Source organism: Rutidosis leptorrhynchoides, chromosome 4 (genome assembly GCF_046630445.1).
Source record: "Rutidosis leptorrhynchoides isolate AG116_Rl617_1_P2 chromosome 4, CSIRO_AGI_Rlap_v1, whole genome shotgun sequence".
NCBI classification, from domain to species: Eukaryota; Viridiplantae; Streptophyta; class Magnoliopsida; order Asterales; family Asteraceae; genus Rutidosis; species Rutidosis leptorrhynchoides.
The window spans coordinates 532671701-532743789 of record NC_092336.1 but is presented as its reverse complement, the minus strand read 5'-3'; the positions used below and the strand labels follow the sequence as shown (position 1 = coordinate 532743789).

Sequence of the window (72089 nt, the reverse complement as noted above, 5' to 3'; positions counted from 1 at the left end):
ACAGATTTTTACTTCGTCGGGAAGTAAGACTTGGCCACTGGTCGATTCACGAACCTATAACAAATATGTACATATATATCAAAGTATGTTCAAAATATATTTACAACACTTTTAATACATTTTGATGTTTTAAGTTTATTAAGTCAGCTGTCCTCGTTAGTAACCTACAACTAGTTGTCCACAGTTAGATGTACAGAAATAAATCGATATGTATTATCTTGAATCAATCCACGACCCAGTGTATACACGTCTCAGGCTAGATCTAAACTCAAAGTATATATATTTTTGGAATCAACCTCAACCCTGTATAGCTAACTCCAACATTACTGCATATAGAGTGTCTATGGTTGTTCCAAATAATATATATACATGGGTCGATATGATATGTCAAAATATTTGCATACGTGTCTATGGTATCCCAAGATTACATAATATATTAGAATACATGTATAATACAATATAAGTTAGCTAGGATATGATTTGTATAGAATTGTTAATATTTCCCGTAGCTACAAAAATAAAAAATATCCAATCTTGTTTTACCCATAACTTCTTCATTTTAAATCCGGTTTGAGTGAATCAAATTGCTATAGTTTCATGTTGAACTCTATTTTATGAATCTAAACAAAAAAAGTATAGGTTTATAGTCGAAAATATAAGTTACAAGTCATTTTTGTAAGAGATAGTCATTTTCAGTCGAAAGAACGACGTCTTGATGACCATTTTGAAAAACATACTTCCACTTTAAGTTTAATCATGATTTTTGGATATAGTTTCATGTTCATAAGAAAAATCATTTTCCCAGAAGAATAACTTTTAAATCAAAGTTTATCGTAGTTTTTAATTATCAAACCCAAAACAGCCCGCAGTGTTACTACGACGGCGTATGTCCAGTTTTACGGTGTTTTTCGTGTTTCCAGGTTTTAAATCATTAAGTTAGAATATCATATAGATATAGAACATGTGTTTAGTTGATTTTAAAAGTCAAGTTAGAAGGATTAACTTTTGTTTGCGAATAAGTTTAGAATTAACTAAACTATGTTCTAGTGATTTCAAGTTTAAACCTTCGAATAAGATAGCTTTATATGTATGAATCGAATGATATTATGAACATCATTACTACCTCAAGTTTTGTGGATAAACCTACTTGAAAAGAGACAAATGGATCTAGCTTCAAAGGATCTTGGATGGCTTGAAAGTTCTTGAAGTAGAATCATGACACGAAAACAAGTTCAAGTAAGATTTCCACTCGAAATAAGATTGTTATAGTTATAGAAATTGAATCAAAGTTTGAATATGAGTATTACCTTATATTAGAAAGATATCTTACTGTAAATAAGAAAGATTTCTTGAGGTTGGATGATCACTCTACAAGATTGGAAGTAAGCTAGCAAACTTGGAAGTATTCTTGATTTTATGAAACTAGAACTTGTAGAATTTATGAAGAACACTTAGAACTTGAAGATAGAACTTGAGAGAGATCAATTAGATGAAGAAAATTGAAGAATTAAAGTGTTTGTAGGTGTTTTTGGTCATTGGTGTATGGATTAGATATATAGGATATGTAATTTTGTTTTCATGTAAATAAGTCATGAATGATTACTCATATTTTTGTAATTTTATGAGATATTTCATGCTAGTTGCCAAATGATGGTTCTCACATGTGTTAGGTGACTCACATGGGCTACTAAGAGCTGATCATTGGAGTGTATATACCAATAGTACATACATCTAAAAGCTGTGTATTGTACGAGTACAAATACGGGTGCATACGAGTAGAATTGTTGATGAAACTGAACGAGGATGTAATTGTAAGCATTTTTGTTAAGTAGAAGTATTTTGATAAGTGTCTTGAAGTCTTTCAAAGTGTATGAATACATATTAAAACACTACATGTATATACATTTTAACTGAGTCGTTAAGTCATCGTTAGTCGTTACATGTAAGTGTTGTTTTGAAACCTTTAGGTTAACGATCTTGTTAAATGTTGTTAACCCAATGTTTATAATATCAAATGAGATTTTAAATTATTATATTATCATGATATTATTATGTACGAATATCTCTTAATATGATATATATACATTAAATGTCATTACAACGATAATCGTTACATATATGTCTCGTTTCAAAATCATTAAGTTAGTAGTCTTGTTTTTACAAATGAAGTTCATTGTTAATATACTTAATGATATGTTTACTTATCATAATATCATGTTAACTATATATATAACCATATATATGTCATCATATAGTTTTTACAAGTTTTAACGTTCGTGAATCACCGGTCAACTTGGGTGGTCAATTGTCTATATGGAACCTATTTCAATTAATCAAGTCTTAACAAGTTTGATTGCTTAACATGTTGGAAACACTTAATCATGTAAATAAAAATTTCATTTAATATATATATAAACATGGAAAAGTTCGGGTCACTACAGTACCTACCCGTTAAATAAATTTCGTCCCGAAATTTTAAGCAGTTGGAGGTGTTGACGTATCTTCTGGAAATAAATGCGGGTATTTCTTCTTTATCTGATCTTCTCGTTCCCAGGTGAACTCGGGTCCTCTATGAGCATTCCATCAAACCTTAACAATTGGTATATTGTTTTACTTAAGTCTTTTAACCTCACGGTCCATTATTTCGACGAGTTCTTCGATGAATTGAAGTTTTTCGTTGATTTGGATTTCATCTAACGGAATAGTGAGATCTTCTTTAGCAAAACATTTCTTCAAATTCGAGACGTGGAAAGAGTTATGTACAGCCGCAAGTTGTTGAGGTAACTCAAGTCGGTAAGCTACTGGTCCGACACGATCAATAATCTTGAATGGTCCGATATACCTTGGATTTAATTTCCCTCATTTACCAAATCGAACAACGCCTTTCCAAGGTGCAACTTTAAGCATGACCATCTCTCCAATTTCAAATTCTATATCTTTTCTTTTAATGTCAGCGTAGCTCTTTTGTCGACTTTGGGCGGTTTTCAACCGTTGTTAAATTTGGATGATCTTCTCGGTAGTTTCTTGTATTATCTCCGGACCCGTAATCTGTCTATCCCCCACTTCACTCCAACAAATCCGAGACCTGCACTTTCTACCATAAAGTGCTTCAAACGGCGCCATCTCAATGCTTGAATGGTAGCTGTTGTTGTAGGAAAATTCTGCTAACGGTAGATGCCGATCCCAACTGTTTCCGAAATCAATAACACATGCTCATAGCATGTCTTCAAGTGTTTGTATCGTCCTTTCGCTCTGCCCATCAGTTTGTGGATGATAGGCAGTACTCATGTCTAGACGAGTTCCTAATGCTTGCTGTAATGTCTGCCAGAATCTTGAAATAAATCTGCCATCCCTATCAGAGATAATAGAGATTGGTATTCCATGTCTGGAGACGACTTCTTCAAATACAGTCGTGCTAACTTCTCCATCTTGTCATCTTCTCTTATTGGCAGGAAGTGTGCTGATTTGGTGAGACGATCAGCTATTACCCAAATAGTATCAAAACCACTTGCAGTCCTTGGCAATTTAGTGATGAAATCCATGGTAATGTTTTCCCATTTCCATTCCGGGATTTCGGGTGGTTGAAGTAGACCTGAAGGTTTCTGATGCTCAGCTTTGGCCTTAGAACACGTCAAACATTCTCCTACGTATTTAGCAACATCGGCTTTCATACCCGGCAACCAAAAATGTTTCTTGAAATCCTTGTACATCTTCCCCGTTCCAGGATGTATTGAGTATCTGGTTTTATGAGCTTCTCTAAGTACCATTTCTCTCATATCTCTAAATTTTGGTACCCAAATCCTTTCAGTCCTATACCGGGTTCCGTCTTCCCGAATATTAAGATGCTTCTCCGATCCTTTGGGTATTTCATCCTTTAAATTTTCCTCTTTTAAAACTCCTTGTTGTGCCTCCTTTATTTGAGTAGTAAGGTTATTGTGAATCATTATATTCATAGATTTTACTCGAATGGGTTCTCTGTCCTTCCTGGTCAAGGCATCGGCTACCACATTTGCCTTCCCCGGGTGGTAATGAATCTCAAAGTCGTAATCATTCAACAATTCAATCCACCTACGCTGCCTCATATTCAGTTGTTTCTGATTAAATATGTGTTGAAGACTTTTGTGGTCGGTATATATAATACTTTTGACCCCATATAAGTTGTGCCTCCAAGTCTTTAATGCAAAAACAACCGCGCCTAATTCCAAATCATGCGTCGTATAATTTTGTTCGTGAATCTTCAATTGTCTAGACGCATAAGCAATCACCTTCGTTCGTTGCATTAATACATAACCGAGACCTTGCTTTGATGCGTCACAATAAATCACAAAATCATCATTCCCTTCAGGCAATGACAATATAGGTGCCGTAGTTAGCTTTTTCTTCAATAACTGAAACGCTTTCTCTTGTTCATCTTTCCATTCAAATTTCTTCCCTTTATGCGTTAATGCAGTCAAGGGTTTTGCTATTCTGGAAAAGTCTTGGATGAACCTTCTGTAGTAACCAGCTAGTCCTAAAAACTGGCGTATGTGTTTCGGAGTTTTCGGGGTTTCCCACTTTTCAACAGTTTCTATCTTTGCCGGATCCACCTTAATACCTTCTTTGTTCACTATGTGACCGAGGAATTGAACTTCTTCCAACCAAAATGCACACTTTGAAAACTTAGCGTACAATTCTTCCTTCCTCAATACTTCTAACACCTTTCTCAAATGTTCACCTTGTTCTTGGTCATTCTTTGAGTAAATAAGTATGTCATCAATGAAAACAATGACAAACTTGTCAAGGTATGGTCCACACACTCGGTTCATAAGGTCCATGAACACAGCTGGTGCATTAGTTAAACCAAACGGCATGACCATAAACTCGTAATGACCGTAAGGTGTTCTGAAAGCAGTCTTTGGAATATCATCTTCTTTCACCCGCATTTGATGATACCTGGAACGTAAGTCAATCTTTGAATAAACAGATGAGCCTTGTAGTTGATCAAATAAGTCATCGATTCTCGGTAGTGGGTAGCGGTTCTTGATGGTAAGTTTGTTCAACTCTCGGTAGTCGATACACAACCTGAATGTACCATCTTTCTTCTTGGCAAACAAAACAGGAGCTCCCCACGGTGATGTGCTTGGTCGAATGAAACCACGCTCTAAAAGTTCTTGTAATTGGCTTTGCAGTTCTTTCATCTCGCTGGGTGCGAGTATGTAAGGAGCACGAGCTATTGGTGCAGCTTCTGGTACAAGATCTATTTGAAATTCAATGGATCGATGTGGGGGTAATCCCGGTAATCTTTCGAAAATACATCGGGAAATTCTTTTGCGACGGGAACATCATTGATGCTCATTTCTTCAGTTTGTACTTTCTCAACGTGTGCTAGAACAGCATAGCAACCTTTTCTTATTAGTTTTTGTGCCTTCAAATTACTAATAAGATGTACCTTCGTGTTGCCCTTTTCTCCGTACACCATTAAGGGTTTTCCTTTTTCTCGTATAATGCGAATTGCATTTTTGTAACAAACGATCTCTGCTTTCACTTCTTTTAACCAGTCCATACTGATTATCACATCAAAACTCCCTAACTCTACTGGTATCAAGTCAATCTTAAATGTTTCGCTAACCAGTTTAATTTCTCGATTCCGACATATATTATCTGCTGAAATTAATTTACCATTTGCTAATTCGAGTAAAAATTTACTATCCAAAGGCATCAATGGATAACTTAATTTAGCACAAAAATCTCTACTCATATAGCTTCTATCCGCACTCGAATCAAATAAAACGTAAGCAGATTTATTGTCAATAAGAAACGTACCCGTAACAAGCTTCGAGTCTTCCTGTGCCTCTGCCGCATTAATATTGAAAACTCTTCCGTGGCCTTATCCATTCGTATTCTCCTGGTTTGGGAAATTTCTAATAATGTGGCCCGGTTTTCCACATTTATAACAAACTACATTGGCATAACTTGCTCTGACACTACTTGCTCCGCCATTACTCATTCCGACACCATTTGTTCCTTTTGTTCTGTTAATCCCTGGTCCGTAGACCTCACACTTGGCCGCGCTATGACCATTTCTTTTACACTTGTTGCAAAATTTGGTGCAGAACCCCGAGTGATACTTTTCACACCTTTGGCATAGCTGCTTCTGATTGTTGTTGTTGTTGTTGTTGCGGTTGTTATTGTTGTTGGAATGACTGTTGTAGTTGTTGTTGTTGTTGTTTTGCCGTTTGTTGTAGTTGCGATTGATGTTGCGATTGTTGGGATAGTTGTTGTTGTTTTGGTGACTCTTATCACCGTTTTCCTCCCACTTTCTTTTGACTAGCTTCACGTTGGCCTCTTCGGCTGCCTGTTCTTTAATTCTTCCCTCAATCTGGTTCACTAGTTTGTGAGCCATTCTACATGCCTTTTGTATGGAGGTAGGCTCGTGTGAACTTATATCTTCTTGGATTCTCTCCGGTAACCCTTTCACAAACGCGTCGATCTTCTCTTCCTCATCTTCGAATGCTCTCGGACACAATTGGCACAATTCTGTGAATCGTCTTTCGTACAAAGTAATATCGAATCCCTGTGTTCGTAACCCTCTAAGTTCTGACTTGAGCTTATTGACCTCGGTTCTAGGACGGTACTTCTCGTTCATCAAGTGCTTGAATGCTGACCACGGTAGCACGTGAGCAGCATCTTGTCCCACTTGCTCTAGATAGGTATTCCACCATGTTAACGCAATACCTGTGAAGGTATGCGTAGCGTACTTCACTTTGTCTCCTTCAGCACACTTACTTATGGCAAAGACCGATTCAACTTTCTCGGTCCACCGTTTCAATCCGATTGGTCCTTCGGTCCCATCAAATTCTGAAGGTTTGCAGGTAGTGAATTCCTTGTAGGAGCATCCTACACGATTTCTTGCGCCGTTAGCTGTATTGCTAGATTCAGAGTTATTGTTGGTATGTAGCGTGGCCTGTACTGCGGCTATGTTTGAAGCAAGAAAGGCACGAAATTCCTCTTCGCTCATATTCAAGGTGTGTCGAGTAGTCGGTGCCATTTCCTTCAAAATAGTCAAATGAAACGAGTTAATCATATAGAATATCAAGAGTAGTCAATAGTATTTCGTAGCATAATATGAACTTATTTATAAAAGCTCTTTCTTCATATTAGCGTTTTATACTCTTTAATTCTGGTAGTACCTACCCGTTAAGTTCATACTTAGTAGCTAACATACCATTTCAACTACTACAATTCTATATGAAAAACTAATCACAACAAAAAAAATATATATCATATTCAAACCTTTATACAATAACTTGCAAACTTACAATACCGCTATTTTACATATAGCATGAAATATAGCACATAAAACTTTGATACAAAGTAGTTGCGAAGATAATTCTATTTAATAAATAAGGCGTTCAACAAAGGCAATAAAGACACGTAATTCATACGTCCAGAAACAAGTCATGCATTCTGGTTTTACTAATACCACTTCCCATCCTTAGTTTTGTGGAACATAACCGTTGTGACCGATAGTAAGACAATGTGTTGTAACGTTGTCAAAAGGATGAAGGTTACGTAATGACCAACAGTCTCGTAATAATCTAAAAACCACATTTCTTACCCCAATTACCGACTCCGTTACTTGTGAGAACGTTTTGTTTAATAGTTGTAGCCCGATGTTCTTGTTCTCACTTTGGTGAGAAGCGAACATTACTAACCCGTAAGCATAACATGCTTCTTTATGTTACATGTTAGCCGCTTTTTCTAAATCACGAAGTCCTATATTCGGATATATTGAGTCAAAATAATTTCTTAACCCGTTGCGTAAAATAGCATTTGGGTTCCCCGCAATATATGCATCAAAGTAAACACATCGTAACTTATGGATTTCCCAATGTGATATCCCCATCTTTCGAACGAAAGACTTTTATAAACCAAGGCATTCTTATAACGTTCTTCGAATGTCTTACAAACTGATCCCGCCTTAAATAGTTGTTCCGAGGAATTCTGACCGACTCTAGACAAGATTTCATCAATCATGTCTCTGGGTAGGTCTCTTAAAATATTGGGTTGTCTATCCATTTTGTGTTTTTATACTGTAAAATAGACAAGAGTTAGATTCATAAAAAAAATACTTATTAATACAAGCAATTTTTACATATATCATAAAGCATAAGCACACTATATTACATATATTACACCACACGAATACAACTATCTTATTCCGACTCGCTCGTTTCTTCTTCTTCAGTTTTGGTTCGTTTTGCCAAGTTTCTAGGGATATATGATGTTCCCCTAATACGAGCCGTCGTTTTCCACATTGGTTTAGAAAAACCTGGTGGTTTAGAGGTTCACGGGTTATTGTCACAACTTAAGAAATACTGGTGTTGACGATACATATAAAGTTCATCGGGTTTGGAATCAAATTTCTCTATTTTTATGCCCTTTCCCTTATTGTTCCCTTTTGCTTTATTAAATTGTGTTGGGGTAATTTCTATAACATCATCGGAATCCTTGTCGGGATCCGATTCATCGGAGAATTGGTAATCCTCCCAATACTTTGCTTCCTTGTCGGAAACACCATTGACCATAATTAACTTTGGTCGGTTGGTTGAGGATTTTCTTCTACTTAACCGTTTTATTATTTCCCCCACTGGTTCTATTTCTTCTTCCGGTTCCGATTCTTCTTCCGGTTCTGACTCATCTTCCGGTTCCTCTTCGAGAACTTGTGAATCAGTCCACGAATCATTCCAATTTATATTTGACTCTTCATTATTATTAGGTGAGTCAATGGGACTTGTTCTAGAGGTAGACATCTATCACATAATATCAAACACGTTAAGAGATTAATATATCACATAATATTCACATGTTAAAAATTTATAGTTTCCAACAAAATTTGTTAAGCAATCATTTTTCAAGTAAACACGGTCGAAGTCCAGACTCACTAATGCATCCTAAAAAACTCGATAAGACACACTAATGTAAAATTCTGGTTCTCTAAGACCAATGCTCGGATACCAACTGAAATGTCCCGTTCTTATTGATTAAAAACGTTCCATATTAATTGATTTCATTGCGAGGTTTTGACCTCCATATGAGACGTTTTTCAAAGACTGCATTCATTTTAAAACAAACCATAACCTTTATTTCATCAATAAAGGTTTAAAAACCTTTACGTAGATATCAAATAATGATAATCTAAAATATCCTGTTTACACATGACTATTACATAATGGTTTACAATACAAATATGTTACAACGAAATAAGTTTCTTGAATGCAGTTTTTACACAATATCATACAAGCATGGACTCCAAATCTTGTCCTTATTTAAGTATGCGACAGCGGAAGCTCTTAATAATCACCTGAGAATAAACATGTTTAAAACGTCAACAAAAATGTTGGTGAGTTATAGGTTTAACCTATATATATCAAATCGTAACAATAGACCACAAGATTTCATATTTCAATATACATCCCATACATAGAGATAAAAATCATTCATATAGTGAACACCTGGTAATCGACATTAACAAGATGCATATATAAGAATATCCCCAACATTCCTGGACACCCTTCGGATATGATATAAATTTCAAAGTACTAAAGCATCCGGTACTTTGGATGGGGTTTGTTAGGCCCAATAGATCTATCTTTAGGATTCGCGTCAATTAGGGTGTCTGTTCCCTAATTCTTAGATTACCAGACTTAATAAAAAGGGGCATATTCGATTTCGATAATTCAACCATAGAATGTAGTTTCACGTACTTGTGTCTATTTTGTAAATCATTTATAAAACCTGCATGTATTCTCATCCCAAAAATATTAGATTTTAAAAGTGGGACTATAACTCACTTTCACATATTTTTACTTCGTCGGGAAGTAAGACTTGGCCACTGGTCGATTCACGAACCTATAACAAATATGTACATATATATCATAGTATGTTCAAAATATATTTACAACACTTTTAATACATTTTGATGTTTTAAGTTTATTAAGTCAGCTGTCCTCGTTAGTAACCTACAACTAGTTGTCCACAGTTAGATGTACAGAAATAAATCGATATGTATTATCTTGAATCAATCCATGACCCAGTGTATACACGTCTCAGGCTAGATCACAACTCAAAGTATATATATTTTTGGAATCAACCTCAACCCTGTATAGCTAACTCCAACATTACTGCATATAGAGTGTCTATGGTTGTTCCAAATAATATATATACATGGGTCGATATGATATGTCAAAACATTTGCATACGTGTCTATGGTATCCCAAGATTACATAATATATTAGAATACATGTATAATACAATATAAGTTAGCTAGGATATGATTTGTATAGAATTGTTAATATTTCCCGTAGCTACAAAAATAAAAAATATCCAATCTTGTTTTACCCATAACTTTTTCATTTTAAATTCGGTTTGAGTGAATCAAATTGCTATGGTTTCATGTTGAACTCTATTTTATGAATCTAAACAAAAAAAAGTATAGGTTTATAGTTGAAAATATAAGTTACAAGTCGTTTTTGTAAGAGATAGTCATTTCAGTCGAAAGAACGACGTCTTGATGACCATTTTGAAAAACATACTTCCACTTTAAGTTTAACCATGATTTTTGGATATAGTTTCATGTTCATAAGAAAAAAAATTTTCCCAGAAGAATAACTTTTAAATCAAAGTTTATCATAGTTTTTAATTATCAAACCCAAAACAGCCCGCGGTGTTACTACGACGGCGTATGTCCAGTTTTACGGTGTTTTTTGTGTTTCCAGGTTTTAAATAATTAAGTTAGCATATCATATAGATATAGAACATGTGTTTAGTTGATTTTAAAAGTCAAGTTAGAAGGATTAACTTTTGTTTGCGAACAAGTTTAGAATTAACTAAACTATGTTCTAGTGATTTTAAGTTTAAACCTACGAATAAGATAGCTTTATATGTATGAATCGAATGATGTTATGAACATCATTAATACCTCAAGTTTTATGGATAAACCTACTAGAAAAGAGACAAATGGATCTAGCTTCAAAGGATCTTGTATGGCTTGAAAGTTCTTGAAGTAGAATCATGACACGAAAACAAGTTCAAGTAAGATTTCCACTCGAAATAAGATTGTTATAGTTATAGAAATTGAATCAAAGTTTGAATATGAGTATTACCTTATATTAGAAAGATATCTTACTGTAAATAATAAAGATTTCTTGAGGTTGGATGATCACTCTACAAGATTAGAAGTAAGCTAGCAAACTTGGAAGTATTCTTGATTTTATGAAACTAGAACTTGTAGAATTTATGAAGAACACTTAGAACTTGAAGATAGAACTTGAGAGAGGTCAATTAGATGAAGAAAATTTAAGAATGAAAGTTTTTGTAGGTGTTTTTGGTCGTTGGTGTATGGATTAGATATAAAGGATATGTAATTTTGTTTCATGTAAATAAGTCATGAATGATTACTCATATTTTTGTAATTTTATGAGATATTTCATGATAGTTGTCAAATGATGGTTCCCACATATGTTAGGTGACTCACATGGGCTACTAAGAGCTGATCATTGGAGTGTATATACCAATAGTACATACATCTAAAAGCTGTGTATTGTACGAGTATGAATACGGGTACATACGAGTAGAATTGTTGATGAAACTGAACGAGGATGTAATTGTAAGAATTTTTGTTAAGTAGAAATATTTTGATAAGTTTCTTGAAGTCTTTCAAAGTGTATGAATACATATTAAAACACTACATGTATATACATTTTAACTGAGTCGTTAAGTCATCGTTAGTCGTTACACGTAAGTGTTGTTTTGAAACCTTTAGGTTAACGATCTTGTTAAATGTTGTTAACCTAATGTTTATAATATCAAATGAGATTTTAAATTATTATATTATCATGATATTATGATGTACGAATATCTCTTAATATGTCATAACCCGTCCTTAACCATAAGAACGAGTTAGATAACGTATGATTTCATTGCGAGGTATTGACCTCTATATGCGACATTTTTAAAAGAACAACTGCATTTATTTTACATTACAAACCATAACTCTTATGTTAATACAAGCTTTAGACAATATAAAGATGATTATCGTTTAGCGATAATCTTAGACTTACAAACTTTACATGTGATGATAACAATACGATTTCTAGCATATTTTACATTACAATTCCTCGGATATGCAGTTTTATTTTTGACACAAATATGCATACTCAAGATCTTGCTTAAATTCAACATGTTGCAGCGGAAGCTTTTAGTTATCACCTGAGAATAGACATGTTTAAAACGTCAACATAAAGTTGGTGAGATATAGGTTTAATGCCGGCAGCGATATAAATATAGACCACAAGATTTCATATGTAAACATTTTAATAAAAATATTCTAAGTGGTTGAGCACTTGGTAACCATACTTAACATTTAATCACGTCGCATATTCCCTTTATTATGAAATCTTACTACACCGTACCAAGTGTAGTCACGAAACGAAGTACTGTGCAACCGTTGAATACTGGTCGTCCAGTCCGGTTGGGGTTGTCAGGCCCGATAGATCTATCAACAGGATTCGCGTTTACAATACCGCTGTAAATAGTAGTTACCAAGCTACAGGGAAGTATGCCAGTGGTACAACTCAACGTAGAATATATTTTTCAGTTACTTGTGTCCATAACGTAAAACATAAAATACATGTATTCTCATCCCGAAATACTTAGAGTTTAAAAGTGGGACTCTATACTCACTTTTGCCTTGAAGATATATATATTTTGACTTGGTCTCCGGTTGATATCACGAACCTATCCATATATAGTTTATCAATATATTTCCATTTTAAACAATCGTCACATATATATACTTATTATACTTTTAATAGTTTTAATAATTTCTTAGTCCGTAGTTAGCAGTCCGATGTTAGTAATTCAATTTTAATGGTTCATATTTAGGTGTTTAATAAATAAAACCCCCATCGAAATAAATAAAACCCCATCGTATTTGTATTGGTCGGGATTAATCTTGACCCACGGTACCGGTGTTGTCAAATGACGTGTTGCGTACATAAAGTACCGGTGTTGTCAAATGACGTGTTGCGTACAATCATGGGATCTTATGATTAATCTTCTCGTATTGTTTACGGGTGGTCCTGAAATATATAAAATTAAATTATGAGTACATATATATAAAATATCATGTTATTTTAGAAAGATGTGATTCATTTAATTTTTCTCCAATTATTTTCGTGGCTAAACTAGTTTTGGATATCCGATCTTGTTTTGGTCATAGTTTCTTCGTTACAACTCCGTTTTCGTTGGTTCAACTTGCCACTTCCTTGGATCGAGTTCTTCTTTAAGACTATGAACTGTAAATACCTTAGTTTTTATTCAAAATCACAGGTCATAGGTCAAACTTTGGTGAAACTTATGAAGTTAATCATTTTCCCTTATGTAAACAACATTAAATGATTATTTTTCTAAAAATACTTATACTTTGAGTTAAATCATGAAATTTTTATGTGTTATCATATTCATAGTAAATATCATTTTTACAGAAAATAAACCTCCAATTCAAGGTTCAAAATAGTTTTTAATTATCCAACCCAAAACCGCCCCCGGTTGCACTCCGACGTCGTAAAAACAGTTTTTAAGGTGTTCTTTGAAAAACCAAGTTATACCTTGTTAAATTAGCATATATTTATGATATATTACATGTCTTGAAGTATTTTAAAAGTTAAGTTAGAAGGATCTATTTAGTTTGCAAACAAGTTTGAAAACATTCAAACTATGTTCTTGTTGTTAAAATTTTATACCATAAAATAAGATAGCTATATATATATGAATCGAATAAGGTTATGAACAAAGTTACTACCTCAAGTTACTTGGACAAGATTGCTGTAAAAGAGGAGTAAAAACCTAGAACCAAAAGAGTGATGGAATTGGATGAAAGATTGGAAGTAAACTTGTGTTCTTGGAAGGATTCTTGAAGTGTTTTTGTAAGGGTTTTCTTATGATGATTAAGTGATGTTTTTGGAACTAGATCTTCATGGTTGTGAGCTGAGATGGTTAAGGGGTTTAAGGCTCATAAGTGTGTGTGTTTTTAGCTAGAGAATTGAAGTAAAAATGAATCAAAATGATGATCCCCCATGGCTCTTAAAAACGTGAATGGGGGGGGGGGAACCAAGACAAGATTTTAGTTTGTAATTTTATGTATTTAGTCAAGCAATCACACAAAAGTAATTACCTTATACATAAGGCATGAACAAGGGCTGGTTGGTGGTGATTTGATGTGTATTTACCAATAGTAAATACGTATAGAAGCTAGGTATGATACGAGTACATATACTCTAGATATACGTATAGAAATCTTGTGAAAACGGAATGAGAATTCAAATATAGCTATATTTTGTGAATATACTTATATGGTTTTATGTATTTAAGTCCTTAAAAAGTGATTAAATACATTATATATACGATATATGTATAAACATTATAGGTCATAAGTATTTATGTCAAATAACGTTACGTATGGTTATCGTTTTGAAAACTTAAGTTAGTAGTTTCAAAATATACTTATAACTTATTGTTATTAATACAAAATGAGATATTAAAACATCCATAAATCATGTTAAATATGTATATATACATATATATACACAAACGTATAATTATCATATATTATATAGTTCGTGATATCATCGGTCAAACTAGACGGTCAAACGTTGTGTAAAACTCTTTTCGAAAACATAAGTTTCAATAATTTGGATTGCTTATCATGTTGGTAAGGTTTAATTTATGTAAATATTAATCTTATAAGTATAGATTGATCGAAAAAGTCCGGGTCATTACAGTACCTACCCGTTAAATAAATTTCGTCCCGAAATTTTAAAATTGTACCTATTTTGCGTCATCGAGAAACAAGTGTGGATACTTTTGTTTCATCTGATCCTCTCGTTCCCAAGTAAACTCAGGACCTCTTCGAGCATTCCAACGAACCTTAACGATCGGTATGTTGCTCTGCTTGAGCCGTTTAACTTCACGATCCATGATTTCGATTGGTTCTTCGATGAATTGTAGTTTCTCGTCGACATGGATTTCTTCAAGAGGAATGGTGAGATCTTCCTTTGCAAGACACTTCTTAAGGTTTGAGACGTGAAATGTATTATGTACTCCAGCGAGTTGTTGTGGTAACTCGAGTCGATAAGCTACCGGTCCAATGCGTTCGATAATCTTGAACGGGCCTACGTACCTTGGGTTCAGTTTACCCCTTTTTCCGAAACGTATTACACCTTTCCATGGTGACACCTTTAACATAACCATGTCACTGATCTGAAACTCTAATGGTTTCCTTCGAACATCAGCGTAGCTCTTTTGGCGACTACGGGCTGTTTTCAATCTTTCCTTAATTTGTACTATCTTTTCTGTAGTTTCATGTATGATCTCGGGACCAGTTAATTGTCGATCTCCTACTTCATTCCAACAGATAGGAGATCTACACTTCCTTCCATACAGTGCTTCGAATGGCGCAGCTTTAATGCTCGCATGATAACTATTATTATACGAGAATTCTGCTAATGGTAGATATTTATCCCATCCGTTTCCAAAATCGATCACACATGCCCTGAGCATGTCTTCAAGAGTTTGAATCGTTCTTTCACTCTGTCCGTCGGTTTGCGGATGATATGTGGTGCTCATATCCAAACGAGTTCCTAGGGCCTCTTGTAGCGATTGCCAGAACTTTGATGTAAATCTACTATCACGATCGGATATAATGGAAATAGGTATTCCATGCCTTGAAACAATTTCCTTTATATACAATCGTAATAGTTTCTCCATTCTATCCGTTTCCTTTATAGGCAAGAAATGTGCAGATTTGGTGAGACGATCAACAATCACCCAAATGGTGTCGTATCCCCAGGCAGTCTTTGGTAACTTCGTGATGAAATCCATGGTAATACCATCCCATTTCCATTCTGAGATTTCTGGTTGTTGAAGTAACCCTGACGGCTTCTGGTGTTCTGCTTTGACTTTGGAACAAGTTAAACACTCCCCAACATATGTTGCAACGTCTGTCTTTAAATTAGGCCACCAATAATGTGTCTTAAGATCTTGGTACATCTTTCCAACTCCAGGATGTATCGAGTATCTTGTCTTATGTGCCTCATTCAATATCAACTTCCTTAATCCACCCAACTTCGGTACCCAAATACGGTTTGCAAAATATCGAATTCCGTCTTCCCGTATAACGAGTTGCTTCTCATACTTCTTCATTATTTCATTTCTTATGTTTTCTTTAGTAAGTGCTTCTCGTTGAACTTCTTTGATTTGTGAGTTGAGATTCATGCGAATTTTTATGTTCATTGCTCGTACTCGAATTGGTTCTCGTTCCTTTCTGCTTAGAGCATCGGCCACCACGTTCGCCTTCCCGGGATGATAACGAATTTCACAATCATAGTCGTTTATCAGCTCGACCCACCTACGTTGCCTCATGTTCAGCTGTTTCTGATCAAAAATATGTTGAAGACTTTTATGATCAGTGAACACAGTGCATTTAACCCCATACAAGTAGTGTCTCCATATCTTCAATGCAAACACGACTGCTCCCAGTTCTAAATCATGCGTCGTATAATTCCGCTCGTGAATCTTCAATTGTCGGGATGCGTATGCAATAACTTTCTTCCGTTGCATAAGAACGCAACCAAAACCTTGTCGCGAAGCGTCACAATATATTTCAAAATCATCGTTCCCTTCTGGTAACGATAAAATAGGAGCCGTAGTTAACTTCTTCTTTAGTAATTGAAATGCACTCTCCTGCTCAGATGTCCATTCATATTTCTTCCCTTTTTGCGTTAACGCTGTCAACGGCTTAGCTATTCGGGAAAAATCTTGAATAAACCTTCTATAATAACCGGCTAAACCCAAAAATTGGCGTATCTGCGTTGGTGTCTTAGGAGTCTCCCATTTTTCAATGGCTTCAATTTTTGCTGGATCAACCTGAATTCCTTTGCTACTAACAACGTGGCCAAGAAATTGCACTTCTTTCAACCAGAAAGCACATTTAGAAAATTTAGCATATAGCTGTTCTTTTCTCAACAACTCTAATATCAACCTTAAATGCTGCTCATGCTCTTGCTCACTCTTGGAATAGATAAGAATATCATCAATGAAAACGATAACAAACTTATCTAAATATGGACTACAAACTCGATTCATGAGGTCCATGAATACAGCTGGCGCATTTGTCAACCCAAACGGCATGACCAAAAATTCGTAATGACCATAACGTGTCCGAAAAGCAGTTTTCGGTATATCTTCTTCTTTGACGCGTAATTGATGATAGCCCGATCTTAGGTCAATTTTCGAGTACACACATGATCCTTGGAGTTGATCAAATAAGTCGTCAATTCTCGGTAGTGGATACCGATTCTTGATAGTTAACTTATTTAATTCACGATAATCTATACACATCCTAAAAGATCCATCTTTCTTTTTAACAAATAGAATCGGAGCTCCCCACGGTGAAGTACTTGGTCGTATGAATCCACGATCCAGTAATTCTTTTAACTGACTCTGAAGTTCTTTTAACTCGGACGGTGCAAGTCTATATGGAGCACGGGCAACTGGTGCAGCTCCTGGTACTAAATCTATTTGAAATTCTACAGATCTAAATGGAGGTAATCCCGGCAACTCTTCCGGAAAAACTTCAGGAAAATCTCTTGCCACAGGCACGTCGTTGATGCACTTCTCTTTTTCTTTCTTTTCGACTTTATTAACATGTGCTAGAATAGCACAACATCCCTTTTCTAAACACTTCTTGGCTTTCAAACAGCTAATGAGTTTTAGCTTTGAGTTACCCTTCTCTCCATAAATCATCACCGGCATTTTATCCTTACAAGGAATGCGAATTGCCTTCTTGGCACACACAACTTCAGCTCCTACTTTGGACATCCAGTCCATGCCGACTATTACATCAAAACTTCCTAATTCTACGGGTATTAAGTCAATTTTAAATGTTTCTCCGGCTAAATTTATTTTACAATCACGGCAAATTTTATCGGCTTTAATTAGTTTACCATTAGCTAACTCAATCATGTACTTAGCATCTAGAGGTAATGATGAACAATTCAATTTAGCGTAAAAGCCTCTACTCACGTAACTTCTATCGGCACCAGTATCAAATATAATAGATGCGGATAAGTTATTAATGGTAAACGTACCCGTAATAAGCTCCGGGTCTTCACACGCCTCTCTAGCATTAATAACAAATGCTCTTCCACGTGCAGATCCATTATTCTTCTCTGGATTCGGACACTGGCTCTTATAGTGACCTTGTTTTCCACACCCATAACAAGTAATGGTAGCCAAAGCAGTTCTATTTGCATTGGTGGCAGGAGTCTTGGTACCATTTGTATTTGTAACGAGAGCCCTACAATCTTCAGCAAGATGACCCTTTCGATTACATTTGTTGCATACCACATTACAGTAGCCAGAGTGATGTTTGTGGCATCGGTTACATAAAGGATTTTGTCCTTTGTAACCAAAGCTTAAACCACTACCCGCACCTTGCGTGATTTCTTGTTTCTTAAAAGATTGTTGTTGGTTACCTCGATCATAATTTCCATTCCACTTTCTTTTGTTACCTGATACCTTCACATCAGTATTGGATACTTTCTTATCCATGATGACCTGATCCATTAGCTCGTTTGCCATGGTTATAGCTTCATGAATTGTCTTAGGTTTCGATGCTGTAACATTTGCCTTGACCTTTTTGGGCAAACCATCTTTGTACATTTCAATCTTCCGTTCTTCGGTTGGAACCAATTCAGGACATAGCAAAACTAATTCCATGAATCGCTGATTGTAGTTGGTGATTTCAGTACCAACAACCTTCAGGCTTCGTAATTCATCTTCCAACTTCCTAACCTCGTTCCTTGGACAATACTCGTTGATTAACATTATTTTGAATTCTTCCCATGGGGTATCATAAGCTACATCTCCTCCTACAGCCTTCACATAATTTTTCCACCACGTGAGTGCACTATCTTGTAAAGTGCACGATGCATCCTTGGTCATGTCCTTTTCAACACAACCACTGATTTTAAACACAGTCTCCATCTTTTCTATCCACCGGGTTAAACCGATCGGTCCTTCCGTTCCACTGAATGATGAGGGCTTGCAAGCTTGAAAAGTCTTGTAGGTACATCCTATACGAGGATTTGGGTTAACTGCAGCAGCTCTTGCAGCTTCGACCCATAACATTCTGTCGTTCACTCGCTGGTTGATGAATTCCTCGACTTCTTGTTCCGTCATTCGATTCAATCGCGCCATTTCCTAATGAAAGAAAATAATTATTCACATGGAATATTATAGATGTAGTGTGTATTTATAGTACATTATAGCTTGTTAACAATATGAACCAGGTATTATTATAAAAGCCTTTTCTTCTTATTAGCATTTTATAATTATATCTAGGGTAGTACCTACCCGTTAATGTTCATACTTAATAGCTTAGTACAGAACCAATTACTACAATCTAAATAATACTTAACCATGGAAAATTATTGCATTTCATACTTCACTATTTTACATATGCTTATCTAACATCGAACATTAAGCAAACCACACTAATAATATTATACAAAACATTATATGATCCCATGGTTTAATACGGCAGCGCATCGTTTGGTCTATTTTCTAGGACGTTTAGGTTCAAGGAATGGCCTAACGCTTATCCTAGCTGTCTGCCTATATTTTGGCTGTGGGGCTGAATAACTAGATGCCGGGATAGAACGAATAGGAATAGCGGGAATAGGGGTGGTAGTGTCTAGTGGAGTTGGTGCCACATCATCCTTACTAAACTCAGGATTTGAATTTTCTAATTCATTAGCCTTTCGTTTCTTTCCTAGTTCGAACTTGTCTTTCGTAATTTCTTGTATTTCTTCCTCAGGTTCACTTTCCTCCTCGGGTTCACTTTCCGGGTTCTTTATTGTTGGTTCATCCGGAATTTGTGAGTCTTCCCCAAAGATATTATTTTCGTCATCGGATAGGTTAATGACTGAAACACCATCTGAAGATTCTGATTCGGAGTCGCTGAATGTGATAATAAGTTTTGAGCCCGACATCTATCACACAACAACTAACCCATTAGTACTACATAATATTTACATATAAATTTTAACCAACAATGATAAGCAATGGTTGTTAAATCAGATCCGGTCAAAGTCCAGACTTACTAATGTATCCTAACGACTTATCAGTTAGACACACTAATGCAAACCTGGTTCGCTAAGACCACCGCTCTGATACCACATGTCATAACCCGTCCTTAACCATAAGAACGAGTTAGATAGCGTATGATTTCATTGCGAGGTATTGACCTCTATATGCGACATTTTTAAAAGAACAACTGCATTTATTTTACATTACAAACCATAACTCTTATGTTAATACAAGCTTTAGACAATATAAAGATGATTATCGTTTAGCGATAATCTTAGACTTACAAACTTTACATGTGATGATAACCATACGATTTCTAGCATATTTTACATTACAATTCCTCGGATATGCAGTTTTATTTTTGACACAAATATGCATACTCAAGATCTTGCTTAAATTCAACATGTTGCAGCGGAAGCTTTTAGTTATCACCTGAGAATAGACATGTTTAAAACGTCAACATAAAGTTGGTGAGATATAGGTTTAATGCCGGCAGCGATATAAATATAGACCACAAGATTTCATATGTAAACATTTTAATAAAAATATTCTAAGTGGTTGAGCACTTGGTAACCATACTTAACATTTAATCACGTCGCATATTCCCTTTATTATGAAATCTTACTACACCGTACCAAGTGTAGTCACGAAACGAAGTACTGTGCAACCGTTGAATACTGGTCGTCCAGTCCGGTTGGGGTTGTCAGGCCCGATAGATCTATCAACAGGATTCGCGTTTACAATACCGCTGTAAATAGTAGTTACCAAGCTACAGGGAAGTATGCCAGTGGTACAACTCAACGTAGAATATATTTTTCAGTTACTTGTGTCCATAACGTAAAACATAAAATACATGTATTCTCATCCCGAAATACTTAGAGTTTAAAAGTGGGACTATATACTCACTTTTGCCTTGAAGATATATATATTTTGACTTGGTCTCCGGTTGATATCACGAACCTATCCATATATAGTTTATCAATATATTTCCATTTTAAACAATCGTCACATATATATACTTATTATACTTTTAATAGTTTTAATAATTTCTTAGTCCGTAGTTAACAGTCCGATGTTAGTAATTCAATTTTAATGGTTCATATTTAGGTGTTTAATAAATAAAACCCCCATCGAAATAAATAAAACCCCATCGTATTTTTATTGGTCGGGATTAATCTTGACCCACGGTACCGGTGTTGTCAAATGACGTGTTGCGTACATAAAGTACCGGTGTTGTCAAATGACGTGTTGCGTACAATCATGGGATCTTATGATTAATCTTCTCGTATTGTTTACGGGTGGTCCTGAAATATATAAAATTAAATTATGAGTACATATATATAAAATATCATGTTATTTTAGAAAGATGTGATTCATTTAATTTTTCTCCAATTATTTTCGTGGCTAAACTAGTTTTGGATATCCGATCTTGTTTTGGTCATAGTTTCTTCGTTACAACTCCGTTTTCGTTGGTTCAACTTGCCACTTCCTTGGATCGAGTTCTTCTTTAAGACTATGAACTGTAAATACCTTAGTTTGTATTCGAAATCACAGGTCATAGGTCAAACTTTGGTGAAACTTATGAAGTTAATCATTTTCCCTTATGTAAACAACATTAAATGATTATTTTTCTAAAAATACTTATACTTTGAGTTAAATCATGAAATTTTTATGTGTTATCATATTCATAGTAAATATCATTTTTCCAGAAAATAAACCTCCAATTCAAGGTTCAAAATAGTTTTTAATTATCCAACCCAAAACCGCCCCCGGTTGCACTCCGACGTCGTAAAAACAGTTTTTATGGTGTTCTTTGAAAAACCAAGTTATACCTTGTTAAATTAGCATATATTTATGATATATTACATGTCTTGAAGTATTTTAAAAGTTAAGTTAGAAGGATCTATTTAGTTTGCAAACAAGTTTGAAAACATTCAAACTATGTTCTTGTTGTTAAAATTTTATACCATAAAATAAGATAGCTATATATATATGAATCGAATAAGGTTATGAACAAAGTTACTACCTCAAGTTACTTGGACAAGATTGCTGTAAAAGAGGATTAAAAACCTAGAACCAAAAGAGTGATGGAATTGGATGAAAGATTGGAAGTAAACTTGTGTTCTTGGAAGGATTCTTGAAGTGTTTTTGTAAGGGTTTTCTTATGATGATTAAGTGATGTTTTTGGAACTAGATCTTCATGGTTGTGAGCTGAGATGGTTAAGGGGTTTAAGGCTCATAAGTGTGTGTGTTTTTAGCTAGATAATTGAAGTAAAAATGAATCAAAATGATGATCCCCCATGGCTCTTAAAAACGTGAATGGGGGGGGAACCAAGACAAGATTTTAGTTTGTAATTTTATGTATTTAGTCAAGCAATCATACAAAAGTAATTACCTTATACATAAGGCATGAACAAGGGCTGGTTGGTGGTGATTTGATGTGTATTTACCAATAGTAAATACGTATAGAAGCTAGGTATGATACGAGTACATATACTCTAGATATACGTATAGAAATCTTGTGAAAACGGAATGAGAATTCAAATATAGCTATCTTTTGTGAATATACTTATATGGTTTTATGTATTTAAGTCCTTAAAAAGTGATTAAATACATTATATATACGATATATGTATAAACATTATAGGTCATAAGTATTTATGTCAAATAACGTTACGTATGGTTATCGTTTTGAAAACTTAAGTTAGTAGTTTCAAAATATACTTATAACTTATTGTTATTAATACAAAATGAGATATTAAAACATCCATAAATCATGTTAAATATGTATATATACATATATATACACAAATGTATAATTATCATATATTATATAGTTCGTGATATCATCGGTCAAACTAGACGGTCAAACGTTGTGTGAAACTCTTTTCGAAAACATAAGTTTCAATAATTTGGATTGCTTATCATGTTGGTAAGGTTTAATTTATGTAAATATTAATCTTATAAGTATAGATTGATCGAAAAAGTCCGGGTCATTACATAATATAATATATATACATTAAATGTCGTTACAACGATAATCGTTACATATATGTCTCGTTTCAAAATCATTAAGTTAGTAGTCTTGTTTTTACAAAAGAAGTTCATTGTTAATATACTTAATGATATGTTTACTTATCATAATATCATGTTAACTATATATATAACCATATATATGTCATCATATAGTTTTTACAAGTTTTAACGTTCGTGAATCACGTGTCAACTTGGGTGGTCAATTGTCTATATGAAACCTATTTCAATTAATCAAGTCTTAACAAGTTTGATTGCTTAACATGTTGGAAATACTTAATCATGTAAATAACAATTTCATTTAATATATATATAAACATGGAAAAGTTCGGGTCACTACAACTGTCTACCTTGTGCTAGTAGACTGAGCAACAAAATAAACACTCGACACAGCAATATTTGCTGTCTATACATAAATAAACTTGTGCTGGCTGCACATAACATTTTAGTGAAAATAAATTACAGTTTTGTCATAATTAAATCCTTAATTATTTTGGGGACTCAACAATCTCCCCCTATTTGATGGTGACAAAACCTATGACATTAAGAGAAAACACTAAAGCCAGCACTAAGGGACCTAATAAAAATAGGCAGTAAATTTGTCCCTTTTTAGGTTTGTTTTGGGATCTTTTGCTGAGTTATCAATATCTTATAACTTGATATGATTTTGAAGATAAACTCATTTCATTTTCATTACAGTAGAGTATATACAATAATTACAAAACATCATAATGAAATATGAAATAATCAAAGGATACAAATTGAGCACTAGAAGGCTATCTGTCTTTATCTTTTATCTTGTTCATCTTCAGATAGCTCTTCTTCTTTACCTTTGAGGGCTGCCCAGGCTTCAGGAAACAAGTAAAGCACTTCTGTAGGGTCGAATACTGGAATCTGAGGAGGTAGAATGATGGGATCTCTTCTGTGTGGGCCTTCACCAGTAGATTTCTTACCTTTAGGCTTTTGAGAAAGAACTTCTTCTACATTCACTACTAGTGCATTCCCATACTTTACTGCTTTGTTGAAGAGCTCTTGAAGTTCAGGTTTCAGTGTATCTTTGATACCACTTTTACCTTTGCCAATAAAGTACTGCAGTATCTCCATCCATTCACTGAACCCTAAGGTTCTCAGTTCAGTGTAGTCAATTCTTTCTTGAACATTACCTTCTCTGCTGACAGAGAAAGCCCTTTTTGTGCCTTTGTGAACTTTGATGATCTTGCTTGGATTTGATCTTCTAGGTAGCACATCACCATATCTGCTCCTATAGTAATGATCAGAAAATTCTATTGTACGTTCAGTTTCTATAGGAGCATCAGCAAGTGCTTTCTCAGCAGCTTCCAGTTTATCGAATGCCTTGTCCTGTTCTTTAACAATAGCTTTGGCTAACTTGAGGGACTTAGCCTCTTGCTTTCTATTAGCAACCAACTTAGCTTCTTCTTCTTCCTGAAGCCTTAGCCTCTCAGCAAGTTCAGCATCAGCATCCTCCCTTCTTTGCCTTTCAACTTGTAGACCCAAAAGATAGTCATTGGCAGTGATGTTCAGGGATTTAGCTGTTTCGATCATCTTCCTGCCCTCAACAATTTTAAGGGCATCACGATATTGCCTTAGATCCATATCCAGTTGCCGAGCCTCATTAAATTGTGGTTTCTCTTAATTAGTATGTAGCCTTTGACCACTGTTATTTAGATACACACCAATTTCAATGCCATAAGTCAAGGCAGTGATATAGAATGGCTGATCAAGTGGATGACGCAACAATCTAACTTGGCGTATCCTTTTAGAAATAGCTGCTTGTCTTTGCTTAAACAATTCAGTTACAGTGATCTCCTGCCTGTAAGCCTCTCTTTCATCTGGATTCATCCTTCTTAGATCTGGCTCACCTCGTGCAACTGAATCATCTTCCCAATTTGTGTGTTTATCATGACGTTTTGGAGAAGATGGAGGATACATGATTGATTCTGCTATGCCAGAAGAACTTACTGAGTACTGATCAAAATGTTCATCCTCTGTACTGTTAAAATAAGCAAGGGTCCGGGCAGAGATAGGTGATTGAACAAATAGATGATCTCCTCTGCCTCAGACTGTGAAATCAGCAGGATCAACAGTATCAACAGCTTGTTTAGCACCCAGCTCAACTACCTTTGCTGGGTCTTCATCACTTGTTACACCCAGCAGCACACTTCTGGCTGGGTCTTCAATCACATCACTCCTTGCTGTGTCTTCGGTACCAGCTGATTGATTAGTATCAGCTGGCACAACTACCGCAACATCTTCATCAGCTACCTCAAATAAGGGTCCTTTTCTTAAGGGCTAGTTGTCCCTAGGAGCAGATTTTACCCTTTATTTATCGATTGGCATGGGTTCAGCTGATGGTTCTTGTGTTGATACTGGTTCTTGTGGAGGCAGATAAGGAACAATTGCTAAGTGATCCCCCTCAGTTGATTCATCCTCATCAAGGTTGATGATGTCTGCTAGCTGTTGATGTGCAGCTGACTGAGCAGAAGATGCTGGTCGAGAGGATTGGCTGGTTTCTAACATTGCATCTTGCCATTTCATGAAAATATCAGCTCTAACCTCTCTTGACTCAGTAGAAGCTAAGTAATCTTTCATCTCTTCAGGAGTCATTTTCTTAATTCTGTCTGCTCGCTCAACATACAACTTTGCTTTCTTTCTATCATATTTCACTATGAACTTAGCATTTCTTTTCAAAGCAGCCCTTTTGTGTTCAGCAATGCTGAGAAGTTCATCATGAATTTCACGCTTTTCAGGATCGAGGGATCGTACATGCCCAATTTTGTGTCATTTCAGATCAGCAAATGCCTTAAATTTAGCGTTGAAAGCGTTGAAAGTAGCATCTAGTTCCTGCTGTCTCTTCTGATGCCTCTCTAGTTTTCTTTTCATTTTTCGTTCAATAGTTTGAGAGATAGCAAAAGATTCAGCTAAATCCAGTTCAGACACATCACTGGGCTTACTGTCAGAACCAATATCATCCACAGATGTGGCAGACACACTGAGTTGAGATTCACCAGCTGCATGGACACCTGCTTCAGTATGAGCGTTGCTGGACTTAGTGCCAGAACCTTGACCAGTACCATCACCACCATCATCACCATCCCTCCTTTGCTGTTTTGGAGCCTTTTCATGCTCATGCTCATGCTCCCCCCAGATTGTTTTCTCTTTTTAGACTTATTTTTAGACTTCTTCTCCCCCTTTTTGTCATCAGCAGGGGCAGAAGGATAAGCAGGGGAGACCTGTGCATCAAGGTCACTATCTGATTCAGGAACTGAGTAAGAAAAGTTTTTCCAGTCGGCATCAGCAAGAGATAGATGGGCACCAGGATCTACACCATATTGCCTGAGACATAGGTTTGAAGTTCTGACTTCATTCCTTGCAACACCCATGGCCATTTGATCAACAGTGGCCCTAACATCAGCTTGTAGGGCAGCCATTCGTTACATAGTCTCCACCATTTGAACATAAGCAAAGGCGGGAACTATTGTGGCCATTTGCTGTTCCTGCGAATCCAATCTCTCTTCTAAAACCCTATTCTCCTCATTTAGAAAGAGAATCCTTCTATTAGCAGCATCAAGTTCAGCTTGAAGACGGGCAATATGATCAGTGTATTCATTATGAGAGATGATTCGTCTTTTTAGGTCCTCCTCTTCTTCATGGTATTGGACAATGGCATCCACCGCATGATCAGCAAAAGCACATACTTGTTTGAGCTGGGCTTCAATAGTGGAAGTTGTAACATCCCCAGCTCTGCGTATGGCTTCAATTATTCGATCAACAAGAGTAGTGCGGATGGTTCTTTGTAGATCTAGTGTGATTCTGGCTACTGATAGTGCTCCAAATGATCATATATTTAGTCGCAATATCCTTCCAATATGTAAAGTTTTTAGTTGTAATTATTCTATTTTTAAGTTGTAATCGTTTAAATAAATAAATGCGAAGACGAAGCACGAAGATTAAAGAATTGAAGAAAAAGTGCCACTAAAACTGGAAAAGGGTCCTTAAAGCCATAGTGCACTCAAAAGCGTCCTAAAACTGGAAAAGGGTCCTTAAAGCCATAGTGCACTCAAAAGCGTCCCAAAAATTGAGTTAAAAGACTTGCGCGGATTTTGGGAGTTAAGGAAAATAATTTTTTGTGCAAATTACAAATTGCGAAACGCAAAGTACAAGATATTAAATAGTACGAAAGGACGTTCGAAAATTCGAAACCCGGACCAGAGCCAGCTATCAACGCGCGACGTAACGGGCCGAAAATTATAAGTCAACTATGCACAAAAATATAATATAATATATATATAATTATATAAAATTATATATATTATATTATATAATAAATAAATAAGAGCCGCCCACGTTTCAAATGAAGAATGTGTCCTGGACAGGCTGGCCATGCGATCGCATGGCCTGGCCTCCTTAATCCCATGCGATCGCATGGCAGGGAAAGGCTGGCCACATCTATAAAAGGCGACGAATTTTGCAGTTTATGTACACCAATTCAATCTCTTTACTCCCTCTGTATAATATATATATATATATATATATATATATATATATATATATATATATATATATATAATATAGTGTAGTTTTATATTAGTTAGTTTTGGGTTATGCAAAGGTTATTTTACGGGTTTTGAAGTCGAAGCTCTATCCATGTAACACTACGCGATAAATAATCAATGTAAGCTATGTTCTCCTTTTTAAATTAATGTCTCGTACTTAAGTTTTTATTATGCTTATTTGAGCCAAAGTAATCGTAATGTTGAGCTAAATATTAAGATGGGGTAATTGGGCTTTGGACCATAATTGGGGTTTGGACAAAAGAACGACACTTGTGGAAATTAGACTATGGGCTATTAATGAGCTTTATATTAAATTAACGATACCTCGTTAATTTAATATAAAGGTTACAATTTGACGTATCTATATATAACCACATACGCTTAATCGGATACGATGGGCGGGATATTTATAAATACGAATTATTGTTCATTTGACCGGACACGGGGATGGATTAATAGTCAATGGACTCATTAAAATAGGGGTGGATTACATTCAAGGGTAATTGGTGTAATTGTTAACAAAGTATTAAAACCTTGGATTACACACAGTCGATAACCTGGTGTATTCATTAAACAAAGTATTAAGACCTTGTTACAGTTCGAATTCCCAATTAGTTGGAATATTTGACTTCGGGTATAAGGTTAAATTTGTCGAGCATTTTATAATTATGACCGATGAACTATTATGGACAAAAACCAGATAGGTTTCAATTACATCCAGGACAAAGGACAAATAACCCATGGTAATAAATTAAAATCAAAACGTCAAACATCATGATTACGGAAGTTTAAATAAGCATAATTATTTTATTTTATATTTCATCGTACCTTTAATTATCGTCATTTATATTTTGCATTAGGTTTTAATTGTCACTTAAGATATAAAACCGACAAACCAGTCATTAAACGGTAAACCCCCTTTTATAATAATAAATATTATTATATATAATTATATATATTTGTACAAATATAGTTATATAAAAATATAATGTAACCGTCTCCCTGTGGAACGAACCAGACTTACAAAATCTATACTACTCTACGATTAGGTACACTGCCTATAGTGTTGTAGCAAGGTTTAGGTATATCCCATCTGTAAATAAATAATTAAAACTTGTGTAGTTTTTAATAGTATTTCGCAATAAAAATATAAACTATTTCGTATACACCTCGCATAACATCAAGTTTTTGGCGCCGCTGCCGGGGAGTCGGCGAAACGCAATATTTTTAATTTATTTTTGTATAAATATATTTATATATATTTTTAGAAAAACAATATAAAGTTATAAAAAAAAACTGGACTTACAGGCCCATGCGATCGCATGAGCCAGAAGCCTCAACATCATGCGATCGCATGGCCTGCCCTGACAGGTCTGACTCGAGCATTAAATACGTTTAGGGTTTATAAATAATTATTATTATTAATTAGGGTTATTTATTTTAATATTTAGTTTTAGTTTTATTTAAAATTAGTAATATTAAGTTTTAATTAGTTTTATTAATATATAAAATTAATACTTTTATAAATAATTATATAAAAATAATATTTTTATAAAAATAGGAAATTTTATCATTTTTTGTCTCTTTTTATAATTTGTATATTTTAATCATTTGTATATTTTTCGTTCGCAATTAGTTTTAAATCACAGTTTTTGCTATAGTTATTTTTATTTCTAGATTCTTAGGCTTTGCCGTAAAATCCCTTAAGTGCTTTTTCTTTAGACTAAGAATTAGATGCTTTAGAATTTTGCGACGTCGTTTTTATAAATTTTAGTACCTTTTTAAGTTATTTACGTTTTGGGATATAGTATTTCTCTAAGCTTTAATATTTTTAGACGTAATTTTTAATTCTTAGTTTTTAGTTCCTTTTTAAGATTCGACGCGCTACTTTCTTATTTTTATTTTTCGACGTTTTTCGACGCGCTCTTTTTCTTTCTTATTTCTCACCGATCTAGTTTTTAGGACATAGAATTTTCTATTTCTTCTCTAAAATTTCAAAAGCGAAAAATTATTTTAAGCGGTTAAATTGATAGACATCCAAATTTTCTGGTTCGTAGTAATAGTTGGATTTGTTAGTGGCTGAGTTGTGAGCTTCCGATTTAAAGGGTTCTGGCTCCCTGCTACATCTTTTGGCTATTCGAAACGTGGGCAAAATCAGAAAAGTCTATTAATTTGATAACTTATATAATTTTTAGTTTTATAACTAATAGGATAATTAGTAAATGCACTACATTGTAGCTAAAATTTGGTAATAAGTGTTTTATGGAAAATTTTGAGAATATGTTGGAAACTCTTTCTGACATGCGAAATCAATTAAATCAATACTCTCAAACGAGTGTTGATGAAAATTCATTCGGTCAATCTTGGATCACGAATGACGAAACAATAACTGGTTGTGAAATCTGTGGAGATTATCACTCTACATGGGAATGTTTTTATTACATTCCTACGGAAAATTACGCACCCACGGAACCTGAATGGAACGATTATGAAAAATACAATTCAAATTGGGATTATTCCCAAGAATATTTCCAAACTCAACAACCAGAAGATGAGGAAAATTATGTGTCTGAAAATCTTTTAGACAATATGAAAGTCAAACTCAAAGAACTCGATGCTCAAAATGAACAAATGAGAGAGTTTGTAAATCGGTAAGCTGAAACTCTATCAGATTACACACCTGTTGATCTGAGGAGTATTGTGCAAGAAAATCTCATATCATCGAATTTTGATGAATTCGAGAGCTCCGAAATCACCAATTATCCGGATGATACTTTTTATTCAGCTTTACCAATTTCACAACATATCGACACATTTGCCTCTACCGACGAAATCATCGATCCATCAATGGATGAAGAAGAAGTAAGGGTGACAAATTGGTACTACTGCGAAAATGATAATGTTGAAAATTTTACCCCCGAGACCAAAATGGTGGGACCGATAAGTACCATTAATGAAGAAGAATTTACTTCGATCCCGAAATTCACCATTCCACAACCTTCCAACCCAATATTCTCAATAGACGAGTCATCTACCAAAGATGAACTACAAGCTGTAATATATATTGACACCTCGAATTTCACCCAATTGGGTAATAGGGGTGAAAACTTTGATCCCGAGAATAAACGGAAGGAAATGTTAGGAATTGTCCACCCTATATAAATATGTATGTCGGTGTATATCGATCCATTTGACCAAGAACCAGAAAAGAGACATATCTATTTACTAAAAGCTACACTTAAAAAAGAATTAAGTAGTGACGATCGGGTGAGTCTAAACTTTAAACCCATTGATATATCATACACCACCCGAGATATAAATAACTGGCTCACTATTCTAATTCGTGGAACTTATTCTACCGACTTCACATGTCGTCAGCTAAGTGTGGGGAAGTCTAACCCCACTTAACGTTAAATTAGGGGTTCGGGTTAGTGCATAACTCGTTAATAAAAATGCATGATGAGTTAGGGTAAAAGACGCATTTTCAAATATTAGCAAACAGTTCAGAAAAGCAATCGTTTTTGAAAAAATACATGTGTGATAAAACAAGAAGGAATGAACGATGAGGCGCGTCATCTATCATTCGACGAGCTTTGTAATTGCAAACTGGGTATTTTTAATCACTTTTCTACACTTATCACCCTCGTAAATTTATAATTATAGTCTGATTTCATGCAAATGAGGGCATTGCATGATCTCAAGTGTGGGGAAGGGTTATAAATTCTCTCAGGTTTGCACTTGGTTTATTTTCCAAATTTTGTGAAAATTTTAAATTTTTTTCAAATAAATGAATTCAAAATCATATTTATACATATTTATGAACGATGAAAACTAGGTGTTAATACCGAAATTATCGTTACCTCGGGAAGGACATAAATTGAGAAACACCCTAAAACACTTGAATTCATTTAAAATGGAATAAAGGAGAATAAAAAGGCAAAGAAAGAAACTAAGTGTGGGGAGAATGTACCAAGTTATTCAATTAAAAAACTATCTATCACATGTTTCTGTAAAGTTATTGCAGGTGCTTTTGTTTTGGACTAAATTGACTGTTTTACCCGCAATATTATAATAAAGATAAAAGAAAAGATGGATCTACAAGATGAATCAATTCCATCATTAAAAGGAAGTAAAGTCTTCCAAAAAAGACACGCGCTTCTTGATTTAGGTCAAGAAGTTGTCGTCCAGACCAGCTGTAGGTTGACGAAAAATCTAGAAAAGTCATCTCTAAAATCAGCAGGAAATCCACGGACCTCAACATCAAACATGGTCGCCAAGTGGTCAGACTTATCCTAACCATGAGAGGATCTATCTCGTAAAATGGAGAGGGCGCCGTGCAAATTAGCTTGATAAGACTAATGAATCAGACCCCCAGAAAAGGATAATCTCCTTAAAGATTAAAAATCAGCTTTTAAGACTGATATTACTCAATCTTTGAGATTGACCTTAAAGATTGAGAATTACAAACTCATGGAATTCGATGATATCTAAACTCGAGCTTGAACGAGAAAATATTTTGATCAAATTAAAACCGATTTGTTTTCTGAAAACCCATTTTCAAGGCGTTCATTACCATTGAACGTAAAATCCTAGGAATTCACCTGAAATTCATTAGGTCACCTGAACCAAATCGGGTGTCAACTGAAAGAACGGTGGTTGCATAGCATGGTCGAATACAGGACCTTGTGCCACACCGAAAAATCATAGGGTGTTCTTTACTATTGCTCCTACAAAGGATAGTAACTGCATCCGACATGTTGTGGACCATGAACAAATGCATGTCATTAGACATCGCCTTAACAGTTGCTTGTTCATAACTTTCCTTTACAACCGGACAGTAGTTTACCGAATGATAATATACGGAGCAAGTATACTGGACGTGTTGCTTTCCTAATACAAGGTTAGCAAGTGGGTGACACAAAACCATAAGTTTTGAGCTAAAATTTTCAAATCTGAAACCCACAAAACCCACAAAAACAATTTGCAAACACTGGTGAAGGGTTATTCCGAAGAACTTATCTAGGGTAAAAGCTAGAATGAATTTTCAAAAGATCAAATGTTTTCATAAAGATCCAATTTCCTTAAGGATCTAAATTTTTATAGTCACGTGGGACTGTAAACCACTTCGTTACTATCATTGTTTATACCGCCGTATCAAAATCACTAATGTATAAAGTGTGAAGAATAAAGAAGTGATTCGTGTGATTTAATTTCAAGTTCTGTATTGCTTGAGGACAAGCAATGTTCAAGTGTGGGGATATTTGATAGTGCTCCAAATGATCATATATTTAGTCGCAATATCCTTCCAATATGTAAAGTTTTTAGTTGTAATTATTCTATTTTTAAGTTGTAATCGTTTAAATAAATAAATGCGAAGACGAAGCACGAAGATTAAAGAATTGAAGAAAAAGTGCCACTAAAACTGGGAAAGGGTCCTTAAAGCCATAGTGCACTCAAAAGCGTCCTAAAACTGGAAAAGGGTCCTTAAAGCCATAGTGCACTCAAAAGCGTCCCAAAAATTGAGTTAAAAGACTTGCGCAGATTTTGGGAGTTAAGGAAAATAATTTTTTGTGCAAATTACAAATTGTGAAACGCAAAGTACAAGATATTAAATAGTACGAAAGGACGTTCGAAAATTCAGAACCCGGACCTGAGCCAGCTATCAACGCGCGACGCAACGGGCCGAAAATTATAAGTCAACTATGCACAAGAATATAATATATATATATATATATATATATATATATATATATATATATATAATTATATAAAATTATATATATTATATTATATAATAAATAAATAAGAGCCGCCCACGTTTCAAATGAAGAATGTGTCCTGGACAGGCTGGCCATGCGATCGCATGGCCTGGCCTCCTTAATCCCATGCGATCGCATGGCAGGGAAAGGCTGGCCACATCTATAAAAGGCGACGAATTTTGCAGTTTATGTACACCAATTCAATCTCTTTACTCCCTCTGTATAATATATATATATATATATATATATATATATATATATATATATATATATATATATATATATATATATATATATATATATATATAATATATAATATAGTGTAGTTTTATATTAGTTAGTTTTGGGTTATGCAAAGGTTATTTTACGGGTTTTGAAGTCGAAGCTCTATCCATGTAACACTACGCGATAAATAATCAATGTAAGCTATGTTCTCCTTTTTAAATTAATGTCTCGTACTTAAGTTTTTATTATGCTTATTTGAGCCAAAGTAATCGTAATGTTGAGCTAAATATTAAGATGGGGTAATTGGGCTTTGGACCATAATTGGGGTTTGGACAAAAGAACGACACTTGTGGAAATTAGACAATGGGCTATTAATGAGCTTTATATTAAATTAACAATACCTCGTTAATTTAATATAAAGGTTACAATTTGACGTATCTATATATAACCACATACGCTTAATCGGATACGATGGGCGGGATATTTATAAATACGAATTATTGTTCATTTGACCGGACACGGGGATGGATTAATAGTCAATGGACTCATTAAAATAGGGGTGGATTACATTCAAGGGTAATTGGTGTAATTGTTAACAAAGTATTAAAACCTTGGATTACACACAGTCGATAACCTGGTGTATTCATTAAACAAAGTATTAAGACCTTGTTACAGTTCGAATCCCCAATTAGTTGGAATATTTGACTTCGGGTATAAGGTTAAATTTGCCGAGCATTTTATAATTATGACTGATGAACTATTATGGATAAAAACCAGATAGGTTTCAATTACATCTAGGACAAAGGACAAATAACCCAGGGTAATAAATTAAAATCAAAACGTCAAACATCATGATTACGGAAGTTTAAATAAGCATAATTATTTTATTTTATATTTCATCGTACCTTTAATTATCGTCATTTATATTTTGCATTAGGTTTTAATTGTCACTTAAGATATAAAACCGACAAACCAGTCATTAAACGGTAAACCCCCTTTTATAATAATAAATATTATTATATATAATTATATATATTTGTACAAATATAGTTATATAAAAATATAATGTAACCGTCTCCCTGTGGAACGAACCGGACTTACTAAAAACTATATACTACTCTACGATTAGGTACACTGCCTATAGTGTTGTAGCAAGGTTTAGGTATATCCCATCTGTAAATAAATAATTAAAAATTGTGTAGTTTTTAATAGTATTTCGCAATAAAAATATAAACTATTTCGTATACACGTCGCATAACATCAGCTACTGTACGATAAACAACCAGTGTAGAAATAACAGCCACCTCAATAGGATCAAAACTACTGGTTGAGGGTCGATCACTAGCAGCGACAATAGGATTACCTCTGTGGGGTGGTGGAGGTGGAAGGTCAGAATCTGACTCATCACCATGATCACCATCATTTTTACCTTCACCCGAAGGTTTAGAACCACTGGTATCCTTGTCAGCATCATTATCAGCATCATCAGTGAGATCCGCTAGTGTGTCTTTGGAACCAGTCACATTATCAGTCACATTATCATGAGTGACTGGCTCGCCCTTACCAGCACCTTTATCAGCATCACCATCAGATGAAGATGATGTGGAAGAAGCTGAAGAATCATAAGGTACTGGCGAATCAGGGACATTCTGCATCACACACTTCTTAGTGACAGGATCTATGATGAACTTGACAGGCCTCCAAGTACCAGGCCATGGAGAAGCAGCTGAAGCCATACCAAAGTAATGGTAGTATGGCTGCTCATTGATTTTTTGTAGGGTGGCCAGCCTCTCATATACTTCTTCTCTTGCTGGTCGATCAAGCTAAGACAATAGTTCAACCAGCTATTCCCTTGGTAGCTTGCTGGCTGAGATTATAGCACTTTGAGGATCAATAGTCAGCTGATCCACCAGCAAGGCAATCTTGGGAGCAATAAAGGCTCCTCTGTAGATGAAGTTAGGTACAACTTCATCAGGATCTGGTACCTGACACACATATGGTTTCTTCTCAGCAGAATCAGTAGCCTGAGAAGAATCAGTGGTGACAGTAATGGAGGTACCAACATCCAAAGTAGGTTCCATAGAACCAGTAGCAGCAGCTGATAACTGCTCAGAAGATGAAATAACAGTAGCAGAAACACTATTATCCATCTGTGGTTCTTTTGGAACATAGCCAACATCCTGAAGAAATGAAGACCATGATGCATTATCATCATCATTCAAGCCACCACCAATAACCACTTCAGTAGTAGCAGCAGTTGGAGGAATAACAGTGGTAGTGGCAGCAACATCAAAAACAAGAGCCTCCTTAACAATATTATCAATAACCTTTTTAATTGCTGGAGGAGGTTTCATGATCATCTCATCAACCACTTCAGAATCAGTGGTTGAAGTAGTAATACCAGAGACTGTAGGAGGAGCAGCAGAAATAACAACAGTAGCTAGCTCCTCATTAACAGTAAGATCTATGGAACCAGCATCCACAATGTCTCCAGTAGAGCCAGCAGCAGCAGAAGCAACAACACTAGTATCAGCACCACTAGTAGACAAATCCGTAGCACCAACACCAGTAGCAGAAACAGAGAGCTCATCAGTAGAAAAAATAACATCCTTTTCTTGCTCCCCCTCTGCCTGTTCATATACCCCGCTAAGAAATGAAACAAGAGAACATTTTATGTTAACAACTGTAGAACTATATAAATTTGACTCAACAATTGCATCTGTTGTTGGTCTCTGGGGACAGACTAGTGATTTAGTCAGCCCTTCGATTGAGACAGAGTTAGGTGTCTGTAAGTGCAGTTGTGACTCTGCTGACTCATTGGCAACACATGTTGACCCAGATAGTGTAAGAGTTCTGGATGGTAATGATGTAGGAGTGTAATGATACGCACGCATGTCCTCCACGCTATTGCACTATTGGTGCAAGTAAATGTGCGCTAGGGGCACCAACTGGATGATGGCGCGCTAGAAGAAGATGACGTGTCCTGTACTTGTCACGGCCTCTGTATAAAAGGCCAACAGGTAACAAAAAAGGCAATAGTACTTGAAAGGACCCGTTCATATACATTATAAATGATTCACAATAGTTGATTACATCGCTAGGTATTTGACCTCTATATGATACGTTTTACAAACATTGCATTCGTTTTTAAAAGACAAACTTTCTTTACATCAAAAATTGATGGCATGCATACCATTTCATATTACATCCAACTATAATTGACTTAATATTAATCTTGATGAACTCAACGACTCGAATGCAACGTCTTTCAAAGTATGTCTTGAATGACTCCAAGTAATATCCTTAAAATGAGCTAATACACAGCGAAAGAATTCTTTAATACCTGAGAATAAACATGCTTTAAAGTGTCAACCAAAAGGTTGGTGAGTTCATAGGTTTATCATAACAATCATTTCAATATATTAGTAGACCACAAGATTTCCGTTTATAAATATATGTACACTCGCAAGTGTATAAAATTATTCTATAAGTTGTAGGCACCCGGCAACAAGCCTTAACGTTCATGTTTTACCCTCTGAAGTACACCAGATCAGGTGTGTTTAATATAACCTCGAAGTACTAAAGCATCCTATAGTCAGGATGGGGTTTGTCAGGCCCAATAGATCTATCTTTAGGATTCGCGCCTACTGTACATAGACAAGTAGTTTAATGTTACCAAGCTAAGGGTATATTTCTGGTTTAAACCCACATAGAATTAGTTTTAGTACTTGTGCCTATTTCGTAAAATATTTATAAAACAGCGCATGTATTCCCAGCCCAAAAATATATATAAAAAGGGAGTAATGAAACTCACCATACTGTATTTCGTAGTAAAAATACATATAACGTCATTTAACAAGTGCAAGGTTGGCCTCGGATTCACGAACCTATATTAATTATACATATTTATATGTTGGTCAATATTTGTCTAACAAGTTTTGGTCAAGTCATAGTGTACCACAATCCTAATGCTCGAGACTAATATGCAAAAGTCAACAAAAGTCAACTTGACCCAAAATGACTTCTAAAATTTATACGTGTTTATTATATAACTTAACTATAGTCGTTTTATATATTTAAATATATTTATTAGATTTTATAATAATAAAAGTCATTTATTAATAAAAATTTATATTAACGTTTATATATGATAAAATATACTTTTATATATCTTAAGTAGTAAAATTTATAAAGTTCACTTAATATCTTAAAACTATAGTGGTAAGTATTATTAATGTAATTATATTACGCGTGGTGAAAAATATCTTTGTATCCCCTATTTATTTGATAAAATAATATTGATCATAATAATAATAAGTAAAAGTTGTATATATTGTAATAATAATTATTATTATTCTATAAAAAAAATAACAATATTTATATTTACTAAAAATGTTATTATGATAAAATGATAATACTAACATAATAGTAATAATGATATTTTATAATAACAATGATATTTCTATTAAAATAATAACGACGATAATCATTTTAACAATAATACTAAAATTCAGTTGACTATAACTTCAAATCCGTTCATCGAAACCATTCGATATCTAAATGAAAAGTTCTTAATTTTTCGCTAGCTTTCCAATGACATGCATATCATATACCCTATCTCAGTAGCATATGTATCTAATTCAGGATTCAACAAACCTATCTAAGGACAATATCGAATGTACAAGCATGCATAATCCTATATACTCGAGCACTAGTCAGGGATACACTATTGATATATAAAAGTTAAGTTATGAGTGCTCACGTATCAATATTGAGATTCAATATTGTAGGAAAGTACGTAGACGCAACGGAGATGATAAACACTAGATTGACCTCACGAGCATACCCATGAACCATACCCATCACTTTCATAGCTATAACCCATAATTTCCTTAGCTTCGACTCATTCAAAAAAACTATTTTGAAATCACTCGGACATCACTCCGTCGTAATATTTTATGTATACTAATAATATCTTGAAATAATACAGAGCAAATATATATATATATATATATATATATATATATATATATATATATATATATATATATATATATATGTAAATCGATTGAGAGAGTTTAGAGAAATATATTTTCAAGTTTCTATGAAATAATGAAACCTATTGAATTCTATTTATAATAGATTTTTGAATTATTAAAGTGAATTATTAAAGTATGAATTATTAAAGTGAATTATTAAAGTATGAATTATTAAAGTGAATTATTAAAGTATGAATTATTAAAGTGAATTATTAAAGTATGAATTATTAAAGTGAATTATTAAAGTATGAATTATTAAAGTGAATTATTAAAGTTAAAGTATAGTAAAAGTAAAGTAAAGGTAAAGTTAAAGTATAGTAAAAGTATAAAAACTATGTATGTATAATACGCGTATAAATATATATAATATTAATTTAAATCGTTATATATATTTAATGAAATAAAATATAAATATCGTTATATTTATTATACTGGTTAAGTAATGAGTTGTCAAAAGTGATTCTATATATTTATAAAAGTTTAATAATAAAGTTTTTTTTTAAACTGAAAACGTTTTTGTACGTTTGAAAATAGATTAATAGAATATTATGGAAACCAATTCTCCACTAGCTTTTGTCTAACTTTCGTAAATGACACTTTTTATTTTTATTTATAAATAGCTTTACAAATTATTCCGAATATCGTTAAGAGGAATAGATTTCTCAAATCATAGTGGACCTCTCAACAGAGACTTGTAATCATAATTCAATGTTTCTGATAATTCAATCATTTAATATATTTTTTTTAATTTCGTCGATAATCATATTGAAACAAATACGTTCATATAAAGCATTATACTTTTAAATACTTTGTTGACATTTTCAATTTATAACATATACACATATACATACATATTCATATATGTTCATTTAATAGTTCGTGAATCATTGGAATTTGGTCGAGGTTTAAATGAATGTATAAACATAGTTTAAAATCCTTGAGATTTAACTTAATAAACATTGCTTATCGTGTCAGAATAATATAAAGATAAGGTTTAAATTTAGTCAAAAATTTTCGGGTCGTCACAGTACCTACCCGTTAAAGAAATTTCGTCCCCGAAATTTGATAGAGGTCGTTATGGCTAACAATGAGAATGTTATTATGACGATTATGAAGTTTTATCATGTCTAAGAAGTATGGATAAAATAATTCGATTACTCAAAGCGTATGAGGGAAGTTATCGTAAATGAAGGAAATAAGATTATAGTGATTCGTCATATCTTTTGACGTCATCACAATTGATCTCCGAATTTAAAGAAAATATTTGTAATCTATGTTGGATTTGATGCTTCGGTGATTAAGGAGATTATGATTCTCTTCGAATTAATAAAATAATCCATCTTGATTTCTCTGTCGGGTATTTCACTATAAATCCACCTCCTTCGTTTCCTTACAACTCACACCTTCTATTCTTTCTCCCTCAACTCATATTTTAAAGTATTTGTCAATATGCTTCATCCAGTACTGATTCTCGATATACTCCTCACTTTCATATCTGTCGTTCTTCTTTTTCATCTGCCTCCGGAAGAATCTATTTACTTCTACTATACTCTCGATTTTATAGTGTTTTTAGTTCTTTCGTGTCTTTATATTGCTATATGCATCGATATATACGGTTTATAATTTTTGGGTGGTTGTTGGGTTTTATATCTTCCCTTATATTTCAAAGCCCCTGCTTTTGTCTTCTATAATCATTGACATCCACAGTTAATGCTCCCTTCTATTTGCTGCGATTTATACTCCAATTTCTATTTTGGAGTTTTGTCCTTTCGTTTCTTCTTCTTGCGATTAAGCAACGTTTGTAATGGTCCAGTATTCGCAGATATGAATTTCAAAATGAACATAGTTAATGTTCTAAGAAGGAAATGGTAATGGCACGATCTTGATTTGTTAATTTACCAGAATACCCTGAAAAGACCGAATCATCAAGAAAATATATTCTTGATATTTTTAGAGATTAAATAGAATACAAGAGTCGTGTAACATGGAACATGATGACGGCATGGTCTGTGAATCATCATGTCCCATTAGAAACTCAGCATGACTTACTGTAATATAATCACGTTGATCAAGTGTCATTATATTATACTAACTCATGCTTCAGTTCCCAACACTACTTCAAAACATTCATAATTTAAACTCAAAAGTTTATAGAATATAGAAACTAATAGTTTCTTATATGATGTAACACTGATAGCGCAAAGAGATAAATGACTTCAGATAAGATTAGTTGTGAAAATATCTTCAGAAATATCGCGGATATTTATAATGAAAGATATGATAATATCTTAGAATTTCTAATATTGATGGATGATGATGAAGATTTGTCTGTAAAGGTTTAGAATAAAGAGTAAGGTATTCGTTAATGACTTTAGCAGGCACTGAATCATTTGGATTCTTTAAAGGCAGATTTAGTCTTTGTGATTTGTCCACAGCCTCCTTCATAGTCTGTTCAATCCGTTTTCCAGTTCCAAACCTTCTCTTTTTCTCAGCTTTTCCACCTTACTATTCTTTGTCATCAAACTTTTTACTGTTAAGATCGTTTACAGTTTTTTATGCTTCATCAGTATTTCGAGAACTAGTTCGCAGTTTAGGGTGTTTTTCAGAAACTTCACATTCAAAGTATATAAGTCCAGAAGATAGACACATATAATTGTTGGCGTAGACATGCTACGAGATTTCAAAATACTGATTGCTAATTTCTGATGAGTCATATGGCAATTCTCGTTACAAGATGCAGATGAGTAAATGATGGGATTTTGATAAATATAAAGATTTTTCGGAAAGTCAAAGATCAATGAAGTTGTTAATAAGTTTACTGCTAATGTGGCGAGATATGAAAGGTTCCCCGGTAATAATGATGAAGGGGTAATCATTATAATAAGGCTTATTCGAATGAACAATTGAAGTTGGTTTGTTGGAGCTGTGACAAAATTGTCTATTTTTAGAAGGGATTGAAAAGTTATTTTAGCTAGTAAATGCCAAAAGGTCTGACATGGATACATGTTAAATTATGACTTTGGTTTCAAGAGTTTTTCAGGTACGTAACTGTGGATAACATGTGGTTGGATCATCATCTCGATTGTTCATTATTTGAAGTGTCTTCAGATATTTCGAAGGGCTTGAACACAGATTATAATCGTTAATATACATACGATGTTCTAACACAGTTTTGAAGTTAAAGTATAGCTTTGAAAGATGTAAGAATCTAAGAGTGATGATATCGTTTATAACTTGAATTGAATTCGGCGATTTCAAAATCAGAATATGTAATTAGATTTTTGAATGAGTATGATTGTTTTGATTTCTATAAAAGAATGTATATTGTTATGAAAGTAGGGAGTATAATGGATGATTTGCTGAATCAGATTCGAAGAATGTAACATATTAATTGTGAATTTATATATCTCTCGGGTATTACCTACCCGTTTAAAAAAATGTCACAATTAATATTTTGTACAAAAGAATTTTATTACAGTCTTTATGGAAATATATGTGTATATTTCTTCAGATGTAATATAGATTTAATGAGTTAATATTAAATTAAACTCACTTGATTTATGGTTAAGGCTAGGATAGATAATTTCTAAACTTTAGAAATTACATAATCGTCATAGAATGTTTTCCCAATGAAGTTATGAATCAATACTTCATCGTTGTGGTATTCCTTAGTATCTACAGGGCGTATGACGTCGATGCTCATGGGACAGATTGTGAAGTTGAGGTTTGCGATGCGGTTGTTGTTGGTGGTGGTAATGGTACTGTTGGTGTTGCTGATGGTGGTACTGTTTATGCTGCTGGTGCTGCTGCTGGTGTTTGTAACCTTTGCACCATATTCTCCAAAGCCACTACCCGAGCGTGAAGCTCGTTGACTTCTTCTATTACACCGGGGTGATTCTCGGTTCGGACGAGCGGATAAATAAAATCTAGAATTTGGTGTAGTATGTAATCGTGACGAGATACTCTAGAAATAAGAGAGAAAATGGTGTTTCGGATAGGTTCGCCGGTAAGTGCTTCAGGTTCTTCGCCAAGAGGGCAATGTGGTGGATGGAAGGGATCACCTTCTTCTTGTCTCCAATGATTAAGGAGGCTACGAACCCATCCCCAATTCATCCAGAATAGATGATGACTAATTGGTTGATCCATTCCGGTCACACTGCTTTCGGAACTTGAGTGGGATTCCATTTCGGAATCCGAGGGACTTGAACTAATGACGAATTCCATTTCGTATGATTGAATAAAGAATTTTTGGATATGAAATGATTTTTCGGCTATCGGGTGGTATTCTAATTATATAGAGCAAAAGGTTTCGTAGATTACGGAGGAATTTACGGAATATGTCATGCAAAGTTTACAGTAACAGATACGCTAAGATATGAATTAGCAGATACGCTAAGATATGAATTTTGTCTATACACTATTCATGCAATCAATGCAATAAGATGTGTCTAGACTAAGAATGATAAGCAGGTAATTTCCGACAAGAATGATGAGCAAAACTTTTGAAATGCAGACACGGTCGAAGTCCAGACTCACTAATGCATCCTAACGACTATCAGTTAGACACACTAATGCAGACCTGGTTCGCTAAGACCACCGCTCTGATACCAACTGAAAGGACCCGTTCATATACATTATAAACGATTCACAATAGTTGATTACATCGCGAGGTATTTGACCTCTATATGATACGTTTTATAAAACATTGCATTCGTTTTTAAAAGACAAACTTTCTTTACATCAAAAATTGACGGCATGCATACCATTTCATATTACATCCAACTATAATTGACTTAATATTAATCTTGATGAACTCAACGACTCGAATGCAACGTCTTTCAAAGTATGTCTTGAATGACTCCAAGTAATATCCTTAAAATAAGCTAATGCACAGCGGAAGAATTCTTTAATACCTGAGAATAAACATGCTTTAAAGTGTCAACCAAAAGGTTGGTGAGTTCATAGGTTTATCATAACAATCATTTCAATATATTAATAGACCACAAGATTTCCGTTTATAAATATATGTACACTCGCAAGTGTATAAAATTATTCTATAAGTTGTAGGCACCCGGCAACAAGCCTTAACGTTCATGTTTTACCCTCTGAAGTACACCAGATCAGGTGTGTTTAATATAACCTCGAAGTACTAAAGCATCCTATAGTCAGGATGGGGTTTGTCAGGCCCAATAGATCTATCTTTAGGATTCGCGCCTACCGTACATAGACAAGTAGTTTAATGTTACCAAGCTAAGGGTATATTTCTGGTTTAAACCCACATAGAATTAGTTTTAGTACTTGTGCCTATTTCGTAAAACATTTATAAAACAACGCATGTATTCTCAGCCCAAAAATATATATAAAAAGGGAGTAATGAAACTCACCATACTGTATTTCGTAGTAAAAATACATATAACGTCATTTAACAAGTGCAAGGTTGGCCTCGGATTCATGAACCTATATTAATTATATATATTTATATGTTGGTCAATATTTGTCTAACAATTTTTGGTCAAGTCATAGTGTACCACAATCCTAATGCTCGAGACTAATATGCAAAAGTCAACAAAAGTCAACTTGACCCAAAATGACTTCTAAAATTTATACGTGTTTATTATATAACTTAACTATAGTCGTTTTATATATTTAAATATATTTATTAGATTTTATAATAATAAAAGTCATTTATTAATAAAAATTTATATTAACGTTTATATATGATAAAATATACTTTTATATATCTTAAGTAGTAAAATTTATAAAGTTCACTTAATATCTTAAAACTATAGTGGTAAGTATTATTAATGTAATTATATTACGCGTGGTGAAAAATATCTTTGTATCCCCTATTTATTTGATAAAATAATATTGATCATAATAATAATAAGTAAAAGTTGTATTATTTTGTAATAATAATTATTATTATTCTATAAAAAAAATAACAATATTTATATTTACTAAAAATGTTATTATGATAAAATGATAATACTAACATAATAGTAATAATGATATTTTATAATAACAATGATATTTCTATTAAAATAATAACGACGATAATCATTTTAACAATAATACTAAAATTCAGTTGACTATAACTTCAAATCCGTTCATCGAAACCATTCGATATCTAAATGAAAAGTTCTTAATTTTTCGCTAGCTTTCCAATGACATGCATATCATATACCCTATCTCAGTAGCATATGTATCTAATTCAGGATTCAACAAACCTATCTAAGGACAATATCGAATGTACAAGCATGCATAATCCTATATACTCGAGCACTAGTCAGGGATACACTATTGATATATAAAAGTTAAGTTATGAGTGCTCACGTATCAATATTGAGATTCAATATTGCAGGAAAGTACGTAGACGCAACGGAGATGATAAACACTAGATTGACCTCACGAGCATACCCATGAACCATACCCATCACTTTCATAGCTATAACCCATAATTTCCTTAGCTTCGACTCATTCAAAAAAACTATTTTGAAATCACTCGGACATCACTCCGTCGTAATATTTTATGTATACTAATAATATCTTGAAATAATACAGAGCAAATATATATATATATATATATATATATATATATATATATATATATATATATATATATATATATGTAAATCGATTGAGAGAGTTTAGAGAAATATATTTTCAAGTTTCTATGAAATAATGAAACCTATTGAATTCTATTTATAATAGATTTTTGAATTATTAAAGTGAATTATTAAAGTATGAATTATTAAAGTGAATTATTAAAGTATGAATTATTAAAGTGAATTATTAAAGTATGAATTATTAAAGTGAATTATTAAAGTATGAATTATTAAAGTGAATTATTAAAGTATGAATTATTAAAGTGAATTATTAAAGTTAAAGTATAGTAAAAGTAAAGTAAAGGTAAAGTTAAAGTATAGTAAAAGTATAAAAACTATGTATGTATAATACGCGTATAAATATATATAATATTAATTTAAATCGTTATATATATTTAATGAAATAAAATATAAATATCGTTATATTTATTATACTGGTTAAGTAATGAGTTGTCAAAAGTGATTCTAGATATTTATAAAAGTTTAATAATAAAGTTTTTTTTTAAACTGAAAACGTTTTTGTACGTTTGAAAATAGATTAATAGAATATTATGGAAACCAATTCTCCACTAGCTTTTGTCTAACTTTCGTAAATGACACTTTTTATTTTTATTTATAAATAGCTTTACAAATTATTCTGAATATCGTTAAGAGGAATAGATTTCTCAAATCATAGTGGACCTCTCAACAGAGACTTGTAATCATAATTCAATGTTTCTGATAATTTAATCATTTAATATATATTTTTTTAATTTCGTCGATAATCATATTGAAACAAATACGTTCATATAAAGCATTATACTTTTAAATACTTTGTTGACATTTTCAATTTATAACATATACACATATACATACATATTCATATATGTTCATTTAATGGTTCGTGAATCATTGGAATTTGGTCGAGGTTTAAATGAATGTATAAACATAGTTTAAAATCCTTGAGATTTAACTTAACAAACATTGCTTATCGTGTCAGAATAATATAAAGATAAGGTTTAAATTTAGTCGAAAATTTCCGGGTCGTCACAGTACTATTCCCTGTCCCCTCCACGAAGTTACCAGGCAGTACAGGCAAAAAAGAACGTGGAACACGTGGCTCCAATGAATGGAAAGCACTGTAGCTATAAATAACTGACTCGAATCACAAGGGAAGGGACTGGTTCTTTTCAGAAAATTACACACATACTATTTTTAGTATATTCGTACGGATCAGTCGCGCTGTTTATACAGCGCCACTCTTACCCGCGCTACTGGACTCATAGCATTTCACTAGACATCCTTGATATACAGGTAACGTTCCTCGAACATAAATCCTACCACATAGCACGAGCCATCTAGGACCGGACTACCCGCCGATGGTGGGTCTATATTTAACCACCCCTGTTGAGATCATCATCTCGCAAAGGGTTATTCACGGTACTCCAGATTAGAGAGTTAAACTCAATTGACCCTTAAATCCCCCCTTATTGATGTCAAGCATGGACCGAACCCGGCCCGATTATTCTATGCTTGATCATTTGGCGCCATCCGTGGGACATACAAGTTAAAAGGTTTTGATTTGATCTTTTTTCTATATGTTCACTTCTCATTTATTTTTTCTATACAGGCACCTGTCGCGAAAAAATAATTGCATTCAATGGCCAACTGCCTACCGCAGCAAGGAACGAAGCACAAACCTAGCGCTGCCGGAGGCTCGACGATGATAGAGATATCATTTCCCTCCATACAGGCGTTCAACACTTCCTGTGCACCAATTGTAGTGCAGGGATATCTTCCAGAGTCAGGACACGGCGTCAAGCACTTTCACATAGACAACGGCAGTAGTGTCGATATCATGTACGAGCATTGCTTCCGACAGCTACCCACAACAGTGAGGCGAACCATTAAACCTCCGACTACGTCCTTGTCTGAATTTTCTGAAGAGTCAGCGTGGCCCATCGAAATCTTGGATTTGAAGCTAGAGCTGAGAGACAGCAGAGATAAATCAAAGAAGTGCACCAAGAGCATAGAGTTCTGCATTATACGCTCGTACTCTAGGTACAACGCTATACTCGGAAGGACTTCCATTCAGAAATTTGGCGCTATACCATCCACCATTCATGGGATGGTCCGATTCCTGACAGATCAAGGAATCGCCACACTCGAGTTAACGCCACTGGACACTTTGTGCACTTCTGTTAATGATAAGGGTAGCGCTACTCCCGAAGAAAGGGGCGCAAATGAATGGTGGGTTATAGTTAATCCCGAGTATCCAGAGCAGAATGTAAAAATAGGGGGAAGCCTCACACAGGAGACTAAGGAAAAGCTGAGGAATATCCTCGTCGCTAACTCTGATGTGTTTTGTTGGCGCGATGCTGACATGACTGGAGTACCACAAGGGATAGCGTAGCATCACCTCCGCGCCAGCATCAATTTGACCTCAATCAAGCAAAAGAAGCAGCCAATGGCCTCAGAAAGAAGCGAGTGGTTGCGCTGAGAAGTGGATAAGCTGGTTAAAGCCAACTTACTGCGCAAAGTGAACTATCAGACATGGGTGGCCAATCATGTGCTGGTAGCCAAGTCAAATGGAACGTGGCGACTTTGTATTGATTTCAAAGACATCAACAAAGCTTGCCCCAAAGATAACTATCCTTTGCCAGAAATTGACTGGAAAGTAGAGTCGCTTGCTGGTTTTTGGTTCAAGTGCTTCCTAGATGCCTACAAAGGATATCACCAGATACAAATGGCGGAAGAGGATGAAGAGAAAACCGCGTTCCACACGGACCAAGGGATTTACTGTTACACTAAGATGCCCTTTGGACTGAAGAACGCAGGCGCTACATATCAACGCACTATCGATACGGCATTCGCTAAGCAGATAGGTGCAACCTTGAGGCGTATGTTGACGACCTCGTCATTAAGAGCAATACCGAGGAACAATTATTGGCCGATATACTCGAAACGTTTAACATGCTCCGAAGCATCAACATGAAACTCAAGCCGGCCAAGTGCAGCTCTGGAGAAGAGGAAGGGAATTTTTTGGGACACATTGTGACTCCGCGTGGAATCAAGGCTAACCCAAAAAAGATCGAAGCCATTGAAAAAAAGCCTTCCCCAAAAACAAAAAAGCAATTTTAAAGCCTCAATGGCAAGTTAGCCTCATTGACGCGATTCTTGTCCAAGGCCACCGAAAGATCACTCCCATTCTTTCACACCTTGAAGAACTGCGCTAAGAAGTCAGATTTTAAGTGGACCAACGAGGTGGAAAAAGTGTTCCAGGAGATGAAGGCACTCCTCAAAGACCTCCCGACGTTAACAGCGCCGATTACCGGCAAAACCCTGATACTTTATCTTGCGGTATCTAAGGAGGCTGTTAGCTCCGTTTTAGTTGCCGAACGAGGGGAAGACCAAATGCCAATTTACTTCGTCTGCAAAGCGCTATCAGGAAGTGAACTGAATTATCGCCCCATAGAAAAACTTATGTATGTACTCGTCGTTACCGCTCGACGTCTGCGCAGGTACTTCCAAGCACATCCAATAACGGTGCTCACCGATCAACTAATTCGACAGCCACTATACAAGCCCGAGATATCAGGTAGGCTAACCAAATGGGCTATAAAGCTAGGTGAGCATGAAATCTTGTACTGCGCTAGAAGAGCTATCAAGGGGCAGGTGATGGCCGATTATTTAGCCGAAATAGCCGCTGATATGCCGGCAATTGATCACCCTGAACAGCTTCCCGCGCCACCGCTCGAACTGTGGGAGCTCTATACCGACGGCGCGGCGAGCTCTGAAGGCGCCGGCGCGGGGTTAATCCTTACAGGTCCACATCAGGAAGAGCATACATACGCGTTACGATTCAACTTTAAGGTGACAAACAACGAGGCAAAATATGAGGCGTTATTAGCAGGAATGCGCATAGCTCGAGAGCTAGGAATAAAGAAACTACAAGCTTACATGGACTCACAGCTAGTCTCCAATAAGATAAACAACACCTTTGACGCCAATGACAAGTCCATGCAATCGTACCTGGCTCTGGTTCATTCACTAGCCGACACGTTTGTCGACTTCAGAATCAGCCAAATTCCCAGGAGCCAGAACAAGCAGGAAGATGTACTCAGTAAACTGGCTGCCCTCACCTTCAATCACCTAGAAAAGAAAATATTAGTAGAGCAAAACTTCACGAAGTCTACAGTGCCCGGAACAACGATCGCATCTGTTGAAGAAGAAAAAGCGACTTGGATGACAGATATCATAGAATTCCTGCGAACCGGATCTTTACCCGAGGGAGAGAAGGAAGCGATGAAGATTAGGGTGAAGACACCAAACTACGAGTTGCGAGGGGAAATTTTATATTGATAGTCCTATTTAGGTGCATCCCTGCGCTGCGTGGGACCTAAAGAGGCTGCCATGATCATTGATGAGGTTCACAAGGGATCCTGCGAGTTACATTCCGGGTGGAGGACAGTCACCGAGAGGATTAAGCGACTAGGGTATTATTTGCCTAGAATGTACGCAGACACAACTGAAAGGGTCAGAGATTGCCAGGAGTGTCAGCTACATGCGCCCGTCAGTAGAGTACCTCAACATCCCATGATACCTATCGTTTCACCGTGGTCATTTTGCAAATGGGCCATCGACATAGTGGGACCTTTCCCAAAGGGCGCGAGAAACGCTGAATACCTGGTGGTAGCTATCGACTTCTTCACTAAGTGGGTGGAAGTAAAGCCATTGCGTACTATTACCAGTAAGCAAGTTAGAGATTTCTTCTGGGAGAGCATTGTGTGCAGGTTCGGTGTACCTAATGAGATTGTTAGCGATAACGGTACACAATTTGAAGGTAATCCCTTCTGCAGCTGGTGTCAAGATTTGAATATCAAGCAACGCTTCACCTCTGTTGCACACCCTTAGGCCAATGGTCAATGTGAGGTCACCAACAGAGACATTGTGCACTCCATCAAAGCAAGGTTGGGAATGAAGCACAGCGGATGGGTAGATGAGTTACCCAAAATCCTATGGGTGCACAGAACGACGCACAAGAACAGTACAGGAGAGACACCATTCAGTTTGGTGTACAGTTCAGAGGCGGTTATCCCAGCGGAGATAACAGTTCCAACAGAAAGAATTTTGTCATACAGCAAAGGCGAGAACGACGAAAGATTGCTCACTAACCTGAACTACACAGAGGAGCGCAGAGAAATGGCGGCCATCAGAGAAGCCGCCAACAAGCAGCGCATTGCAAAGTATTACGAAAAACGCGTAAGGGCAAGAACGTACAAGGTGGGAGACCTTGTGTGGCGCGACAACCAAGCAAGCAGGGCCCAAAACACTGGAAAGTTAGGGCCAATCTGGGAAGGACCTTACAGGGTCGTGGGGATCAGTAACTGATGAGGGTGAAACGTAACCTTTATTTTGAACGGATCTGAGTTGTTTTGTTACACGAACTGATTTATTGTATATGTGGTATTTTATTGAATTTAGGTTGATTTCACACATATATAGGCAACTAGTCCTATCCGTGTAGTTTAGTTTGTCGGTAAATCCGATTCGTTCCACAGGGAGATGGAGTGTTTAATGGTTTTTAATAGTCTTTGATGTCAAACTTAATTAAAGGGGGTTTGGGATTAGGAATTTATAATATAACAGTAATAGAAAATAACCTAACTAATTTCATAAATAAAATTACAAGATTACAATAATTAACTTAAAAAGGAACTAAATGAGATTATACTAATTAGGATGTGAATATTTTATTACTAAAGGGTAATTAGTAAAATAGTAACTTTTAATAAAACTATATGTTTAGAATTTTGTTTTGAGCAATTATAATATAAACTTATTTAAATTAACTAAATGACATGTTTAATAAAATTACTACAAGTTAAAAGGAATTAAATTAATTATCTAATTATAAACTAATTATAAATTATAAACTTATAATAATTAATACTAATTATTAGGATTAAAACATGTATTTAAGTTATTTTAAAATAACTAATACTAATTATATAGTAATAACCTAAATATAAATAATTAAATAACTAAAACCCTAATTTTTAACCTAGCTGGTACTGTAGCCGGATTACTGTCTACGCGTTTCGCGTATTTATACGCGTATCGCGTATATCTTAAACCTTACACGAATTGTGTAGATCTGATCGTACAGTTTGGTAAACAGGCGTACGCGTTTTGTGTAATCATACACGTTTCGCGTATGACTTATACGATGTGACAAACAGTCTGGTACGAATTTTAAGTATTTTTATGTAATCTTTTATATTTTATAATAATAATTCATAAATAATAATAATAATAATACTTTTATAATAAATATAAATGGGATAAATGAGAGTGTTTACTTAAATGTGTCACCCCTAGGTCCATGGATTGTTTTAAGTTTACACCCTATTTAAAATGTTTTAGTAATAAACTTTATATTTTTCTTTCGAATAAATATAAGGTTACGACTAACTAAAATAAATCTAATTTTCATCGGATTCTATTTAGATAGCTACTATTCCCTAAGTATTTAAATTGAGACCTAGCCTAGTTTTGAATTTCGCCAATACCCAAATCGTAACGGTTTCCCTTTTTACAATTTCACTATCATATAATTATTGATATTACCCAAACCACCGAAGTTTATTTCTAAATTGGTGTTAATAACTTATCCATAAATTCGTCTAGATCATTTTTAATGTTGAAGCTTAATTTATGTAAATAAAAACAACTTTCGTTATTTAAATTTAATAAATTAAGTGGCAAGGGTTAAATACCTAATTACATAATAATGGTTCTTTTAACTAGGCTCAATATTAAAAATACTAAAGTTACATTTTAACTTTTACAAATGATAACAATCCATTTCACTAGGGGCTCTACATCTAAGCAAACACTATGGAAATTTAGCTATTCATTACACTAAGGTAAACATAAAAATATAAATATGCAAACATAATAACAATGATAATTTTAACAGAGTAAACTTACTAAAAATTCTTCACTTTCATTAACTTCAAATGGTAGAAAATTACAATAATAACACCCTTTTCACGCGTACAATAATACCCTTAATCACGAACAATACACCCTTAATATTTGAAACTACCCTAAATATTTGAACTTGAAACTAATTTTACAGAATGATATCTTCTCATGTATAGTAATTGTTGTATGTAATATATTATGTATTGTACTAAAAATGTGTCCTCATTCTGTTGATAGTACTCCGTATTTATCATCACAATGGAAGTAGTAGGTAAGTTCAATTGAATCCTTGCTGTAGCTCATTGAACCAAAAGAATTGATTTAAAACACAAAAAGCAGCCACCCCTTATCTGATTCATGATTAAATTCGGCCTAATATTACGCGTTTCGTGTAGACTCACACGATTCGCGTAAGGCTAAATTGCTACGCGTTTCGTGTAAGGTCACACGATTCGCGTAAGAGTAAATGGCAGTTTTGATATTTTTATTTTCTCGTTTGTTCTTTGTTGACCTCGTATCGATATATATTGACTTGGGACTTTCCATTTGAAATCTTTTTCTTCGATCATCTTGTACTTTCATTCGGATAAACGTTTCTTGATATAAATTTGGTTAAAACCCCTCGTTTTATCGTCGTTTCTTCAAACTTCAAGCTCGTGTCTGCTTTTGTCGTTTTTCTTGAATATTATACATTGAATGTCTTTGTAAATGATAAAAGCTGATGAAATATAACTGATATTGCGTCAAATAATATGTATGTTTAGAGCAATATCAAAATACCCCACACTTGAATGTTGCTTGTCCTCAAGCAATTACATCTTTTAACAGAATCGGAACATTACATATTTTTCCTTATTGAACATTAGATCACACAACGCACACTACACGAAATGAAACACACGCTATATGGAATAGTTTGAAACACTACACAATTTTTATTGAATCACACGCACACCACACGAAACGAAATTCTGACAACAGAAACAAACATGAAACTCGTGATTAGGGTTTAAAAATTTGGATCCTTAGGGAAAATTGGACCTTGTGAAAACGTTTTATGATTTTATAAAATGTCATGCTAGTTTTTACACTAGACACGTTTTCCGGTTTTAACCTCAAATTCTGGTTGAGGGTAACTGAAAACCGAAGTCTCAGTCGGCAATTAGCAAGCTATTCGCCCCTATGATTGTAGTATCATGGAACTTGAAGCCGAATGTCCAAAAAATAGTTTTACACAATATAATTCATAAAATAGCATAAGTTTTAGAACAAAATTATATCGTGTCCAAATATCATCGGTGAACCATGAGTTTGCACACCTCAATTTGTTATGGCATATGTATGTTAACTACGGTCAAACATAGATGCAGTTGATCTTTACGGAGATCATCCATCTGGGGATTAGATTCATTAGTCTTAAAAGCTAATTTGCATTGTGCCCCCCCATTGTACGAAACATATCCTTCTCATGGTTAGGATAAGTCTGACCACCAAAAACCCTGTTTGATGCTGAGGTTAGGTGGATTTCCAGCCGATCTTAGGGATGACTTTTCAAGATTTTTCGTCAACCTACAGCTGTTCTGGACTACATCTTCTAACATAAGTTAGCAAGTGTGTCAATTTGGAAGACTTTACTTCCTTACGGGATGGACTTGATTCATCCTCTATTACTCGTAATAGTGGAATATTCAGGTTTATACGTTCCAAAGCAATGATATCTGCAATAACTTCATAGAAACATGTGATATATGGTTCTCAACATAAGGTTTTATAAATTCTTGTTATAATTGGTTTTCTTTTATAGGTTTTAAACAAATAAACTTATGCGTTTTTAATGTATTGAGACGATAATTTCGGTTTTTGACACCTATGCTTTAATCGCTCGTAGTTACCTTAAAAATTCATTTGATATATTTGTTTAAAAATTTTATAAATCTTGATAAAAATCACCAAATTATAAGTTCTCGAGAATTTATATATTCCCACCCCACACTTGAGATTATGTAATGCCCTCATTACATAAAATCATATAATAATGTATAAATTTGAGAGGACAAAAAGTGTGAAGTATTTGGAACTTCCTTTGTTAACCGATTTGGATTTTCAAATTGTTTTACCTATGATTATATCCAATGTTTGTATCACAATGTAATTCGATGTTTCGTTTCGTCTAATTGCATTTTCTTCTGTACCTGTCAAAACCATGTTAAAAACATACAAAACATGGGGTTGTACTTCAATCGTACAAAACAATTTTTACCCCACACTACTTTCTTGCTAATATATAATAAAACATAAGAAACATAAAAAGTATCAATACACACCATACAATTATGTTATTACAAACCATAAAAATAAAAATGTTTTAAAGAATAGAACTAGTTAAATGGATTCCAAAACGGGCCTCCCTGTTCGCCTTCTTCCTGTTGCTGTCGCTGCCGTTGTTCGTTTAGGCGTTGTTCCTCGTAGAAACGCCTATATGCATCCTAACTCGCGGCTATGGCGGCGTTATGGTCATATGGTGGAGGTAGAGGGTCATTGGGTGTCTGCCATTGGGGGTATGAAGGATAGGCTGAGGGTGCGTAATTCTGCGGGTTAGACGCGTATAAATATGCCTGATGATGCGCCCACTCTAATTGTGCTCCCTGACCCCTCTGATCGTATCGGATGTTAGACAGAATATTATACTGATCTAGTTGGGTATGCCTAATATCCCCCAATTGTCGAGACAAAGCAGTATACTGGTCTTCTGATCTCACTCCCCAGTTTTGATATGAGTTACGTACATCTAAACTCAATGCGTTAAAAGAATTTTGGAGCATATCGAAATCAGAAGTACCTGTATGAGACGAGCTAGCCTGATCTGTCTCTCTGCGTCTCCTCCTAGCTTCCCTCGCGGGTTCATCATCCTCCTCCATAGGTGCGTGAGCAGCAACTTCCTGTTGCCTTAAACTACGTACCCCACCCCTCACACGTATAGCCTTAGCTGTCTTATACACCTCCAATCCTAAAGTACGAACCCGTTGATCTATCGGCTGGATTGGAGGATCTAATTCGTTCGGGTTGAGACCGAACCAGGCTGCCAAACACGTGACATAGTGACCCCCCGACATGTCACTGGATCCTCGAGCACCCTTACCTATATGGGCCAAAAAGTAGGCCACTCCATAGGGTATACTAATAAATGTATCCCTATCTCTGATTGCATCTAAATACCAAAGGTCAACATAATTAATCTTATCTGTATTAAGGAATGCCCTTTGGTTAATTGTGTTCGCTATAAATTTATGAATTATTCGATAGCGAACATCAGTGATCTTAAGGTATGATTCTTGGCCTGCTACATATGTATTCTTTTGGGAAAAAGAACGCCAGACGCTCAAAGAATCATAATCTCCTGTATACCTAGCTCCTGTAAAAATATATTCCCAAAAACCTGGAGCATTTATCTCATTACCGTCGTAAATCCCTAAAGCCAAAGTCATGTCGCCTAGGGACATTACTCTATCTACCCTACCCAGTCGAAATTGTAGAAATCTAGTATCTTCGATATTTTCAGGGTGTATATTCATCCTGACGGTAGAATAGAATTCCAAACACAATTCTCTATATACAGGAGAATTCAACCTAAACAATCTCTCAAAGTCATTATAATACGTAATTACCCCAAATTCATCCGTGAAACTTTGGGTTAAAATTTCCCTTATCGGTGTATCTAGGTTGACTGGGTCTCCTAGGGGAGCCCAATCAACAACGTAAACTGGAGAGATGGTTCTATTTACCAGAATGAGCAAATCCTTAACCTTTTGTACCCTTTGATGTAATTCATTAGGAAATTACAGGATCGGGTGTAGGTTCAAGAGTTGTTGTTCCATTTCGGGTGTAACCTGATTTTCTGCTTGTTGTTGGTTAAATGCCCTCATTCTAATTGGTCCCTGCATAACATTTTAAATCAAGAAAATCATCCCAATAGGATGTGTTAATGTTAGCAAAGAGTCTAAATTCAACATAAAAGCTTGTTTTCAATCAACACAAGAATCAACTTGTTTCAGCAACATTGGAATTTTTAGTTCTATGATTCAAAACAAAGCAGAAACAAACCAAAAATCATAAATCAAAAATCAAGTTTCATATACAAAGTCTAATTCATAAGTGAAAACATGCAATTTATCTAAGTATATCGAATTTAATTCAATCACATTGCGTGTATTTCAGCTTCTAAATAATCCTTAACAACATTACAATTCATACTTGATTCATGATATTTACAAAAATTATCAAATTTAGGCTAAAATTAAAAATCACAAAATCAAACAATCAAAATCATGTTCAAGAGTTCTAACTACCAACAAAACACTTAAAAACACCTAATTACAACCAAAATAACACACCTCAGTATCAATTTTTCAATTATCCCCAATTTGTATAAACCCTAATTTTTCAATAATCAATTAAACATCAGTTTTTCATGCTAATCGGGTTTATTATCTTACTAACAACATAGATATAGCAATAATCAAGCAAAAATCAACAATATCATGCATATAATTCGGATTAAAGCCATAAAAATAAATAATGAAAAACTTGAAGAACATGAGGTAAAATGGGTTTAGGACCCTTACCAATCTAGGCATGTTGAAAAATTGAAGAATTGGGGAAGATTGGAAGTGTTAATTTAAGTTTTTGGGTGTGATTTTTGGGTTTTTGTGTTTTCTTCTCGTCCACAGCAGAAAAAAATTGAAAGAGAGTGTGTGAAGAACAGCCCTCTGCCCGATCTGATATGTCCAGATTTTTGACCCTACGCGTTTCGCGTAGGTCTACACGTTTCGCGTATGCTTTAAATTCCACACGATTCGTGTACTGCTACACCCTACGCGTAAGCTTTGGCTCTTTTTTTTTTTTCTTTTTTTTTTTTTTGTATAACTTAAAATCAATTGAATTTTTAAAATATCTTTATTAAATTTATATTTGTAACGGAAATTTGGTTGTTACACCTGATCTTAATCCGTTTATAAATTTCTAATTTCAATTTATAAAATTCAATCCATTAAAAGTTAAAGTTTTTAATCTTTTTCGAAAACAAATTTAAAATAAAATAAAAACACTCTATTTTTTTGTGTTAAAAATATTAACATTTTTAATTTTTAGAACAAGTACATGAAAAATAAAAATTACACAAATTAAAATACACTCTATTTTTTTGTATACCCCTAAATCAACTAATTTTCAAACTTAAAACTTTGTTTCCTATCGATTAGGTAGAGATAAATTCGGTCGTCAAACCTATCATTATCCACGACAAAGATTTACAAGTTATATATTTTTACGGTTATTGATAAAAAGGTATATTTTGCAATCTACTGTAGACTTTTAGAATTTAACAAAAAATTTTGTGCAATTTGAAGAATGAAAATTCAGTTGTGACACCTAAACATTTTCATTTTCAAAGAAACAAGTTAAACTCAAGGCGTTTCACCTTCAATTTAGTAGAAAGGATTTTTTTTTTTAAATTTTTATTTTGTTTTCGTGGTTTACTATTTAACAGATATCTTATGAATCCAACAAGAAATTTCGTGCAATTTGAAAAACGATAATTCAGTTGTAACACTTAACATTTATCGTTTTCAATGAAAACATATTGAACTCAAGGTTCATCACTTTTAAATGGTAGACCGTTTTAATAGAACATACAACAAACAAAAACAAACCAAACACACCAAAACATTACACACAAAAATGCACAAACACACAATTGGCGAGAAAAAGATTTAAAGAGTGAAGCCTCGTTGGCTCGCCTCGTAGTGGAGTCGCATTATTTCGCTCCCCATTGCTTCGTAGGCGTAACCTCGCTGGTTTAAGAGGTTTTCTTCTGCACATTTTAAAGGCCCTTCTCGGCATAAGGTTACGTACTCGTAATTAGAGCCCGTTTGGTTCTTTGGGCAATCTCCGGAGTGAGTCGGTTTTCCACATTTCACACATTTACCCAAATGACATGCTCGACGCCTTTTAGCTGATTTAGATTTTCCTCTTGCATAGTTTGTCTCATTTAGTTTCTGTCTTTCTTCTTTCCTCGCCTTATCGCATCTTTTCTTAATATCTAACACCACATCCCTCGGTAAAATCTTATCCCACTTTAAAATGAAATGGTTGTAGATATACTGACTGTGCATCTTGAAATTACATAATAAAAATAAAAAGAAATTAAAAAGGTAGAATGGAGGGAGAAGACTAGTTCTTTAGGGTCTGCTAGGGAAAGACCAATCTAACTCCACTCTTAAAGATAAGAATAAAAATCGAGAATGGAGTTTAAAACCTTAGAGTTACCCTGAATTTATTTGTCCTTAGGGTAGAAGGTGATTTCGTCTCTTTCCGTAGTATTGATTTCTTCAAAGTATAACTTGAGTCTGTGTCCGTTCACTTTGAAAGTTCCACCGTCTTTACCATACAACTCTGCATATCCGGATGGAAAAACCTGTTTTATTATATATGGCCCAGTCCATCGGGATCTAAGTTTACCAGGTGAAAACTTGAAACGTGATTGGAATACCAATACTTTATCCCCTTGTTCAAATTCTTTCTTTTTTAATCTTGCATCGTGCCATACTTTAGTTTTTTCTTTATATGTTTTAGAATTTTCGTAGGCTTGTAATCTTAATTCATCTAGTTCGTTAAGTTGTAATAACCTATTTTCTCCGGCTTGTACAAGGTCAGTATTACATTCTCTCATAGCCCAGTATGCCTTGTGTTCAACTTCAACAGGTAGATGAAACGCTTTACCGTATACAAGTCTAAATGGTGTGGTACCTATTGGTGTTTTATACGCAGTCCTAAAAGCCCACAACGCGTCATCTAACTTGCGTTGCCAGATTTTAGGGTTGTTATTAACCGTCTTCTCAAGTATGCGTTTTAAGGCACGATTCGTGTTCTCCACTTGACCAATTGTTTGCGGGTGGTACGGAGTAGAGAAATGATGAGTTACGCCATACTTCTTCAACACCTTTTCAAGAAGGTTGTTGGTAAAATGTGTTCCTCGGTCGGATATGAGTGCTTTTGGGATTCCAAAGCGTGAGAAGAGATTTTTCAAGAAGTTTACCACCACCCTAGCATCATTTGTAGGCAAAGCTTTTGCTTCAGCCCACTTGGATACATAATCAACGGCTACTAGTATGTACTTGCACTTATGTGAACTTGGAAATGGTCCCATGAAATCTATTCCCCAAATGTCAAAGATTTCACAAACTTGGATGCCGGTTTGAGTCATCTCATCCTTTTTCGTGATGTTGCCCGTTCGTTGGCATGCATTACAAGTCCGAACGAAATTATGGGCATCTTTAAAGATCGTGGGCCAATAAAAGCCCGAATCAAGGATTTTTCTTGCAGTGTGGTTTGGTCCGAAATGACCGCCGGTTGGCCCTTAATGGCAATGCTCAAGAATTTGTTGAGCTTCTTGTCCGTACACACAACGGTGAATTATTTGATCCGCACCAACACGAAATAGGTCTGGGTATTCCCAGAAATATGACTTCAAATCTGCAAAGAATTTCTTCTTTTGCTGATAAGTAAGTCCTTTTTGTAGAATGTCTGAAGCAAGATAGTTTGCAAAATGGGCAAACCATGGGATTTCAGATTCTTTTTCAACCCTCATTAGAGATTCGTCAGGAAATGTATCTTTGATGATTGTATCATCAAGTTTATCTAATTCGGGGTTTTCAAGTCGGGATAAATGATCGGCAGCTAGATTCTCAGCTCCTTTCTTGTCACGTATCTCAATGTCAAATTCTTGAAGTAAAAGAACCCAACGTATGAGACGATGTTTTGCATCTAGTTTCGAGAATAGGTATCTAAGTGCCGAATGGTCCGTGTAAACAATGGTCTTGGACAACACCAAATATGACCGAAATTTATCGAATGCATAAACAACCGCTAGGAGTTCTTTTTCCGTGGTGGTATAATTAATTTGGGCTCCTGTTAGAGTTTTACTTGCATAATAAATCGGTAGAAAATGATTATCTTGACGTTGTCCTAAAACAGCACCTAAGGCATAATCGCTTGCGTCACACATTAGCTCAAATGGCATACTCTAATCTGGAGATACCATAATGGGAGCTTGTGTGAGTTTTGACTTAAGAATCGAGAATGCATTCTCGCAATTAGTGTCAAAGTCAAATGGAGCATCCTTTTCAAGAAGCTTGGTCAATGGGCGGGCGATTTTAGAAAAATCTTTGATAAATCGCCTATAGAATCCTGCGTGACCAAGAAAGCTTCTAATGGCTTTAACATTTGATGGTTTAGGTAGCTTAGAGATAACTTCAATTTTAGCTTTATCTACCTCTATTCACGCACGAGATATTTTGTGACCAAGTACAATGCCCTCTTTCACCATGAAGTGGCATTTTTCCCAATTTAGGACCAAGTTTGCTTTCTCACATCGGATAAGCATACGTTCAAGGTTGAAAAGACACGATTCAAAGGAGTCTCCAAATACGGAAAAGTCATCCATGAAGACTTCCATACAATCCTCTACCATATCATCAAAGATTGCCATCATGCACCTTTGAAAGGTTCCGGGTGCATTGCATAAACCAAACGGCATGCGGCGATAAGCAAAGGTACCGAAAGGACAAGTGAATGTGGTCTTTTCTTGGTCGTTGGGATCAATTGGAATTTGGAAGTAACCGGAGAAACCGTCTAGAAAGCAATAATATTCTTTTCCCGCTAATCGTTCAAGCATTTGATCAATAAAAGGTAACGGGAAATGATCCTTTCTAGTGGCATCATTTAGACGTCTGTAATCAATACAGACTCTCCAGCCGGTAACTGTTCTAGTTGGGATGAGTTTGTCCTTTTCATTTAATATAACGGTTGTACCCCCCTTTTTGGGTACTACTTGTACTGGACTAACCCATGGACTATCGGAGATGGGGTAGATTAACCCGGCGTCAAGAAGCTTGACGACCTCCTTTTTAACAACCTCTTTCATGTTGGGATTTAGCCTGCGTTGTCTTTGTACTACGGGTTTGTAGTCATTCTCAAGGAGAATTTTATGTGTACAATAAGATGGGTTTATTCCCGGAATGTCGGTTGTTTTCCAGGCTATAGCCTTTTTATGGGTTTTTAATACAGAAATTAGCTTATCCTTCTCATTATCTGAAAGATGTGAAGCAATAATTACTGGTAATTGAGATGTACCTTCGAGATAAGCATACTCCAAGTGTTTGGGTAGCTCTTTAAGCTCTAGTACGGGTGGTTCTTCTAAGGAATTTTTTATACGAAATCTATCTTCATTTTTGATTTCCTTAAACGATTCCTCTTCCTTGGGAATTTCTTCTATTATGGTCTCGTCATCCGTGACCACCTTCATCAACTCATCAAAATCTTTATCAATATTGAAGTATTCATTCTCACTTACCGGGGCTAACCCCGGGATATCAATTTCAAGTAGCTCCTTCAATTCATTCTCGACACAAAGATCTATAACATCAATTTGAAAACAAGAGTCATCGGTAGAAGTGGGTCTTTTCATGGCTTTGTCAATGTGACAAATTATTCTCTCGTTTCCCACACCTAGACTCAATTGTTCTTTTTGGATATTAATGATAGCATCTGCAGTGTTTAGGAAAGGACGTCCTAAAATGATAGGAACTTTTGTGTCCTCTTGCATTTCTAGAATAACAAAGTCGACGGGAAAGATAAGTGAGCCAACTTTTACAAGTATATCCTCGGCTATACCTATGGGAGTATCAAATGATTGGTTTGCTAATCGAATACCCATCCGGGTTGGTTTTAAGTCTCCTAAGTCAAGTTTTAAATATAATGAGTAAGGCATTAGGTTAACACTTGCACCTAGGTCGGCTAGTGCATCGTACAACACCGAATCACCCATCATACATGGTATGATAAAACTACCAGGGTCTCCTAATTTTGGAGGTACATTTTGTTTCTTTAAGATGGCCGAACATTCCTCATGAAGGAATGTGGCAGAAACATCGTGGTATTTACCCTTCGAGGATATGAGATCCTTTAAAAACTTCCCATAATTGGGCATATCCCTAAGAACCTCCGCGAGTGGCATGTTAATGCTAATTTGCTTAATCATGTCCGCAAATTTCTCATATCGCCTCGCGAGTCTGTCTTTCTTTAATGCTTTTGGGTATAGAATAGGTTCCTTATGCACCTTTACTGTCGGTTCTTCACTTTTCTTTGGTATGACCTCAGGTGGATCATCTTTCTCTTGTTCTTTGTCAACTTGCTCATTTTCATCAACCGGTATTTGTAAAACAGAAGGACATAAAGGAACTTTCGGGGACTTAAGAGTCTCCGGTTTAGTAGTTAAACCACTTCTAGTAGTTATAGCATTTACATGCTCGTTCCTTGTTTGGGGGTTGTTGGGATTCACTTGAGTATTTGAGGGGAGAGTACCTGGTGGTCTCTCTGATAGTAACTGTGATATCCTTCCAACATCCCTTTCTAAGTTTTGTATTGTGGCTTGTTGATTTCGGATTTGCTGAGTTTGGAGCTCTGCATTTTGCTCGTGCTTAACCATAAAATCTCTTAAGAGATCTTCTAAACCAGATTTCCTCTCAGGTTGAGGTTGCATAATTGCTAATGGTTGTGGTTGCATAAGTGCTAGTGGTTGTGGTTGATTGTGTTGGAAATTATTTTGATAATTTCGTTGAGGTTGATTTCGGTTATTATAACCTGGTGGCGGATTTCTTTGATTTTGATTTAGGAAATTCCGGTTATTTTGGTAACCTGGATTTCCTCCTTGATAGTTATTATTATTTTGATAGTTATTATTATTTAATCCTGAAGGTCCTCCTACTTGATAGCTGTTTATTGGAGGATATTTTCGGTTGTTTGCTTCTATAGCTGGAAAATCACTGAAGTTCATTTCACCTTTTCGTAAGTAACCTAAGAAATTTGCTTGCTCTTCCATTGTACTTTGATCACAATCTCTAGTAAGATGGGGACCTTGGCATAGTTCACATCCTACTCTGATAGCATGCATTTCCTTGGTTACTTTCTCGATTTGCCTTGCTTGATTTTCTATTTGAACTTTTAAAGAAGCAATTTCATCATTGCTTTCAATACTAGCAACATTTGATGATCTAGAGAATTCTATTTCTTGATGCCAATTATGGGAATAGGAAGCTAAATCAGCAATGATTGTGTGGGCGTCTTCAGGTGCTTTCTTCATGACCGAACCTCCGGCTGCAACATCTATATCTTTTCTAGTAGCTATATTTACTCCTTTATAAAATACACAAACTTTTTGAAATGTACTCAACCCGTGTTGAGGACATATTCGAAGCATTTTATTGAATCGGGTCCAAGCTTCATAAAGAGTTTCATTAGGCTTTTGTTTAAAGTGATTTATATCACTTTGCAATTTTGCTGCTTTTGAAGCATGAAAGAATTCTGACAAAAATTTGTCCATCATATCATTCCAGTCTTCAATATAACCTTCTGGTAATGAGTCTAGCCAATCTCTAGCTTCATCCTTTAATGACCATGGAAAGATTTTTAAACATGCGACATCATCGGTGACATCCTTAATTTTGAATAGTTTGCAAATGCTTACAAACTTACGAAGATGCTCGCTAGCATCCTCATTTGGAGCTCCACCGAATTGGCATGTATTAGTTACCATGTGTAAAAATTGACCTTTTATTTCAAAGCCATCAGTCATCGTGGGTTGGATGATTGCGTGGCCTTGACCTTTCCTTGTTGCCTTCATTAATGCTTCCATCGTTAAATTTGTATCAGCCATTTCTTCTTCTTCTTTAATAATCGGCTCTATGATTGGTTGAATAATTGGTTCAGAGTCGGATTCTAAGGAAAGTGACTCTAAATTCTTAGCAAGAGATTCTACTTCTTGGGCTCTTAAGCGTTCGTGGAATTTTCTTTCGGGTTCAGGATGTGAAGGAGTTAATCCAGCGTTGGAGGAACGTAAGTTCATACATTAATTTCTATTATGAAATCACAACACTGAAGGTTTATCTAGGGTTACCTATTTGTTTCTCTTTTTTTTTTTTTTTAGTGTTTTTTCGGTGTTTTAAAATTACTAGTACTTCCTATTTCTTTTTGTTGTTTTTGTCCTTTATTAATTCTTTGAGGTTCCGGATTAAGTTTAACGAGTTTAGGATTGAACGGATCATACAATTTGGGAAATTGTACAAAGAACTAAAGGATTTATTCAAAAACTTTGAACTTTCTTGGAAATGAATTTCCTCGAGAGGATCGAATAACATAAAAACAATGATAAAAACCTTTAAACAAACAGATTATCCTTCTGATTTGGCCCACGTTTCGAATAGCCAAAAGATGCAGCAGAGGGGCAGGATCCTTCAAAGACCAATAAAATTAGTGATCCAACAACCCGGTCCACGTACAAATCCAACTATTACTACGAACCAGAAAAAAAAATTATCTATTTATTTAACTGCCAACTCCCCAGCAGCGGCGCCAAAAAGTTGATGAGGGTGAAACGTAACCTTTATTTTGAACGGATCTGAGTTGTTTTGTTACACGAACTGATTTATTGTATATGTGGTATTTTATTGAATTTAGGTTGATTTCACACATATATAGGCAACTAGTCCTATCCGTGTAGTTTAGTTTGTCGGTAAATCCGATTCGTTCCACAGGGAGATGGAGTGTTTAATGGTTTTTAATAGTCTTTGATGTCAAACTTAATTAAAGGGGGTTTGGGATTAGGAATTTATAATATAACAGTAATAGAAAATAACCTAACTAATTTCATAAATAAAATTACAAGATTACAATAATTAACTTAAAAAGGAACTAAATGAGATTATACTAATTAGGATGCGAATATTTTATTACTAAAGGGTAATTAGTAAAATAGTAACTTTTAATAAAACTATATGTTTAGAATTTTGTTTTGAGCAATTATAATATAAACTTATTTAAATTAACTAAATGACATGTTTAATAAAATTACTACAAGTTAAAAGGAATTAAATTAATTATCTAATTATAAACTAATTATAAATTATAAACTTATAATAATTAATACTAATTATTAGGATTAAAACATGTATTTAAGTTATTTTAAAATAACTAATACTAATTATATAGTAATAACCTAAATATAAATAATTAAATAACTAAAACCCTAATTTTTAACCTAGCTGGTACTGTAGCCGGATTACTGTCTACGCGTTTCGCGTATTTATACGCGTATCGCGTATATCTTAAACCTTACACGAATTGTGTAGATCTGATCGTACAGTTTGATAAACAGGCGTACGCGTTTCGTGTAATCATACACGTTCCGCGTATGACTTATACGATGTGACAAACAGTCTGGTACGAATTTTAAGTATTTTTATGTAATCTTTTATATTTTATAATAATAATTCGTAAATAATAATAATAATACTTTTATAATAAATATAAATGGGATAAATGGGAATGTTTACTTAAATGTGTCACCCCTAGGTCCATGGATTGTTTTAAGTTTACGCCCTATTTAAAATGTTTTAGTAATAAACTTTATATTTTTCTTTCGAATAAATATAAGGTTACGACTAACTAAAATAAATCTAATTTTCATCGGATTCTATTTAGATAGCTACTATTCCCTAAGTATTTAAATTGAGACCTAGCCTATTTTTGACTTTCGCCAATACCCAAATCGTAACGGTTTCCCTTTTTGCAATTTCACTATCATATAATTATTGATATTACCCAAACCACCGAAGTTTATTTCTAAATTGGTGTTAATAACTTATCCATAAATTCGTCTAGATCATTTTTAATGTTGAAGCTTAATTTATGTAAATAAAAACAACTTTCGTTATTTAAATTTAATAAATTAAGTGGCAAGGGTTAAATACCTAATTACATAATAATGGTTCTTTTAACTAGGCTCAATATTAAAAATACTAAAGTTACATTTTAACTTTTACAAATGATAACAATCCATTTCACTAGGGGCTCTACATCTAAGCAAACACTATGGAAATTTAGCTATTCATTACACTAAGGTAAACATAAAAATATAAATATGCAAACATAATAACAATGATAATTTTAACAGAGTAAACTTACTAAAAATTCTTCACTTTCATTAACTTCAAACGGTAGAAAATTACAATAATAACACCCTTTTCACGCGTACAATAATACCCTTAATCACGAACAATACACCCTTAATATTTGAAACTACCCTAAATATTTGAACTTGAAACTAATTTTACAGAATGATATCTTCTCATGTATAGTAATTGTTGTATGTAATATATTCTGTCTTGTACTAAAAATGTGTTCTCATTCTGTTGATAGTACTCCGTATTTATCATCACAATGGAAGTAGTAGGTAAGTTCAATTGAATCCTTGCTGTAGCTCATTGAACCAAAAGAATTGATTTAAAACATAAAAAGCAGCCGCCCCTTATCTGATTCATGATTAAATTCGGCCTAATATTACGCGTTTCGTGTAGACTCACACGATTCGCTTAAGGCTAAATTGCTACGCGTTTCGTGTAAGGTCACACGATTCGCGTAAGAGTAAATGGCAATTTTCATATTTTTATTTTCTCGTTTGTTCTTTGTTGACCTCGTATCGATATATATTGACTTGGGACTTTCCATTTGAAATCTTTTTCTTCGATCATCTTGTACTTTCATTCGGATAAACGTTTCTTGATATAAATTTGGTTAAAACCCCTCGTTTTATCGTCGTTTCTTCAAACTTCAAGCTCGTGTCTGCTTTTGTCGTTTTTCTTGAATATTATACATTGAATGTCTTTGTAAATGATAAAAGCTGATGAAATATAACTGATATTGCGTCGAATAATATGTATGTTTAGAGCAATATCAGTAACACTGGAACTTACAAACTGGCAAAGCTTAAGGGAAATCCAATCAAGCGGACCAGGCATGCTACCGCGCTTAAAAAATGCTACATGTAATTTAGAAAATAGGAGACTTAATCAATCGCCTACTTTGTCTAGACTTGCATGTAATTACTAAAAAATGCGCCATTGTAGGTCGACCGTGTACTGCACTATTGTAAACTCGTTTTTCAATTATATTAAAGCATTAAGTCATTTTCAGTTAAGATTTCATGTGCCTCTCAGAGCTGAATAGATTTATGATTTGAACTACACGCATACAGTAAAATACAAGCGCGTTCCGGCCTACTTAAGGGATGACTTTCCCTAGCTCCCGCGCAGCAGAAGTCTGTTTGGCGACAGACTAGACTCATTACCAGAGAGCGACGGTCATTGGGTTGACCTACTTCCACCCGAGCAGACCTAGGGATCTGCAAGTCATGACTCTAAACAAAAAAGCGTTGGTCGCGCTTGACCACAATCCCAAACTAACGTTTGGAAGACTCTACGACGCGATTACAGGCGCGCTACCCAAGTGTGTGCTGAGTGCACATCAACACACACGAAGGTCAGTGACGGCATGTCAGGAGTATAAAATAACAATAATTAACAAGTAATGAAACAAGAACACCATAATACAGTTTCCATTTATTTCAAAAAATACACGTGATACAAAATGTTACACGCGCCGTGACGCAGTATTATATTACAAAGCAAAACTATAACTTAGAATCTATCAACTCTTTCGCCGAAACTCGCGGGTTGCACAACAACTCCTCAAGCCGAGGAATGGGGATATGATATAGTGCCATGCCGGCCTCCCTAGCAATTTTTCGTGCTCCGGGAATAAGCCAATCTCGAACAACCTTAGGAAGAATAGTGGGCACTTGAATGTGTTCCTTTATGATATCCCAGAAGTGAAGGCGCTCGCCATCTTGTATAGCTTTCAAAGCATCCTCGTACCGATCATTCACAGCAGCGCTATTTAAAGCATTATCCACTATACGTGGTAGACCTGCCTTCAACACTTTGAACTCATGAGCGGCCGACCGCGCTCGCTGTTCTGATTCGGCGCACTGAGCACGTCGCACGCGAATGGTTTCCTCGTAATCGTTATTTTGAAGCTTAGCGCGATCCAGTTGTTGCTGAATCTTACTGTTTGCTTGTCGTGCCTTGTCAAGCTCAGCACAAAGATGCATTATGGTATCTCTCATCACGCCGAATTCATCATCGGAGGGCTCGTTACTCGGTCTGGGACTTTGGACCCCTTTGCCTTTACAAGAACCCACCGAATTCGGGCGTTGCCTGTCGACAGAAGAGTCACTATCGATCTGAATGGGAGATGGGTGAAACCTATCTGCACTCCTCCTCGCGCTATCACCATGACCATCATCTGCGTCAGAATAATAACAATTAAAGTAAGGCCAAAGTACAAATAAAATAAGTAACGAACGAAACGCGCGGCATACCAGTACGAGCGCGCTTTGAGGAAGAAGAAACAACAGGTCTTTTGTGCTTCTTCGAAACAGGCGTGTTACGAGATGGAGGAACGACTTTCCTGCGAGGGCATCATTTGGGCAAGTCAACATATTGAGCCGCAATATTCTTCTTCTTTTTCTTGCGCGAAGGGCCAGAAGTAGAAGCTGCGGCTACGGGGTGCTTTGCAGAAAATCCTTTTCCTAAAGACATGCGATCTACCACCACAGGGGGAGAAGAAGAGAACTCGAGGTACTCGGCGAAGGAAATCGCTGTAAAAAAAGGGGTATGAGCGTTAGGGAAGATAAAGAGTAAAAGAAGGTAAAAAGTTTTGCATACCTTGCAAATGACGACTGAAGTGAGGGTAGTAGGTGGGATCAGACCAATGTTTGGATATCCCTCCAGCATACAATACGTTATTGCTATACGCGCGTAAGGGAAGTGCGCGACTTATGCACTTATCCAACATCGACCTCTCGCTTGAACTCAAAGGCGGTGCCACATTTAAACTATCATCAAAACTATATTGCCAAACACTCGCATTCGAGAACTCCAATGGAATGAAGGTGTCATCCACGAAGAAGTAACGCTCTTTCTAGTCACGCGGAATCTCCTCCATGGGCGTGCTGGTAAAGCGAACATTGTCACGAAAAGAGAACCAACCTATGTCGAGCCGCTCAAATGAAAAAATGTTCTTGAATAAATTCACAGTGGGAATAAAGTCGTGCGCCCTGCACCATATCTGAAAAACAACAAGACGGCAGGCGCTGTCAGGATCCAACTGACCCACGCCAATATTAAAATGAGAAAGTATGCGCAAGATGAAGTTCGTAGGCGGAATGCGCATATTCCCCGCTCGTAAACCACATTATAAATGGCCACCTTTCCGCTAGGAGCGCGGTTGGCCCGGTCTAAACGACCAGGAACCGCAGGCGATAGAGATCTCATAGGGGGATAGCGCTTGGAGATATGTGCTACATATTCAGCGGTGATGGATGAAGGAACAGAACCAACGTTAGAAAAGTCAGCGCAATAAGCCATGATGGAGAAAGAGAAGAGAGTGAAAAGTGAAAAGTAAATGAAGAAAGTTCTATTTATAGGAAAGGAAGAGACGGCCATAATGGATCTTGACCGTACACATGTCAGAAGAGAATTTAATGCAAACACGACAGGTGATGTGACGGCCGTCACGTCACACCTGTCATGGAAGTAATAACAGTTGAGTTCGACACCACGCGCAATTCTTGCGCATAGTATCGAACTGGGGGACTTAATGATACGCATACCCGATTGGCTCGTGTTGCGCATCACACTTGCACCATGCGCATGTCCTCCGTGCTATTGCACTATTGGCACAAGTAAATGTGCGCTAGGGGCTCCAACTGGATGATGGCGCGCTAGAAGAAGATGACGTGTCCTGTACTTGTCACGGCCTCTGTATAAAAGGCCAACAGGTAATAAAAAAGGCAATAGTACTATTCCCTGGTCCCCTCCACGAAGTTACCAGGCAGTACAGGCAAAAAGGAACGTGGAACACGTGGCTCCAATGAATGAAAAGCACTGTAGCTACAAATAACGGACTCTAATCACAAGGGAAAGGACTGGTTCTTTTCAGAAAATTACACACATACTATTTTTAGTATATTCGTACGGATCAGTCGCACTGTTTATACAGCGCCACTCTTACCCGCGCTACAGGACTCATAACATTTCACTAGACATCCTTGATATACAGGTAACGTTCCTCGAACATAAATCCTACCACATAGCGCGAGCCATCTGGGACTGGACTACCCGCTGATGGTGGGTCTATGTTTAACCACCCCTGTTGAGATCATCATCTCACAAGGGGTTATTCACGGTACTTCAAACCAGAGAGTTAAACTCAATTGACCCTTAAATCCCCCCTTATTGATGCCAAGCATGGACCGAACCCGACCCGATTATTCTATGCTTGATCAGAGTGTGACTCTTATCATGATCCAAGTATCAATTGGGCTGTGCAGTAGCCTGAGCTGACTCAGCAAGATGAGGAGCCAGCTCAAATCTGCTTTGGGGGTCAGTTATGTTCTCTGCTGGTTGTACTGTCAGAAAAGGATATTTCATGAAGTATAATTTCGAAAAATGTGAAAGTGTCCGGTTAGAAGAGTATGGGTTGCTACTATTCTTAACACTAGTTTTAAAACCAGTCAGCTTGGGTGCTAAGATTGTGCATTTAACTCCACTTTCATTTTTCAAGTCAGCAGTTATAATATTTTTAATTAAGTTAGAGATTTCTGCTGTTTGGTCTAGAGATGCACCAGGTTCCATAACAGCTTTCTTTTCAGAAGCAGCAGTTGAGACTCGGGCAATCCCTCATGTGGTTTGCTTGGAGCCAGCTTTAGCTCATTTGGATTTGCCTATTACCAAGAAATAGTTAAGCAACGAATTTCAATACTAGAAGTGGGTAGTCAGTATATAAGACTAGGGCTGATCTTTATTATCAGAGAGCACTAGATTCTAATACAACTACTGCTTTACCAGTATGTGAGACGGTGGCTGTACTAGTTGAGGTAGCTGGCTTCTTCCTTTTCACAGCTGGCTTGCGCTGAGGTCCCTCCCCCTCAGCTGGTACAACAGCAGAGGCAGTCATTTGGTGAACTCCACCCCGAGCAGCAAGATACTTGATGTTGTAGGGATGGGGTACGAAATAGTATTATTTTTAGTACGAAATACTATTAAATATGCTACAATTTTACACAAGTTATTTATTTATTTATCGAGTGGATATACTTAAACCTTGCTACAACACTTATAGGCAGTGTACCTAATCGTATTATAGTATAGTTTTTAGTAAGTCCGGATCGTTCCACAGGGAAAGCTCGAGAAGTTTAACGCACACAAAATAGAAAAATAGAAAAATATATATCTATAAAGTAGTAGTATTATTATTATATAAAAGGGGGGATCGTTCCGGTTTGTCGATTTTTAAAACTTAAAACACAATTAAAACCTAATGCAAAATATAAAAATAACTAAAACTTAATTTAAAGAGTAAATTAAATGACGATAATTAAAATGACAGAAATTAAAGTGCGAAAATTAAAAGTGCAATTAAATAACAATAAATAAAAGTGCGATAATTAGAAGTGCAATTAAATATAAAATAAAGGAAATTAAATATGAAATAAAAGAATTATGCTTATTTAAACTTCCATAATCATGATGTTTGATGTGTTGATTTTAGTTTTATGCCCATGGGTTAATTGTCCTTTGTCCTGGATTATTTAATATGTCCGTCTGGTTTTTGTCCATAACAGTCCATCAGTCATAAATATAAAGTGCGAGTGTCCTCATCAAATTATTCTTATACCCGAAG

The 72089-nt window shown here is 35.3% G+C and overlaps 3 protein-coding genes across 3 annotated transcripts; all 3 read left to right on the top strand.

The window, feature by feature from the left end:
• Positions 1-47064: 47064 nt before the first annotated feature.
• LOC139842587 (uncharacterized) lies at positions 47065-48545 on the top strand. The gene is made up of 3 exons (XM_071832708.1): positions 47065-47796; positions 47956-48205; positions 48286-48545. The coding sequence occupies exons 1-3, from the start codon at positions 47065-47067 to the stop codon at positions 48543-48545; spliced, it is 1242 nt and encodes a 413-aa protein (XP_071688809.1).
• Positions 48546-48689: 144 nt separating this feature from the next.
• LOC139842586 (uncharacterized) lies at positions 48690-49766 on the top strand. The gene has a single exon (XM_071832705.1). The coding sequence runs from the start codon at positions 48690-48692 to the stop codon at positions 49764-49766; it is 1077 nt and encodes a 358-aa protein (XP_071688806.1).
• Positions 49767-50381: 615 nt separating this feature from the next.
• Positions 50382-50795, top strand: LOC139842585 (uncharacterized). Its single transcript, XM_071832704.1, has one exon. It carries the CDS (start codon positions 50382-50384, stop codon positions 50793-50795), a length of 414 nt encoding a protein of 137 aa, XP_071688805.1.
• The last annotated feature ends 21294 nt before the right edge of the window (positions 50796-72089 follow it).

What these genes read in the sequence shown, in the direction of transcription:
- LOC139842585 (XM_071832704.1), top strand. Translation starts at nt 50,382, where the DNA reads ATGAAGCACAGCGGATGGGTAGATGAGTTACCCAAAATCCTATGGGTG.
- LOC139842586 (XM_071832705.1), top strand. Translation starts at nt 48,690, where the DNA reads ATGAAGGCACTCCTCAAAGACCTCCCGACGTTAACAGCGCCGATTACC.
- LOC139842587 (XM_071832708.1), top strand. Translation starts at nt 47,065, where the DNA reads ATGGCCAACTGCCTACCGCAGCAAGGAACGAAGCACAAACCTAGCGCT. An exon ending in GCGATGCTGACATGACTGGA is followed by an intron (nt 47,797 to 47,955) that starts GTACCACAAGGG and finishes GTGAACTATCAG; the next exon opens with ACATGGGTGGCCAATCATGT. An exon ending in CACGGACCAAGGGATTTACT is followed by an intron (nt 48,206 to 48,285) that starts GTTACACTAAGA and finishes TTCGCTAAGCAG; the next exon opens with ATAGGTGCAACCTTGAGGCG.